The following is a 63,510-nucleotide window of genomic DNA, read 5'->3' on the forward strand; positions in this document are numbered from 1 at the left end:
CTTGGCTTGGTTTCTCCTAGCCGGAGTAGGAAAATGTGTAAAATTGACATTTTAGTACATTTCCATTTTTCTCCACCATTTATAGGTAAGTGTGGACCTAATGCTCATTTCACCATCATTTGCTCCAATGTACCTAAGAAAATAGAAATTGAGTTAAAAATCGATTCGTTAAGGAATTAACTAAGCAAAATGTGAGGAATTAACTATTAAAATACCACTTTAAAATGCTCCTATCAAATTCCCCCACACTTAGCTTTTGCTAGTCCCTTAGCAAAATCAAAAACTAACAAACCAAAAAGACTATGACACAAAACAAAGAAACCAACGAAAAAAAATGACTAAGTATGGAAACAAAAACACAAAGACTCAAAGAAACCAAAAACGTAAAACACAAAGCAAAACACAAAGAAAAAAATGTCACACATAAAAGAGTAAATTCAAAGACAAAGACCAAGATGTTGACATCACAAAGACCTCTATTGCCCTTTAACATATTGTCTCAGAAATCTCTTACTTTCACAACACCAAGATTAGCACTCAACCAAGAATCAATGTTAAGCATTCGAGAGTTAATTAAAACATATGATCCACACATACACAAGTAGGACTTGGTTGTAACAATGGTGATGGGGTTTAGCTTAGCATGCTTCAGACAAGTATGATTCATATCCTCACAAGGTATATCCACTCTTTCTTCTCTCAGATCAAGGCAATGCTTAAAAGCTTATAATCACTCATTTATATGTGAGAGAACATATTTTAAGGCAGTCAAATAGCTCACATATATAAGAAACGAAAAGCACTTTGTGAATATAATTTTTTTTTCAAAAGATCTCATGAAGGATATCAACTACTTGCACGAATGGACCCAAGCCATAGGTTCAACTCTTGTAACTCATCTCCACATCAAAGGCTGTCCCATCTTAAGGATCAAGAAGGTCTTCTCAAAGGGTTGTAATGGGGCTAAGGCTCAAAGTTTTCAGAAATGAAAGGTATGGAATGTCAAAGTATCCTAAAAACCTAGCAGAGCTCATGCAGATGTAGAGAGACTTCTAGAAATCCACCAACTCAAAACGCCACACCCATAGAGGTAAAATAAAAGGGCTAATGTCTTCATGTTGGGCCCAAACTTCCTTCTAAACTTCCTTTAAACTCTAGTGAAATGGACAAAGGTCAAATTTTTCTGTAGTGGGCCTTCAATTCAAAGCAAACTCCAAAATCACTAAGTATGGGGGATGAAAGTCCATAAACATATATATTTTTTTTCTTTCTTTTTCTTTTTAGCCGTACACAATTTTTCTCTTTTCTTTTCATTTTTTCACGGCTTCAACATATCTTTTTCTTTATGGACAAGTCTATCCCCACACTTGAACTTTCACCTCTTCTCAATCTTCATCCTTAGCACCAAACCCATGTAGTATGTCTCAAAAGATAGCTCCACTAAGTTTTTAGAACAAAGGGTAGGATTATCACTATACTAAGGTTCAGGGGTTAAGGATTTTTAGGGTGATGAAAGAAAAGGCTTAATGTAGGCTCAAAGGGGTCTATCTAGGGGGGTCCCACGACGGGCACAAATGGGGACACAAGTTTATTTAGCAATGGTGGTAATTCCTAGAGAACCTCTATCCCTTCCAGAATCAGGGCCATGTATTGATATCACGTCTCAACAAGCACAAGAGCGAATTCTAGCATTCTCTAGTCAATTAAACTTAATCTATGGCAAGCAGTCAATCAAGATGAAAGAATAATGAGATCATCAAAACATCGCCAAGAAATTAAGAATATATTTTTCATTTCACTCCAAGAAAAAGGGACATGGTTCAATTATCTCACATGGATTTTATGAATCACAACTCATCTTAACATGCTCATATTCTGTACCAAGGTCATGCAATCCATATCCACTACAAGTGCATACATTTTTCATATATCTCAATTAACCAAAGAATACCATGTTAAAATCATCTCAATGTTGTGATCCTCTTTTAGTCATGATTTCAGAGATATAGAATCATCCCAGACAGTTGAAAGGCATCCTAAGACTCAAAACAAAACAAAAACAAGAACAACACATAAAGTGATGCAACATACAAGAAAAAAAACGTTTTGGACTTAGGGATATTTCTCTTCTCCTTTCGGTAACTCCTTTGGAACATGACCAGGTGAAGAGAGGAACGATTTTGGCGGAGCTCAGCTCACTTGATTTACAGGGGACGAGACCCTTTGTCAGCACTTCTCATATCCAAACTAGACCTTTAGACATCACATCCCATTGGATGCGCCTACGATGAAGAAGATATTTACCCAAAATTCATTTTGACTCTAACAACAAACAAACAAAACAAACAAACTAAAGAACAAAGATAAACAAAAAGACAAAACATGAATATAAAACCTAAAACAAAGTTAACGATTTTTTTTTTTTTTTTTTAAATTTAATTTTTTTAATTTTCTGATTTTTCTGATTTTTTATTTTGTTTTCTTTTTATGACAAAAACTAACTACAAGCATTAATCCTTCCCCCCACACTTAAATCATACATTGTCCTCAATGTTAAACAAGTTAGAGCATGCAATGAACAATTATCATGTGAATGGAATGATTAACTCAAGAAAACCTAAAAACAAAAACTAAAAACGCAAATAACAAAGATACAATCAGAAAATAGTAATAGAGGAGATAGAGTTTAAGAGAGCAAATCTGCGTTGATGGCTCCTCCACAGCTACGGTTGAAATGGGTTGCCTCCCATGCAGCGCTTAATGTTTAAAGTCTTTCAGCCTAGACTTGTACCTCCATTTACTCCTTTGGAGGAGCGGTATGCGGGCGAGTGGCAGCCTTCTTGCTGGTTTCAGCCTTCGGAGGAGGGTTCTGATGGAGTGACATAAATAAAAAAAAAAAGCGGGGGAGGCAAGGTTCGAAACCTTAACCTGCTGCACGAAACCTTTGTCCCCAACCACTGGAGCACAAGCTGTGCTTAATATAATGTGTACAAATTTTATACTTATTATGTCATAAACGAACATAATAAAAATAAACGAGAGGCGAGGTTCGAACCTCAGACCTCTTGTACACGAACTTTACACTCAACCACTCGAGCACGGCTGCTCACGTTATTATCCATACCAATCCTTTTATTTAAACCAACTGTTTCAACTGTTTCAACAATTCGGCACAAAACATCCAAGACTGTTGCAGAAACCCAGCCCAACGTATCCAAAACTGTTACAGAAATCCGGCCCAACTCATCCAAAACTGTTTCAGAAACTCGGCCCATCATGTCCAAAACTGTTTCTGAAACTCGGCCCATCAGGCCTCTACCCACAGCTACAGTGATGCCTTGATCCGAGACAGGCCCAAGTACTGCCCACTTGTGTCACGGCTTATCCCTTCCGTGATTTACGGCAGTCAAATCTGCTTTCGGCTACAGCTGTCTGCCACAGCGCCTCGAGATTCCCTCGGTCCCCTTACACGCTCTCCACGCGCCAACAACTTTTCCGGGTTTCAGGGCGACTTTAATCCAACGCGTAGAATGAATCACAGGAATCGTCCATCCAACGGTGGAGATCTGCTCACCTCGCTCTATAAATAGGTGCATTCTGAGGGCGCAACTGTTCACTCCAAAGGAACGAAAATCTCTCCTGAGTTCCAGCCCCTCTCTCCCAACTCTTCAGCTTTCCTCTTCTTTCAAAACTCAAAATATTTCTTCTTCGATTCAATCCTTCTCTTCTAATCTTCTCTCCCATCTAGTTGATTCAATCCCATCTTTCCTCTGAACTTTCAGATCTCCAACACACCATCATCATCCTTAATCCCTTTAACAACAACTCCTTCAAACACTTGACAACTTTACTCTTCGATCTTCACATCCCCTCAACCCATCACTATGGAACCACGAACTCTGCAACTGATGGAGCTACAAACCCCGCAACAAATCGAGGATGGAGGAAACAACCAAGCAGCCGGGAGTAGTGCCAACACAGATTTCTGGCGAAGCCGTGCCAGGTGGGTTCCTACTCCAGATCAAATAAGGATCCTCAAGGATCTTTACTACGACAAGGGAGTTAAGTGCCCAACTACAGAGCACATTCACGAGATCTGTCTCCAGCTGAACCAGTATGGACATGTTGAGGGCAAGAACATTTATTTTTGGTTCCAGAATGTCAGGGCTCGAGAGAAGCAGATGAAGAGGTGCAATCAGGCTGCTCAAGTGCCCATGGGAACTAGTTCTCCTGGTACTGGTGGATCCATTGATCTCAATTTTGGGTCCACTGGTTCTACTGGTGCTGGTGGATCCATCGACATCAATTTTGGGCCAGCTGGTGGATCCATTGACATCAATTTTGGGTCCACTAGTTCTACTGATGATGGTAGATCCATTAATCTCAACTTTGGTTCCACCGATTCTACTGGTAATGAAGGATTTCTTGATTTAAATTTTGTTTCATATTCTTCCTCACACTTCAACACTAATACCAGTACAACTCTTTTGGCACAACAGGAGGACAAACATCCCTGCAACAACGAGGAGGAGATCACCAGGAGATTGAAACTCTTCCATTGTTCCCCATGCCTGGTGAGGACATCTTTGGCAACATGAAGACTACTTCCGAGGGAGGTAGCGGTTATGGCGGTGGCTCTCGCATTTCCCTTGAGCTCAGTCTCAACTCCTCCGGAGCTGCTGATTTGGCATAGTACAGTGTATTATTTTTATTATTATTATTTTATTTTATTTATTTATTATTATTATTATTTTTTTTTTTTATTTTTTTTTATTTTTTATTTTTTTTTTTTTTATTTTTTTTTGTAAAAAGCTGAATTTAATAAGACTGAATGAATGCATTTTATTTTATTTTTTTATTTATTTATTTTTTATATATATATATATATATATATATATATATTTGTTTTTTAAATATAGGACTCAAAAATATTTATAGGACTCAAAAAGAAAGACAAAAATATAAATCCCTTCCCCCACACTTAAATATTGCATTATCCTCAATGTAATCAATTAAAAGCATGCAATGAAATAAGTAAGCATATAGGGATGGAATTTACGAAAATAACTACTAAAACAAAAAGAAAATGGAGGAGTAAAAGGGGAAGAGAAAGAAAATCTGATTATATTCTGAATTGGGTTGCCTCCCAAGCAGCGCTTGTATTTTACGTCTTGCAGCCAGACGGTACCTACATTAAATAAAGTTAGTAACTTAATATTAACAAAGAAATACAAAAAAAAAAAAACAAGTAACTATGAATTACAAACTACAAGTATAATTAACAAGTATTTTGTACATAAGACACAAGTTAAGTATACAAGTGAGTATAAAACGTAAAAAAAGTATTTTTACAAGTATAAAGTGTGAAACAACAAAATAATTTACACGTAAAGAGTATGCACAAGTATTTCTTTTGTTATAAACATTATTGATATCAAATCTAATTCCAAGCGGTAAATCAAGTGGACGTGCGGCCCAAGTATAGTCGTCTAGACACAAAGTCCCTCCTACATCCGTTGGGCAACCTTACTGAAATGGCCAGGTAGGGGAGGGTGAACACGAGAGGAAAAATCCATTTTGGCATGAGCTAGGCCCATTTGTAAGCACTTCTGGATTCAAAAACCCGTCATGAACGTTGTCCCCTTCCTAGACACCATCTCACATAGGATATTCTTACTAGGATGTAAAAGGTCCTAAGTGTGTTAGACAGTTCAATGAATGTTAATAAAGGCCGCCCTCAACCTTAAGGGACCTGAACTAGGTACCAATAAGGGGTTTAGGCCAATATTAATAAACACGACTTCACCTATTCCTTCTTTAATTTACAACTCACAATTAAACTCGTATTCAACAATAAAAAAAACAACCTAGTTAATTTAAACTAAGTATCAAACAGTTTATATACAATAATTAAAAACAAAAACAAGTGATTTTTCAAATCCCCGGCAACGGCGCCAAAAATTGATACGCTCAAAGCAAGCGCATAATTTAACCCTGAAAACATCGTTAGTAGTATAAGCAAATAGGGATCGTTCTATTCCGGGGATTGAGGGTACACCTGTCATTGTCAAAAAAAAAACAAATAAAGAATTAAAATAATAAAGTAAAAAGTATTATGTACAAAAATAAAATAAAGAATAAAAATATATACAAGTTAATATAAAAAGGGGGGTTTTGAGATTATAGAATTGGAATTAAAATTAAATGAAATAAAGAAAGTGTAAAAACACATATACAAGGGTGGAACACAAGAAACAAAGATCAAAACTACAATCATATGAATGAAATCCAATTACAATTCCTATAGTTGATTATCTATGTCATGAGAAATAAGTTGACCATGTGAAACATTCGAAGCAAATGATTTCTCATATTTTACTTTCCTTGAATATTTAATCTAAGTGAAAGCACCTAAATTAAACCTATTGAACATGCAATCATAGTCTAGAAAACTAGCTAATCAAGAACACATTCAATGCATGAAGAACAAAGAAAGGATGTCAACCAAAGTGCACAACCTAGTATGAAAAAGTCCATCTATTTGCAATCCTCCTTAATTGATTTCGACTTTTGTCCAAAGCCTTTACTACTTAAATCTAGCACCAATTACATGCATATATCCTAAGTTGGCCATCAAAGAACACATACATATAAAAGTTTTCCATAATCGAAAATCAATTAAGCAATCTCACATAAGCAACATAAAAATCAACATAAAGAAATCACAATTTTTATTCAAACATAGAAATTGGGCTTAAACTTTGCCCTTAATGTTATTGTTAACTAAAAACAAATTCCTACGAAATTAAATAAGGAAAAAGAATGAATTACACCGTGAGTTGGAGATGGAGATGGAGTGCTTGAAACGTTGAAATCTTGAATCTTGGAAGCAAGCCTTCAAGGTGGACGATGGAGGATATGATATTCCCGGCTCCTTCTTCTTCTTCTTCTTCTTACTTGAAAACGCAGAATTTTGCAACTAGAGAATGGAGAGAAAAATGGAATGGAAATGGAGAGACAAAGAAGATGAAATGGATGAAGGAATGTACTTAGAGTGAGAGGAGAAGGTGTTTATATAGGGAAGAAAAAGAAGAGTGAAATGATAAATGGAAGAAAAATAATGAAAGTGGTTTGTAAAATATGGAAAAGATGGAGTAATGATGAAATGAAAGCAAGGCATGAAGGTGCAGAAGTATGGAAGTGATGATGATCTATTGGAGCAGAAAAATATATCCAAGGAAAAAGAGAAAAGCATCTAGCTTTCTTCATGTGGGTAGGAAACTTGAACATGTGGTGTTGAGCTGTTTTAGGTCAGTTTCTGCCCTTTTATTCCTTCAATTATTTCTCCAACAGGAATTCAGTTTTGGCTCGTGACTTCTTCATATGAAATGATCTACCATGAGTGTAGATCATTTTGGTAAAATTTCAGAATTTATTTCCATTCCTTTGGGCTGGAAATGCTGCTGGACCTCTTACAGGTCCAGTTTTCCAGTTTTGCTTCTGCAGGAAATTGGGCTGACTGTTTGAAGGCCTTCCACTCAATTATAGCTCTGGCACTCTTCATAAGAAATGATCCTTAGGATGTGTAGAATGGATCTGGAAAGTTTCAGCTCATTTGAAGTTCATTTGGTCCGGCGGCCGCTCCTTCTTCCTTGCTTGGCTTGGTTTCTCCTAGCCGGAGTAGGAAAATGTGTAAAATTGACATTTTAGTACATTTCCATTTTTCTCCACCATTTATAGGTAAGTGTGGACCTAATGCTCATTTCACCATCATTTACTCCAATGTACGTAAGAAAATAGAAATTGAGTTAAAAATCGATTCGTTAAGGAATTAACTAAGCAAAATGTGAGGAATTAACTATTAAAATACCACTTTAAAATGCTCCTATCATACATCAAGGAGCGTCTAGACAGGGCTATGGCAAATGTTGATTGGTGTTCGTCTCAGAGTAGAACTCAAGTGTTTCACCTCCCAAAAATTGGCTCAGATCACCGCCCAATTTTGGTTGATACTCTTCCCACTGAAACTCGTGGTTGCTCTTTATTCAGGTTTGAACAATTTTGGAACTCCCATGTTGATTGTGCTTCAGTCATAAAAGACTCTTGGTGAAATGTTTCATCAGCCTCACCTATGCACACTTGGATCTCGAATTTGGGTAATGTTAGAGTGTCTCTGTAGAACTGGAGTAAAACTGCTTTCCCTACTTCTCATGCTCAGGTTAGGTCCTTAATTCATGATTTGGAAGCCCTTCATGAATCCAATGCTCCTGACATTCAGCATCAACTAACTGACATCTCCGAAACTATCTCTCATCTTTGGAACCGCGATGAGATGTATTGGCAGCAGCGATCTAGAGTTATGTGGCTTCAATTGGGAGACCGAAACTCAAGTTTTTTCCATCATGTTACTCTTCAAAGACGCCAATTCAACAAAATCCTTAGACTGCAAGAAGACACAGGTCAATGGATTCATAATGAACGCGATATCAGTGGCAGTTTCCTCAATTATTTTAAGCAGCTTTTCTCTTCTAATGGTCCTCAACAGTGGTCAGAAGTCCTTGACTTCATCGATCCTCTGGTTACAGATGATATGAATTCCTCTTTGGATAGGCCTATTTCTCTGGAGGAAGTCAAAGCAGCGGTTTTTGATATGGGAGCTCTAAAAGCCCCGGGCCCTGACGGATTTTCAGGTACTTTCTATCAGTCTCATTGGGACACAGTTCAATCTGTTGTATTGGAATCAGCCTCCTATCATCATTCCACAAAAATATCCTCCATTCCCTAAACAAAACTCATATTGCTTTGATCCCCAAAGTCAAAAACCCCTCTTCTGCCTCCCGATTTCGTCCAATAGCCTTTTGTAATTACTCCTATAAGATCCTTGCCAAGATCCTTGCTAATCGATTGAAGCCCCTCATGCCTTCGATCATTTCCACAAACCAATCTGCATTTGTAAATGAGCGCCTCATCCAGGACAATATTATGGTGGCTCATGAAGTTTTTCATTACATCAAACTTCTCTGTTCCGGCTCTGATGGGGTCTTTGATTTGAAGTTAGATATGAATAAAGCTTATGACCGTGTGGAATGGTCGTTTCTTGAAAATGTTCTTTTGAAGCTGGGTTTTTCTTCTTCTTGGACCAATCTGGTTATGAGTTGTGTACGCTCTGTAACTTACTCGGTTCTGTTAAATGGTAAGCCAGGTGAATGGTTTGCTCCTGCTAGAGGTTTACGTCAGGGTGACCCTCTGTCACCTTTCTTGTTTCTTTTTGTCAATGATGTGCTGTCCAAGATGATCCTTAAAGCTACAGAGTTCAACCTTATTCATCCGGTTTGACTTGGCCCTCAACAGATAGCAGTTAGTCACTTACTATTTGCGGATGACTCCCTTTTCTTCTTCAAGGCTTCTTTGGATAATTGCTTGTGTCTGGCTGATTTACTCCATACTTTCTGCATTTCTTCTGGTCAACGTATAAATATGGATAAATCATCAGTATATTTCAGTCCTAATACTCCGCTGCCTATTGTCCAATTAATAAGCAATGTCTTGCAGATGACAGTGGTTGATGACCCTAGTAGATATCTCGGATTACCAACAATTTGGGGGAGGTCGAAAAGAAAAGCTCTTGCCTTTGTTAAAGATGCAGTGAAGAAGAAGGTTGATGGCTGGAAGCAATCTACTTTGAGTCAAACCGGAAAAGAAACTTTAATTAAAGCGGTAGCAAGTGCAATTCCAGCCTATACTATGTCCTGTTTCAAGTTCCTCGTTTCTACTTGCAATGAGATTAATTCCATGTTAAGTGACTTTTGGTGGGGAAATTCTACATCTACAGGCATTCATTGGAAGTCTTGGGAATATTTGGGTCTTTCTAAAAATGATGGAGGGCTTGGTTTCCGTAATTTGCAGAATTTTAATGATGCCCTCCTAGCAAAGCAAGTGTGGAGATTGTTTCAGGCTCCGAATTCCTTTTGTGCTCAGATTCTTTAGCAACTTTATTATCCTAATTCTTCCATTCTTCAGGCAAAAAGAGGTTCTTCCCCTTCTTGGTTGTGGTCTAGTCTGTTAGTTGGTCGTTCGCTTATCCAGAATGGTGCTATGTGGAATGTTGGTAATGGCCGCTTGGTGAATTTATGGTCTGATTGCTGGATTCCAGTGCTGCCCCCCTCTCCTCTCAATCTAGATAAAGGCAGGCTTAACACTCCGGTGTCCTCTTTAATCAATTGGAGTTGCAATTGCTGGGACTTAAGCTCTATTGATGCAGATCTGTCTCCTCTTCAAAGTAGCAAAATCAGAGCAATTCCTCTACTGGCTGATCATTTTCAAGACAAGCTAATCTAGCCTTTCACAAAGAATGGAACCTACTCGGTCAAATCAGGTTACAAGTTCTCCTTCTCCTGGAATTCTCATGTTTCTTCCATTCATCCATTTCATTCTCACTCAATTCCTTCATCTACATGGAAATGGATTTTTAATATTAGAACCCTCCCCAAAATCAAACTCTTCTTTTGGCGTGTTGTGCATAATATTCTAGCAACCAAATCTGCCCTTTTTCAACGTCATATTGCTCGCAGTCCAGTTTGTCCTCTTTGTAATCTGTTCCCTGAATCTGTTGAGCATGTTCTGTTTTCATGTCCTTGGGTTGTAGCTGCCTGGTTCGCCCATCCTTTTGGTTACAAAGTCTCCGTGCAATCGCTCAATTCTTTGGATTCATGGATCGAGCTCATTCGGAAATTGCCCGTATCTCCAGACTTCTTTACCCATATTTCTTTCTTTCTATGGTTCATTTGGAAACATAGATGTCGTTGTATATTTAATCATGAGATACCTAATTCATCAAAAATAGCAATGACCTCTTTCTCTGCTGCTCTGGAATTCTTAGAAGCGGTTCCGGTTAAGTCAGTTCACCTTAATGGTAGCACCTCTACTTCTCAGTCCGATGTGTCTACTGTCTGGTCTCCTCCGACTGACCCCTTCTTCAAAGTTAATATTGATGCTTCCTGGGATGGTTCCTCAAATTTCGGGGGAATAGCGGCTGTTGTCCGTGATCATTTGGGTTCTCTTGTTGATGGTTTTGCTGGGGTAATTCATGCTCTTTCCCCGCTTGCAGCAGAACTGATGGCTATTTGTGAGGGCCTGATTCTCATCCCTAAGCTTCCTCCGGGGCCTATAACTCTGGCTTCTGACTCCCTCTCCCTTATCAAAGCCTTCAATTCAGGTGTTCCTCCTCAAGATTGGACCGTTTCAAACTTGTTCTTTAAAGCCCGGTATCTCTCTTTAAACCGGCAAATCAGTTGGCTTTGGACCAGCAGGAAAGCAAATAGAGCTGCTGACCATGTTGCGGCTCTGGCTTTCAGAGGATTATGTCCTCCTTCATGGGTTGCTCATCCTCCTTCTTCTCTTGTTAGCATTCTCCTGTATGATGGGCTTCCTTGTCCTCATTAGCTTTCTTGTTGGGTTGAGCAGGGAGTTGTCCTGTCTTCCTCTCTGCTGTATCTGTTTGCTTTTGCTTCTTTAATCTATATCCCTTTCGCCAAAAAAAAAAAAAACAGACATTCTGGTCAAAAGTTAATCGTAATTTGATTCACAATTAAGAACTGACTTTTTGCAACAAGTAACCCGAAAAATCCAAAACCAAATCTTCTTAAATATTCTAGTGACTAGTAACCTCATTACGTGTGAGTTACCTATTTGATTCTAGGCCGCTTCGTTACTTTTATAATTTTCTGGCTAAATTAGGCACATTTTCGTCCTACATCATATCACCATTGATTTGAAACTCAAAAAGAAATCTTGTCCAAATATTTATTGCGTTTATAAAATCAGATTCGCACAACATATTCAAGACAAGCAAAGCTACCTGGACAAATCATGGTTAGTGCAAAACTAATAAAAAAGATGACTGTCCTGTCCTAGATTAATATAGTTGAGTGTTGTACTAGAATCTTATTATTTTGGTCTTTCATTATTTGATCTGATGCAGTTATCAGACAAATTATTCTTCACGGCATCATAAAATGGTCGACTTCATTTCTCGAAGTAACTTCCACACCTTGCCTTCTTGTCTTCTCCTGCAAAGAAATACCAGCTCTTCAAATCTTATATTCTAATCGATATGATTGACCCTCACTATAGGAGCACTGTTTTAGTGTTTTGGGCATTAGTGACTTCTAGACTCGATTGAAAGAATAGCTTTAGCTTAGAGAATATACAGCTTTCTCTTGTGCAGCCTTTTTAGAGTACAATTTGTACTAGGTACTGTATATTTCCATCTGTAGGAGAATATGATGGTATGTTTGAACTTTGAACTTTACGGTGTTCGAAATTAACGGAGCAACGTATATAAGCTAACACTCAATCTTCTTTGTTAGGGAGATGCAAAAACACTAGTTTGCTTTGAGTACCTAGCTAGTTGTTCCTGTGCCAAACAGCTCCTTCATAACTGCTTAAGATATTGCATTATTTCAACAAGCATCTTGCCCTCCCAAAGTTGAAAGAGAATAGGAAAGCAACAAAGAGTTGTTGTGCATTTTAATAGGTGAACAAGATGTTGGTGGGGTTAATCGTCTTCACTTATCTCTATCTAAAATCGCCCACTAATAATGTTATGATATCATGTTAGACAATCATTAAACTACTAAGAAGCAAACCAAAAGTAAATATCACCAAACAAACAAAAATGAAACTAAAATCTGCCATCAATTATAAAAGAAAAGGTTGGAAATAAGATGTCAAGGAGATTCACTCTAGAAGTTCTTTGACCATCCTTTTGACAAAAGATTCCAAGCTAAGGCGCATTGGCAATCAACTTCCATCCTTTCTTTCTTACTCCACACTTCTTGATATGATTTGCACGCATACATGTGGGTTAGTTTGGAATAGTGTGCAACTTATTAAGGCAAGTAGACAACAAATATGTCAAAAACTTAACTGGTAGTTTATTAAATTTGGATGGATCAAATTTCACACTATCTTATACCAATTGTTGAGCTTGGAACATTGCTTGTTCTTGAGAAGGGTCCCCTCCTATATGTGCATTTGAAGAATGGGAATGGCCCTCATTCTTGTCCATCTCTCTTGAGTTTGATAAATCAATGGCTGAAGGATTTTTGGTCCTGCATAAATCAATTAATGTTGCTATCTGAATAGAGAAGGACATCCGCTGCAACTGCAAGTGCGTCTTCTCACTCTTCTGGGTATAGTCCAGTGAATGCTACAAGTCTGTGGGTCGGAAACCATAAGAAGCTAATTTTCAATCATGTTTTGTACAATATCTGAAGCTTGAAGACCATTCAATTATCAGGAAGCTCAAATTGGGTATTTGTGATTCTCACTATTCTGGCCATGTATCACAAACTCTATCTGTTTGGGATATTAGAATTCTATCTGCAGAGAATCACTTCCATGGATCACCTTCTCGACTACTTTTATATCCTCTAAAGCAATACTCATCTTGTAGGGATTATGCAGCTAAATGCAAGCCATGAATTAACCTTACACCGAAAAGAAGACCCTATACGTCTAATGTAGAAGATGGTTAATTTTAATCCACCACAATTTTAAACATTTTGAGATAAAACACACTTCATGAGTTTAAGAATTAGATTAGTCAAAACATTCTTTCTAAACCTGGGTGGTTAAGTTGAGAACAATATCATTAAATTACACATTAATTGCAAACACATTCCTTTAGTCTCCATCCATTTCGTGTAATTGGATTTAAGAAAGGAAAAGCACTACCCAACAAGTAGTAGCTAGGGTTTCATTTCCCCCATTTCTAGGGCATTCATTCTCCATGAGTGTCATTTTCTCAAGAACTCATTCTCCAAATATGGAAAAGGAAAAATAAACTCATTCCCAATTCCCAAACCTCTACTCCACCAACCAAACCTGGCTAGACTTCCAGTAAAGTATCAATCATTCAAGTACATTGTGAAGTTGTGAAACTCTTAATTGATTAGTTGATTAATATAGAGCTAGCTGCAAGCAGTTGAATACCTAAACAATTTTATCAGCAAAGACAAACTAAGTATGACCAGGACCAAAGGCCAAATAAAGTCTCTAAGAATTTCCATTTTTCCTTGGTGAAGGAATATTCAATTAATATTGTGTGTTATCATAATTTTATATATGCACAGATGAAAAGTATGTCATTAACAAGGCTGCATATATATGATTATACCAGCAACTATTGCAATACCATATTTATAGAATTCATGTTGGACTTAATAACAATTTTACCATTACCTACAACCTTACTTTTCTAATAAGAAGCATCATTAGAATAATGGGGAAAGATGAGGTTAGTCGTTAGTGTATTATGAAAAGGGAAGTTAGAGAATGTGGAGTAGATTAGTCAAAAAGGGAAAAGATGATGAGTAGTGGATTAGCTTTACTGCATTTTTAGTGAACACAACGGTTATGGTAGTAGCTCAATGGAAACGTTAGAAAGTAAAGCAGGTTCGAGCTTTAACCCTTTTTTATTTTTCCGGTCTCTGGTCTGAGCTTTAAGCTACCTGCTACCAACCCCTCCAGTAATCCAATTGATCTTATAAACTGTAGTTTTTCTGAGCCTACCAGTAAAAATACCGATTCCCATGGTACTGAAAAATGTTCTGTTGCCTGCCCATGTTGTACTGACTTTTCAATAGTAAAATTTAATTGCATCTGTCATAGATGTCATAAAATGTGTGCATAATTTCTTAGTGTAGTCATACCACACTAGTATATAAGATAGCAGTCAAAAATTCATAATATATATGTTTTCCCATATTAATAATTTTCATTACAAGTTTTTTTTTTTGTTTTTTTTTTTTTGAGTTGAAGGAGGTTAGACATTTTTATTTAATATGGAAGAAGCAATATTACACAGTGACTCGCTCATGTTGGGCCGTCAGAAAAAGACACCGCTAAACGCAATACCACTCCACCTATTGAGTGAAGCTCATGGGGGAGTAAACTAATAAGAAACTGACAATAAAATTTTTCCACAACATCCATCAGTAGACTCGCTGACAACCTCAGACCAATAATCCTAGCAGTTCCTAGCGGGTATTGATCCCAAACAAAATAAAAGGTTGGATATAGAACCGAGAGTCGTCTCGGATCCCAAGTTTTAATAGAAAAACCACCTGGATCCCAGATCTGGATCCAAGACTTAGTAAGCCCAATTTCTACTGCTATAGACCACCCAAAAAGTCTCAGGCCCAAGTCCAAATAACAGACTTGAGCCCAAGCTGCATTAGGTCATCTCCTAGCAGTTAGCTCGTCTTGGTAACAGGCCCTGCCGCCACCGGCGCACCAAAACCTGACACCAGTACCCCGCGCACTGCCACGCCGGAGAGACTCCACTTGCGGTGCCGCCGCCGCTGGCCTGAGATAATCAAACACTCCCTCTAACAGTTTGATGGCAAACCCACAACAGCCAAACCCTTCAATTCTGACAGACAATCTCGCCGCCGCCAACAATTGGCCACCGCCACCAAGAAACTGTCGGAAACCAGCAGCCAACGACCTCCGCCATCCAACTTCCAGATTGGATTTCCATGCCGCCTTCAAAGAACCCGGATCCCAAATCCGGATCCGACCCGAGACCTCCCTTGTTCCATCGAAAGGTAGCCAACCACCCTCACTAGTTCGCCAGACCAAATTCAACAATGGTTCCCAGGTCGTGGCGACTTGAGAGGGAGAAAATCACGATTCACCGCCAAAAAAGAAGATGAATACCACGCCTTCATGGAGCAAAATGGAAGCAAAGAAGAGACGGTTTGCACCGTTCTCGAGATATACGACACCAGGGGAAGCGCCGACAGTGTTCTCCATCGAAGATGAAGAAGATTACAGAAACTCCCACCCATCGGCGGCGTTCTGTCAAACCCTAGCAGAGAGGGTCAAAAAGTAGACTATATCTTTATATTTTTACTTCTATTTCATTAGAAGTTCTTAGATTGCTGCTTATGACATTACTCACGCTTTAAAGAGTTCCCGTCATTGTAATAAATACTTCGTTTTATATGTCACGCCCCGAATTTTGAATAACCAATTCAAATCCGAAACATGAATAAACAATTAATACAAATAACGTTCTGAATTTTTTTCTCACAAACAAACACACCACTCGCCACTCAACACAAAAACTCGAAAACCTAGAGTTAATTATTACAATTCACTCTTACAAAGTAAAATCGTAAAGCTCTAAATGAGCATAACAAACCTCACAATATAATGCTGTAATTCACATAACACTACTCTAAGCAGCCCGATCACCGTCCTGGTTCTCCTGACCTGTAGGATTTCCCGCTACACAATTTGAATAGTGTACCGGGAGTTGCAACAACACAAAACCCGGTAAGCTTTTTACAGCCAGTATGAGTAAACAAGAAAGAACTGTTGATTTTAAATTACAATTCTTATAACTCAACAACACAACCAACAATCTCAACATCTACGACGCAAACGTCAACCAATTCAATATCACCACTTTGGTCCTATCACACAACACTATCACCACTTTGGTCCCATCCCATAACACGTTAGAGCTCTAACTGCCTCGTTACCTCTGACACCTTGGCCTAGGGTCAAGCAACGGCAAAATACTTCGGTTAACACTATAACCGTCGCGCTTTGGACATCCCCGTCCTCAGCACCATATACTTCGGTTAATAATAAACCGTCGCACTTTGGACATTCCCGTCCTCGGTACACAACTTCGGTTAATAATAAACCGTCGCACTTTGGACATCCCCGTCCTCAGTACACAACTTCGGTTAATAATAAACTGTCGCACTTTGGACATCCCCGTCCTCAGTACACAAACACTCCGGTTATCCATAACCGTCAAACTTCGGACACCTCGTCCTCAGAATCCTACATTCTCCAACTCTATACATACTCCAATGTAAATCATGAATATTAACAAGAACTCATCAATCATGATCATCACATATAAATATGATAAGTCAAATTTCAATTCATAGTATTTTAATCATCCCAAATTCCACACTCTTCAATGTCACACCATTCCACATATAATCACGTAAATATATATATACGTAATCACCCACTCAGGAATGACCACTAATACCAACTATAGTTCACACAAGAAAATCGTGAAATTCATTTTGTATAATAAAAATCATTTTACTTACCCATGGACCGTAATTGATCAAGTCCATATGATTTTAAAACAAATATTTATTTCATAAATATTTTCACGCAATTACGACAAAATAAGGTAATTAAATTTATTCGGTTCGTAATATGAACCACGTGAGGTTTACTCACCTCTAAATTCCCGCTGCGTCTTCTTAACAGCTCAAAATACAATTTCACGAATCGTCCGCCAAATCAAACCGTCGATCACCTAATCAAACATGACCTTAACTTAGCCAATAACTCAAAAACATAATCAAACGAAAATCCAACGGTCGGATTGAAATTAAATGATGATCCAACGGTCGGATCCTCACGGATCGCCTTCCTAATCACTGTTTTGCATTTATACGAAGATCCAACGGTCGGATCTTCGCCCATGACCGCACAAAGCCTCTGGGGCAGTCATACGATCATCATATCAAAATTATAGGTTCATCTGACGGTCCTAATTCCACAGATCATAAATCTAACGATCGAAATCGATCGAAATCTCAAAATTCATAACTAATTCATACGATAACCGAAAAATGCGTATAATACGCCGAAATGATCGTATCGAAACATAGAATCATAAAATTGACAGAAACTAAATTTTTGACCTCCGGAGGTGGCCGGAAAGGGCCGCCGGAGTTAGGGACAGAGCCACCGCCGACCACCACAATTGGTATCGGGGCTGTGCTTGTCCCCTTCGTTTTCTCATTCTGGACACTTTTCATAACTAGCACAAGACCAAAAAATGACAGGAAGGGATCGAAATGTACCAAAAATCAGTCGGTGGCCGGAATTTTTCCAGAAACCGGCGAGCTCCAAAATCGACGTGAAAACGTCAATTTAAGGCTTCGATTCCTTCTTAAGAGTTGTTAAGAAACTCAAGAAGAACTCACTGGTTCAAGAATCACAGAAAAATATGGTCTGTAGCTCGAGATATACCGATCGAAAGCTTCGGTTTCGTTCTTGGCGGGGTTGACTTGTAGTTGCTGCTACGGGATGCGCCGCCGTGTGAGGCTGCTTCTGGGAGCTTCAGGAAGTTGAGGCGAGCTTGTGGATGGATTTTGGTGAGGATTGGTGACCGGTAGCTTGAGATATCAAGCGTGGTTCCAAAACGAGCTCAAACCGGGCGGAGCTTCCCGCCGCCGCTGGTGGCCGTGTCACGGTGCAAGGCTGCCTCTGGCAGCTGCGCAAGGCTGAGACGAAGCAAAAGGAAGTGGTTCGACGCCGTTTGGTGGCCGGTGGAGGTAGAGAGAGACCGAAGAGCCTTTGCTCTGTTTTCGGTTGGATTTCGGACGAGAAAGAGAGTGAGAGTTTGAGTGAGAGAGAGAGAGGGTGTGAGTGAGGGAGAGTGTCGGCCAATGAAGATCAACTCAATCAGTTAACCCAAGCATAATCATTAAAGTTAAAGCAGCGAAATCATGAAAGTAAGCAATACTGCTTTGCTTTGATTAAAAGAAATCGACCGGGTATTACAATCTACCCCCCTTAAAGGAATTTCGTCCCGAAATTTAAGCGTAAGTCAATTCCTCTCGATTAAGGTTGACCTAACCATAGAATCTCCCATCTTTTCCAAATCTGTAGTAATCTACAAAGCCTCAGCTCTTTGTATAAAAATACATTCCTATGGCCACTAAATCCTTTCATCACAAACGTAAACTCACACAACAACTGCTCAACAACACTCCACATCACATACACAAAATCGTCACATGGATCATCTCATAGATCCTCACATAGATCATCACATAGATCTTCACTTAGATCATCACTCTGTACTGGCATACAAGCACAGTAAACACTCCCACAAAGTGTTTCGCTACTCAATTAGCATCACGGTAAATCTCCATAGTAAAACTTAAGCATGCACCACTCTTCACAACCATAGAGATGCATCACTCAAAACAAATCATCCCCAAAAGCACGCCAATAAATTATGTCACCCAGTGATGATGACTTGGGCTTGCTCAATCCTTGGGCTAAGCACTAGGGCTGGCCATTTGGGCTAAAGAAACCAAACCATCCACATTTCGAACCGGCCCGAACCAATTTGGGTAACATTTGGGCCTACCATTCGGGCCGAACAATTGGGCTTACTATTTGGGCCTACCAATCGGCCCACCAACTTCCAGCTCGGCTACGGTATGAAATTGTACATACCGTATATACGTATGCATACCGTACAGATCGTATATACGTATGCATACCGTACAACTGTATATTCGTATGCATACCGTACAGACCGTATATACGTATGCATACTGTACAACTGTATATAAGTATACATACCGTACAGACCGTATATACGTATGTATACCGTACATACCGTATATACGTCCGTATATCAAGCATATACGAGATCCAAAAATATTTGTAAGAGGTAAGGTTCGAACTCCCGACCTCAAACACGAAGGTTTTGCTCCCAACCACTGAAGCAAGAGCTGCCTTCATTAATATATGCTCACGTGTTATATTTATTATGTCATAAGCGACATAAATAAAATAACGGGGGAGGCAAGGTTCGAAACCTTAACCTGCTGCACAAGGGCTTTGCCCACCAACCACTGGAGCACAAGCTGTGCTTAATATAATGTGTACAAATGTTTTACTTATTATGTCATAAGCGAACATAATAAAAATAAACGAGAGGCAAGGTTCGAACCTCTGACCTCTTGTACATGAGCCTTGCTCTTCAACCACTAGAGCACCAGCTGCTCTCGTTACTATCCATGCAACTTCTTTTATTTATTCTATCATAAGCGATAGAATAACAACAAACTGTCGGTACACTCCACGTGCCACGACACGTCTCTTCCGTGATTTACGGAAAGCAAATCACTTTCGGCTAAAGCTGTCTGCCACAGCGTCTCGAGGTTCGGCCTGTCCCCTTACACGCTCAACACGCGCCAACAGCTTTTCCGGGTTTCGGGGCGACTTTAATCCAACGCGTGGATTCAAATTCTGAGATCGTTCATCCAACGGTGGAGATCTGCTCACCTTGTTCTATAAATAGGTGCATTCTGGAGAAAAACTGTTCACTCCAAAAGAAAAGAAATTTTTCTTCCGAGCTCAAGTCTTTCTCTCTCAACTCTTCAGCCTTTCTCTTCTCAAATCCTTTCTTCATCAATTTCAATCCTTCTCTTCTGATCTTCTCTCCCATCTAGTTGATTCAATCCCATCTTTCCTCTGAACTTTCAGATCTTCAATATTTTCCTCCAAATCTTCAATCCTTCTTTCTCAGATCTTTTCTTCCATTTGAAGATTCGATCTCATCTTTCCTCTGAGAATCTCAGATCTCCAATCACCAGTTCAACAACTCCAATCCTTCTAACAAAATCTCCCTCAAACACTAAACCATGTATTCCTCGATTTCCACATCCTCTCACCCCATGACCCAAGAGCCACGAACTCTGCAACTAATGGAGCTCCAAACCCCGCAACAAATGGAACCACAACAACAGCAACCAACAGAGGAGGGAGGAAACACCCAAGCAGCTGGAAGTAGTGCCAACATGGATTTCTGGCGAAGCCGTACCAGGTGGATTCCTACTCCAGAACAAATAAGAATCCTCAAGGATCTTTACTATGTCAAGGGATTTAAGTGCCCAACTACAGAGCAGATTCACGAGATCTGTCTCCAGCTGAACCAGTATGGGCATGTTGAGGGTAAGAACATTTACTTTTGGTTCCAGAACGTCAGGGCTCGAGAGAAGCAGATGAATAGGTGTAATCAGGCTGCTCCAGTGCCCATGAGAACTAGTTCTCTTGGTACTGGTAGATCCATTGATCTCAATTTTGGGTCCACTGGTTCTACTGGTGCTGGTGGATCCATCGACAACAATTTTGGGCCAGCTGGTGGATCCATTGACATCAATTTTGGGTCCACTAGTTCTACTGATGATGGTAGATCCATTGATCTCAACTTTGGTTCCACCTATTCTACTGGTAATGAAGGATTTCTTGATTTAAATTCTGTTTCATATTCTTCCTCACACTTCAACACTAATACTAGTACAACTCTTTTGGCACAACAGGAGGACAAACATCCCTGCAACAACGAGGAGGAGATCACCAGGAGGTTCAAACTCTTCCTCTGTTCCCCGTGCACGGCGAGGACGTCTTTGGTAACCTGAAGGCTACTTCCGAGGAAGGTAGCGCTTTTGGTTACTATTCTGGTGGCTCAGGCGGTTACCACAGTGGCTCAAACGTTTCTCTTGAGCTCAGCCTCAACCCATCCGGAGCTGCTGACTAGGCTTAGTATAGCATAGTCCTCGCTTTTTTTTTCTTTTTTTTTTTCTTTTTTTTTTGTAATATAAACTCAATAAGATGGTGTGCATGTTTTCTTTCCTGTTTGTTTAACCAACAACAACACCAAGGATCGAACCTTGGTCACCCAATACTGTTTTCAAAACCATAAACAACTCTACTGCACACATCTTTCATAATGATGCAATAAAAACAATCACTCAAAAAGAATCCAACAATCAATTAAGTCGCATCGAGGTCTAGCTAGTATCCTCTGAGTCAAACCAAACACAACAATTTCATCGATAGGATTAGGGATTTATAAAGCTAAACACATCCTGAGTTAGCTAGGAAAAACCCACGTTTTTAGAGTTACTCTTACAACTCTTATAGAATCTCGATAATTCCATCTATCAATTGTTTCAACAAAAACTCACCACAATTCAATCCCTAACATTTAGCGATTCAGAAATCAAATCAAACTCCATATCACATAGTAATTCACTTGAACCACTATGGATACCTAACAAAATCACTAAAATCAATATCCGAAATTGCGTTTAACTATAACACCTAAAATCAATCACCAAAGGCACACACTCTCATCCAACATCATTCACAAGAACTGATTCTAACTCTCCCAATTAATTACACCAAAATCAACTCCATTGCAAAACTTTAAGTGTCCCGCCTACTTAAACTTAAAACACACAACAACTTCAAATTCACTGCAGCCCATCTCCATACTACGATCCAAAACTTAAGAAAACTAGTTCACCACACAAAGGCCACAAAATTCAATTTCATTCACTTGAACAAAACTATATTCACAAGTCACGGTCAGGTCATCAACCCATGGTGTTCAAATGAATAAATTTCAAATCCAGTTTTCCTTGTGAATCGTAACGTATCGTTCCAAAATGATGCAAGTAACATCAACCACGTATATAAGACACATCTCGCGAACTCAATTCAAATTCAGAATCACCAAAACTACTACTAATTCCAATTCTACCAACAATCCTGATTCTGAAGGAATTATAGTACTCAACGACAACCCAAAACAATGGTCTCTCCTCTCTAACCATCGAGCACAAAATAAAATTCTTGTCTCGCACCTTAAACCCTGCTTAACAACTTACAAGCACAAGGAAGAAGTAACCGCAATAATTCCTTCCCTAACCGCAACACTACTCACAACTCCACATGAGTCAAGAATCTATTCAAAAACATTAGTATATCCAACTTAAAAAGGCAAAATTACTATCGATTAATACTCGTATCCACATTACAGACGAGCATAGGTCCACACCATGCCTTCAACCAAACACTTCAACAATCAAAAGAACCTCATTTCCATAAAACAATCCTCGTTGACTTAACAGAGTTGAATCAAGAGGTTTCTATTCCTCAAGGATTGTAACTCGCAGCCACTGAACTTATTCAAATACGAACCTACAAGACAACTCTGTAGTTCTAAGTACTACTCCTTCGAATATTCAACACCTAAGAAATATAGTATGCTTGGCTAATACACGTATAACACTTAAAACACAGTATAAGTCAAATACAAGTCCATATTAACCAAGTCAATACTACAGGGAAGGTGTTAACGTTCCTAAAACGACTTAGCGGCCTAAACAACTTCCAACACTCACACATACCCAATGACTTAGCCAATACCAAAGAGCACACGATGGGGATCCGCTGCAGACGGGCCATCACTCGGAAGGTATTGACACATCACCAAATATGCACCTTACGCTCTGATACCAAACTGTCACGCCCCGAATTTTGAATAACCAATTCAAATCCGAAACATGAATAAACAATTAATACAAATAACGTTCTGAATTTTTTTCTCACAAACAAACACACCACTCGCCACTCAACACAAAAACTCGAAAACCTAGAGTTAATTATTACAATTCACTCTTACAAAGTAAAATCGTAAAGCTCTAAATGAGCATAACAAACCTCACAATATAATGCTGTAATTCACATAACACTACTCTAAGCAGCCCGATCACCGTCCTGGTTCTCCTGACCTGTAGGATTTCCCGCTACACAATTTGAATAGTGTACCGGGAGTTGCAACAACACAAAACCCGGTAAGCTTTTTACAGCCAGTATGAGTAAACAAGAAAGAACTGTTGATTTTAAATTACAATTCTTATAACTCAACAACACAACCAACAATCTCAACATCTACGACGCAAACGTCAACCAATTCAATATCACCACTTTGGTCCTATCACACAACACTATCACCACTTTGGTCCCATCCCATAACACGTTAGAGCTCTAACTGCCTCGTTACCTCTGACACCTTGGCCTAGGGTCAAGCAACGGCAAAATACTTCGGTTAACACTATAACCGTCGCGCTTTGGACATCCCCGTCCTCAGCACCATATACTTCGGTTAATAATAAACCGTCGCACTTTGGACATTCCCGTCCTCGGTACACAACTTCGGTTAATAATAAACCGTCGCACTTTGGACATCCCCGTCCTCAGTACACAACTTCGGTTAATAATAAACTGTCGCACTTTGGACATCCCCGTCCTCAGTACACAAACACTCCGGTTATCCATAACCGTCAAACTTCGGACACCTCGTCCTCAGAATCCTACATTCTCCAACTCTATACATACTCCAATGTAAATCATGAATATTAACAAGAACTCATCAATCATGATCATCACATATAAATATGATAAGTCAAATTTCAATTCATAGTATTTTAATCATCCCAAATTCCACACTCTTCAATGTCACACCATTCCACATATAATCACGTAAATATATATATACGTAATCACCCACTCAGGAATGACCACTAATACCAACTATAGTTCACACAAGAAAATCGTGAAATTCATTTTGTATAATAAAAATCATTTTACTTACCCATGGACCGTAATTGATCAAGTCCATATGATTTTAAAACAAATATTTATTTCATAAATATTTTCACGCAATTACGACAAAATAAGGTAATTAAATTTATTCGGTTCGTAATATGAACCACGTGAGGTTTACTCACCTCTAAATTCCCGCTGCGTCTTCTTAACAGCTCAAAATACAATTTCACGAATCGTCCGCCAAATCAAACCGTCGATCACCTAATCAAACATGACCTTAACTTAGCCAATAACTCAAAAACATAATCAAACGAAAATCCAACGGTCGGATTGAAATTAAATGATGATCCAACGGTCGGATCCTCACGGATCGCCTTCCTAATCACTGTTTTGCATTTATACGAAGATCCAACGGTCGGATCTTCGCCCATGACCGCACAAAGCCTCTGGGGCAGTCATACGATCATCATATCAAAATTATAGGTTCATCTGACGGTCCTAATTCCACAGATCATAAATCTAACGATCGAAATCGATCGAAATCTCAAAATTCATAACTAATTCATACGATAACCGAAAAATGCGTATAATACGCCGAAATGATCGTATCGAAACATAGAATCATAAAATTGACAGAAACTAAATTTTTGACCTCCGGAGGTGGCCGGAAAGGGCCGCCGGAGTTAGGGACAGAGCCACCGCCGACCACCACAATTGGTATCGGGGCTGTGCTTGTCCCCTTCGTTTTCTCATTCTGGACACTTTTCATAACTAGCACAAGACCAAAAAATGACAGGAAGGGATCGAAATGTACCAAAAATCAGTCGGTGGCCGGAATTTTTCCAGAAACCGGCGAGCTCCAAAATCGACGTGAAAACGTCAATTTAAGGCTTCGATTCCTTCTTAAGAGTTGTTAAGAAACTCAAGAAGAACTCACTGGTTCAAGAATCACAGAAAAATATGGTCTGTAGCTCGAGATATACCGATCGAAAGCTTCGGTTTCGTTCTTGGCGGGGTTGACTTGTAGTTGCTGCTACGGGATGCGCCGCCGTGTGAGGCTGCTTCTGGGAGCTTCAGGAAGTTGAGGCGAGCTTGTGGATGGATTTTGGTGAGGATTGGTGACCGGTAGCTTGAGATATCAAGCGTGGTTCCAAAACGAGCTCAAACCGGGCGGAGCTTCCCGCCGCCGCTGGTGGCCGTGTCACGGTGCAAGGCTGCCTCTGGCAGCTGCGCAAGGCTGAGACGAAGCAAAAGGAAGTGGTTCGACGCCGTTTGGTGGCCGGTGGAGGTAGAGAGAGACCGAAGAGCCTTTGCTCTGTTTTCGGTTGGATTTCGGACGAGAAAGAGAGTGAGAGTTTGAGTGAGAGAGAGAGAGGGTGTGAGTGAGGGAGAGTGTCGGCCAATGAAGATCAACTCAATCAGTTAACCCAAGCATAATCATTAAAGTTAAAGCAGCGAAATCATGAAAGTAAGCAATACTGCTTTGCTTTGATTAAAAGAAATCGACCGGGTATTACATTATACAAGTAATCTTGTGACACATGCAGTGGCGATTGAAGGCCGTCTTATTCAAATCGACGTGTTTCTAATAGATCAAGACCAGCCTTTTTTATTTTATTCAACAAAATATCATGTAATTTTGAGAGTTTTTCTCTACATCGTGCAACAAGCTTTACATAACAAACTGCAATAAATCTTATTAAAAAAAAATAATAATAACAATACAAAGTAAGAAACTAAGAATCTAAACAAAAAGAATGCTTTCTCTTACTCTTGAAAGAGAGGTTTTGTGATGATGGTTTGTCTCGGCGGGCAGCGACATTGTATATGTGACCGAGAAGGAGTTTGCTTCATCTTTCTCGCGACTATACATTGGAGTTGATGATGGCCTTGCTCAACGGGGTCTCTTAGTTCCTGTTGTTCTAATGGGTTGTGTTAGCAGTGCTAGGGGCCGGGTGTTCGATCCAGGTTTGGATTAGAGGTGCTTTGATGGATGCCAAGCTGTGAGGGTCGGGTCGGCGACTGGGTTGACGACATCAGGAGGCTGTGGAAGCGACGACCTCGGTGATGGTATCGCAGATCTGGATGGTCGCTGGTAGAGTTCGTCCAACTTCGTGGTTTGGTGGGGAAGCTTCTCTGTTCAGGCTGGCTGGCGAACGTCGGCGTCCAACATGGCAAGGAAGACGACGTTGATGCGTCCGTGTTGGGTTGTAGAGACGTCGACGGCGGCTACGGCGTGTCCCTGTCGACTGATAGGGTTTCAGGAAGGTTGAGATGTTGGGCTCAACTTCGGGCTTCGGGCTTAGGTTGGACTGGGTTGATTTGGGCTTTGTTTATTTTATTTTGCATTTTAATTTTAGTCTCTCTTCTTTCTTTTTTGAAAGAAGCATGACTATGTTTTTCTTTCTTTGAGTGGAGAGAGATCGCAAAACCAGATACTCGGTTGGTTTTTTTATTTCATTGCTTCTGAGTATTTAGGTTTTTATTAGAATAATGTTGCGTGAACTTCTTAAAAGGTGAGTGTACTCTGGATTGCGGAGTTCTATTTGTCTAGAATAGGATCTTTGTAAGTCTTAAATGACGATTTTTTATTGTCGACCCCATAGAGATGCGTCATTTACTCATTTGATACTACTTGCTGAATTATAAAATATTTGATACCTCGATTAAAAGCAAACTAAGAATCTATGGTAGATATATATTTGATTGATTGACATTGACCATATATCGGTGCAAAAAGCTTTATTGAAGGAAGAAGCCAAACTAGACTACTAGAGTAGTTCTACTGCTGCGGAGTCAAAATACATAAGAAACCAGACAAACAAAAAAGCGTCAAGAATAAAAAGGAGCTCAGCTAAAATCATGAAAAATTACAAGGGACAATTTCCCAAATCCTCCTTTAGTAAAAGAAAGAAAAATTAAAAACCCCAAAAAGCCAGTACATAATTAAGGATCAAATTTCCATGTGAACACTCATCAGGGAGGTTGATTAAGTTCCTCTGCAACCTGTTATGGGCTCCAACTCACTTGGTTGTCCCTTGTCCAATAGCAGAACCTAGATTCCTCTTCCTCCTCTCTTCCTCATATCCAAGAAAATAGTTTACCAAAACGAGTAAACTCAGACTTGCCAGTGACCCACAGGCCACAACCAGTGCTCTTTTGTTGTCATTTCCCTCTTTGGCTAAGTTTTAATTCCTTCATCATTATCAACTCTGCTCAGAAATTCACACCATCCTCTTTTGCTGCCAAACTGCATTATTCATAATCCTTCAAGCAACTTAATCCCAGCTAACTTCCCTTTAATCCTCAGATTTGGTGACCCAAAACAACATCTTGTAGTTGGTCACCATCTTCTCCCTCTGTCTTTATTACATTCACAACCCTTTTTGTACTCCATGAGCTTGTAGAACCCAGCATGCTCAGCCAGTTCAAGAAACCATGAGCTCCAAAACCCAAAATCTCTGTTTCTGGTGGAGGCTCATCTCCCTTTTGCTTTTTCTAGTGCCCTCATTGTCTCTCAACTCAGATGGAGTTTTCTTGCTTTCTTTTAAGTACTCCATTCTCAGTGATCCACTTTCAGTCTTGGAAAGCTGGAACTATGAGGATGAAACACCTTGTTCATGGAGTGGAGTCACATGCACCCAACTTGGAAACCCAGGAACCATCGACATGTTCAGAGTCACAAGCTTGGTCCTCCCAAATAGCCAGCTTCTGGGTTCTATAGCTGAAGAGCTGGGAATGATTGAACACCTTGTCCATCTTGATCTTTCCAACAATTTCTTCAATGGTTCTCTGCCTAAAACCATTCTAAACGCCTCTGAACTTCAGGTGCTTTCTCTCTCAAACAATGTCATCTCCGGTGAGCTTCCTGAGTCCATCGGTGATCTCAAAAGCCTTCAGCTTCTCAACATTTCTGACAATGCTTTGGCCGGAAAAGTACCTCAAAATCTCACTTCTCTGCAAAACCTCACAGTAGTTTCTTTGAGAAGCAACTACTTCACTGGGAATGTCCCAACCAGGTTTAATTCCGTTGAGGTTTTAGATCTCTCTTCAAATCTACTCAATGGCTCTCTGCCTCTTGATTTTGGTGGAGACAATCTGCGGTACTTAAACATCTCTTACAACAAGATTTGGGGGAAAATACCACCAGAGTTTGCAAGGAATATTTCAGTGAATTCAACCATTGATCTCTCCTTCAACAACTTAACCGGAGCAATCCCGGATTCGCAAGCTTTGCTCAACCAGAAAACAGAGCAGTTTGCAGGAAATGGTGAGCTTTGTGGGAAACCGTTGAAGAATCTTTGCGCAATTCCTTCGACTCTGTCTACTCCACCGAATGTGACTTCATCTTCTCCGGCTATTGCAGCCATTCCCAAAACACTCGACTCACCAGAATCAAACCCTTCCGGCGCACCAAATAGTACTCAGAACAAAACCCAAACCGGGCTAAAACCGGTCACAATCACTGGAATAATAGTCGGAGACTTAGCCGGAATAGCCATCATTGGACTGGTCATCCTTTACGTCTACCAAGTCAGGAAGAAATCAAAGAACAACCCAACTTCCACTTCATCAGACCCAGAGAAGAAACCAGACATTGTCACTAAACTCGACCCAGCTGCAACAAAACCATCCTCATGGTCATGCCTCACCATCAAAGGCGAAGAGACCTCGGAAGCAACTAGCTCAGACAGCGACCACGACGAGAAGCCCAACCATGAAACAGGGGGTGTGCACAGTCAAAACAGCGAAAACTCTCAGAAGCGTGGTGTGCTTATAACCGTAGACGGCGAACCAGAGCTTGAGCTCGAGACGTTGCTGAAGGCATCGGCGTACGTATTGGGTGCAAGTGGTCCGAGCATTGTGTACAAGGCGGTGCTGGAAGACAAGACGGCGCTTGCGGTGAGGAGGATTGGAGAGAGTGTGGTGGAGAAGATGAGGGATTTCGAGAACCAAGTGAGGGCCATTGCGAAGATGAGGCACCCAAATTTGGTGAGAGTTCGTGGGTTTTATTGGGGAGAAGATGAGAAGCTTGTGATATATGACTATGTCTCCAATGGCAGCCTCGCCGGAACCATTAACAGTGAGTCCCTGTTCTCCGACCTCTCTCTGTTTCTTCTTTTCTTTTTATTTACCGCGTACGTTAGTGAAATTAATTTTTTTTTTTGTGCTAAAATACGCTTTTTTCACATTTCTATTACATTGCTAATTGTTTTTTTTTTTTTTTGGGCAAATATATTGGCACTCAGATGAATCAAACTATAAAACTTTCTTTGCCCAAGTAATTTATGAACTTCAAATAAAATTTTAAAATTTGGCTAGAAATATTTATGTAAATTAAAAAATTTCTATGAGAAAACTTGCCATGATATATGATCCAAGTTTTTTCGTCTTTTAAGAATGCGGTTGATTTAATGATTTCATGTATATCATAATTAGTATAGTTCGATAATGTCATTCGTCTTTCTAAAGTATGAAACTTCATATTATATTAGACACAAATATTGACTTATCGTCCTAAGTACATGGCAACAAGAGATTACTTGTGACATAGGATGATAAGATTCCATTCGCAGCAGTAATTTTTTTGGGAATTACTAGTTTTCAAAATGTGTTCGGAAAACAAATACTAAATGTTAAAGCAGTGGCAGCAATGTTTATTTAGTTGCAAACTTAAACTAGTAAAATTGGAAAAGGTGGGAAATATGAAATATCAAACTTTGTTTTTGTAGTCATTAAACCACTCGACTTGTCTTCACAATTTAGCAAGGGCATTGTTCTGTTTGTTTGCTTATTTCTTGGGTGTCTGGATTTTCTGGAGGGCTTGTTTTGTACTCTCCTTTATCTTCACTTAACAATTTGGTTTGTAGTCTTTTTATGAAACCCCCGAGGCCAGTGTCCAGCTTTATTAGCTAATCCCACATTAAAATACAAGCTTAATTAGCATCAGTTGGTAATATTAATTAGTTTCTTAATCACCAAACCCTGTGAGATCCATTATTCACATACAAAAGCACGTGAACCATGAAAGAAGACGATAGTCAAGAGAGAAAGACTTGCGTGGGGCACCCGCACCACGTGGCAATGCGACAGATCAATCACTGCCTAGCAGGGGGTTCTTTTGGGTATTGTACATTTAGGGAGCAGGGACATTTTTGAAAAAGAAAAAAAAAATTCTTTGTTGTGATTGGGTGGCCCTAAAGCCACGTGGTGGGGAAACCCCCACCTAAGAATTTCTCAATCTTTTTACTGCAAATAGCAGAAATTGGGAGCCCAGAGAATCCGTGGTACATCTTCTGTTTCACGGTTTCACCAACTCTGCAAGCTAGCTAACTGTGACTGGGATATTGATATTCTCCTGTAAAAGAGGCTAAATTACGTTTATATCTTCATAGTTCAGCATATTTATGCACACAATTCCAGTAAAAGTTTAGAAACATACATCATAATTAATTTCAATCCATAAATGAGCTGGTAACTAATTAGCTGTAATAGCTACAAGTTGGTTTAGTCGCGATAGTTTGTTTACATCTAAACTTTAGTGTTATTTTTTGCATGTTAACAATATTGTACGATGTTACAAGACGTTGGTATTTTTCTGATCGATCATATATATCAACTAACCAGGTAACGTAACAGACGAAGTTTACTTGTTGTCCTCTTCAGAATTATTACTACCCACCCCATCTCCCAAACAAAACTATTCACATGTATACTTTTGCGCTGCACTTGTTGTCTGGGATGTAGGGTACATCTTTATATTGCTGGGTCTGAGGCTCTTAGCTAATTTCGCTAAATATCAATTGCTTGCGCCCTTGTTTCTTTTTGTACACCATCAATTTGGCATGAAAAATTTATGAGTAGGGTTCCTCATATATTGATTATTCCCTTATTAATTTGCAGGAAAAGCAGGTTCATCTCCTTACCATCTGCCTCTAGAAGTTCGGTTGAAGATAGCGAAAGGCATTGCCCGGGGGCTAAGCTACATCCACGAGAAGAAAAACGTGCATGGAAATATAAAACCAAGCAACATTCTTCTAAACTCCGATTTCGACCCTGTAATCAGCGATTTCGGCCTTGACAAGCTAATGTTAGGCGGCATGATCAGTCAAAAAGGTAGCGGTTCTGCCCGAGGGTATTTCGGAAGCCTAAAGTCCGCGGGGGCTCGCGAAGGTATTAATGAAATGCTACCGCCTGTTGCCGGCAGCCCCATCGCGACATCCTCCTCCGCCGGAGGAGCATTGTCGCCTTATCATGCCCCGGAGTCCTTGAAGAACTTGAAGCCGAACCCCAAGTGGGACGTGTACTCTTTTGGCATAGTTTTGCTAGAGCTTCTCACGGGTAGGGTATTTACGGAAAGGGAGCTGGCGGACCAGTGGACCGCCGGTTCACTGATGGGGGAGAAGAACCGGGTTTTGGTAATGGTCGAAGTGGCGATTAGGGCTGAGGTGGAGGGCAGGGAAGATGCCTTGCAGGCTTGTTTGAAGCTAGGGTTTAGTTGTGCTAGTTTTGTTCCGCAGAAAAGACCAACCATGAAAGAAGCCCTCCAGGTGCTAGAAAAAAGTATTTCTTCAAACTAATAATAATGTATTTCGAGGTGTCCCACAAAAGTGGTTTTATGTTAAAGCATTTGCTTTGTTGACTAGAATGTTTGATGAAAAGCATAAGATTAATGTTGTTGATATAGTTTAATAAGCTATGTAAGAAAGGAGTAGGCTGCAATGAACCAACACATATGTAGACCAACAGATGCCGTCAGGTTTTCTGTTAGATTGACCCCGTCAACTCACATAGGACAGGAAAGATGAAACTGTTATTCCTGTTGTTACCAGAGGGGCTTTTAAGGAAGAAGGAGAAAGACATGTGCATCGAGGAGGAAGGGTTTTCATCGGACTTGGCTACTATAGCAGATAAGCAGAGCGCTTCGCTTCTTCCTCTACCTATCCAACAATAATTCAATTCAAATGCAAATGGGTTGTACGTTGTTGGGTGCTAATCACTCTCTCAATCCAAAACCCAGTCAAGTCTGCCTCTCTCTCTCTCAAACGACCTCCGCGTGCGTCTCCAATACTGCTCCTCTCTCTCAATCAAAACTTTCTCTTCTTTTTAGTCTGGGTTGTTACAAAATCCGACGACGTTAATCAAATAACTGCCTGCTCCCCACCCACTTTTTTTCATCCTGCAAACTGCAACACTCTGCACGTGGTACATCTCTCTCTCTCTCTCTCTCTCTCCCTCTCCTATTATCACCTGTTTTTGTAATATTTTGTTTGTGAAAGCCCCTTGCTTCAGTTCCATTTGGCTGGGCAATGTACCCAATTTCAATTTACTTGTATTTCATCCACTTGCTCATAGTTTTATTGAGAATTGAGGTTTGGATTGCTGTGGGTTGTAGTTAGTTATTCTGGAATTAGATTGTTAAGAGCTTGTGCTTTTATACTATGGTGTGCAATTCTGCATGCTCTCAACTATTCTTGATTATGATGAAATTTCCATTCTAAAGAAACTTTCAGGTTTGCTCATATGCTTGATTTTGCAAAGAGGATATCTTGGTTTCATATTATTTATATTGGGATACTGGTAATGATTTTTGATACTTCTGCTCACATTCGAATTCTAGTGTTCTTAGCTTAAGTGTTAGGATTATATTTGTTTTGTTGAGAGGTCATGATTTGGACTCCAAATCAGTTCAAACTTGAAAAAAATGATGGATGATACTGAATGTTTTTCATTTGTTGGCAGGATGGTAGTTTTAGGTTAATCTAGAACTTTGATTGCATGGACTTCTTATAATAAGTTTCAAGTTATTCAGTAGCAAGCAGCTTTGGAGGACAGTAAAAATAAGGTCAACTTACGTTTTACAGCCTTGGAGGCTTGGATTGGACCATTAGAATTTGAGATTGTAAGATATAGTTGAAAGCTCCTTTTAGTTGTATCTTGTATCTTCATATATCGGGGGGTGGTTAATTTTCTGAAACTGGTTTAGGGGAAGTTTTTTCCCAATTTTTTTAGTCACGTTGTTAGATTCTCTGGTTATGCATGTTAAGTTTTCAGGTTGCTACTTCACCTCAGATACCTGCAAATCCTCAAAACAACCTGCAAAAAAAACAAAAAGGGGGGTTTTAATTTCCTCATTGTTGTTAAACAGAAGATGTGTCCCTATACACTTGTGTATTTTCTCTTGGTTTGCCTTTTTCTCTGTTTAGCTATTATGTTCTTCAGTTATGGAATATATTGTATATCAATAACTTTGTTTGGATATACTCTATTTGACCTCATTTTAATGAATGCTTGACATTTCCAGCTACATGTTTTGATTCTTAAATGGTCTGCATTGATATTTGAGTGCGGTATATGCTCTGGTCAACCTTTCGCCTAATCTTTTGCTCGTGGTTTTATGACCTTATGCCCTCAGAATAGATGCTGAAGCCTGCAGCATAAGGGAGGAACTTGATAAACTGATGACACTGCAGCAGCCTTTAAGTGGAAGTTGTAACAATTCATCGGAGACCGCAAAAGATGCAACGGTAGAGGTATACTTGATTTTCCTGCATAGGCAAATGAGCATAAAATCCATATAAACAGATCAGTACTGCACAAATGTTGTTTAAGATAATTTTTATACATGATCCAACTGAATTTCCATTTGAGTAAGGCACCCGATTTCTGTGTGCATGCTTGTTCTAATTTGTCTTCCGATTTTTCTATGCCTCTGTAATAACCATTCAATATTAGGTGCTCCCATTTATCACATCAAAAGGCACAACATACATTTTTGCTTGCTGTATTTTATCTCTTTATTCACAACTAAGCACTTATGTTGGTCCTTTTTTTTTGAATAGTAGACCATGTTCAATCAGTTTTCTCAAACATGGTCTCAGTTAATTTTTCAAGGAAGGAAAAAAATGTGAATGGAGTCTTTGGGTTCAGTATGTTTCAGTTGTGCTAAACTACCTGTACAGTTCAGGCAGTTGAACTTGACCATTAGTGATACTTGTACCTGATACAGTTGTGTTGATATAAATTTATTTTTTTATTTAACTAAAGAAGTTGTGACTCATCAAAACTGAAAACTCTAATTTCCTTGCAGCATTTAAAAGCAGCACTCGTAGAAATTCAACTATGTTCCAGGTTGGAGTCTCTGTTACTAAAGAAGAAATCCTTGAACAATGGGGACTCACCTGAGCTGCACACTGAAAAGGTCCCAGTTTGATGTCATTTCAGCTAGCCAGTAAAAGGGCGTTAGAACAAGCATTTCTTGGTTGCAATGGATAAAAATAGTACCGAATAGGCAAATATTAAGATACAAAATTTGAATTATACTATAAAAGTTCATCTAAATGCCGTACTTTATTCATTTATCTGAAAACTGAGTGATTCCTTTGAGGGGTACTGCATGTGCTTAGTTAATAATGAACAATCTTCTTTTTCCATATTACTATTGAACTCTCCTCTTTTAAATTGCAGGTCGAAAAATTAAAAGTATTATCAGAATCTCTTGCTAATTCCACCTCACAAGCAGAAAAGCGCATTTTGGACCACAGGTTTGAACTTAGCTTTCATTTTGTTATTAAGATTTGGTTGTATTCAATTTAATTGTGATTTGTATTCTTATGGATTTTGTGGCAATTTTGGTTGAAAGAACAGGGAATGGTAAGAGACTTGGAAAGGGAGGATTTCATACATGAAAGCTTTGGAAATGTTATCCCCTCAAGGTATGAAATCCTGGATCCATCATTTTTTTTTTTTTTTTGCCCATATAGGTAGGAACATAGGCGATAATGAAAGCAAAGAAGTCTACAATAGTTTCTTACTGAAAAACTGTCCGAGTTATATAACAGTAGATAGGCACAGATTGTGGTAGCTGTCAGAAAGTCATATATTTTCTCAGTGGAACCAAATTGTGTATATCAGTGATATCGAACAAAATTAGACTGACAGGAGATAGAAAATTTGGTAAGATTTATGTGTCCTACAGAGGTTGTGCTAATGGTTTCATCTATTCAAGATGTGTACAAGTGTAAGCTACACTATATTTGGCTTCATTTTATTGACTGTTTCTATACTTCCTTGTGGGTGCTTCTTTGTTTAATCCTTCTTACAATTTGTTCTAATTTTTCTTTTCAATTAGTGTAATTGTAAATTTTCCCGTCTTTCTCTTGAGTGGGTGAGTAAATCCCCTATTCAATATTTGCATTCAGCATCATCTCATCAAGCTCTGCATGTAGCCTTGTGGGTTCTTTACTTTCTATTTTACCAATGTGGAGTTAGCTCTATACTGCTGCTGCTAATAAAATGAAATTGAAAAACGAAACTTTTGCACCGGGAGCTCTTAAAAGTTTACATTTTGACTCGTTAGATAATATCAGAGTATGTAGCGCGTACACAGTACACACATATTGTAGCTACTGCTCTCTCATTCTATTGCTTAATCTACTTAATGAGGTCATGGAAAGGGATTCTCTTAGGATTGCAATATTTCCTAAAAATTTGTGGTACCATTTGTCTGTTTTCAGTTTTTTGCTTTCTGTTTAGCACACTTCTATGTTGGTTTTGATAAGACCACCTTTTAAATAGATTAAGAGATTAGTGCAGAAAAAAAATACACTAGAAAAGACCACCCTCTTGTTCGAGCCACTTAGAAAAGTGATGATCATCTCCATTTAGATATGCAGCTAGAAACATTGATGCATATTTTCTCTTCATTACAGAATTTCATTGTAGGTTAATTGTTAGCTAGGTGGATGGGAATACTCGTAAAATAACACAAGAAAAGTACTAAGAATAGGTATTCCACCTAAGAAGCTAGTCAATACATGCAATTTTTTTCTAGGTTAAATGTATACTGGACGCTGCTTGCTCAAAGTTCATTTCATGGAGCAATGGCAGGGTTCACAGGCTTTTTAGTTAGGTTTGTAGTTATCCTTTCTCTTACAAGTTTGTTTATTGTCACACTTGAATGGTGGAAGCTTCTACTTTAACTTCATCGTCTTAGTATGTATCTCATTCAAAAAGTTGCTCTTACAGTTTGAAGTTAAGACTCACATATTGATCTTTTTTTACTTTGATATACAGCATATTACTGAGAGCCAGAACCAGGTTGTGATTACCGATAGGATCTGGGCCACAACTCCTTTCTTCAACCAACCAACCGAGCTTCTTGAACCCCAAAGATGTTGATGAAGTCCAAAAAGAGGAAGAGCCTCCAACTCAACTGCTAGACAGGGAAAATTGTAAAGCTAGCAAGTACTGAAGACATTCCTGGCATGATATGAAAACACAAGACTGTTTTATTCGAAACCTTCTGTTAGAATCACTAGTATTCAGATCTTTGGTTGATGCCCTACTGACCCAGAATGTTGATGGGAATTCACATTTTTGACTGCTAGTAGCATCTGTGGAGCATAATTGTTTGTTGTTGTATCAGATGAATTCAATTCACCATGCCCTATCGAAGAGATTTCCGCTTAAAATGTTCATTTGATATAAGCAATACTAGCATTTCTGGAATGGGATTAGCAGTCTAATTAAGCTCCATCCTGTACGAGTTTGTAATTACTTAGGTCATTGCATATTTTTGACAAGTGCTGCTACTGGCCGTTTGTTCTGTTGGATAGTTTTGGGTGCTTAGCAGTAGATAGTAGTTTGGATGTTTAACAGGAGCTGCTATGCCATCTGTTCTGTTTCATTTTTATGCTTTCGTCTTAAAATTGAGTCGAGTATATTCATCCTTTACACATTTCCTACAATGCGGTAACGCAATTATTTCATTGTATCTGCACAGCCATACCAAACAGTCATAGTGGCATGGTCATTCATTGTTTTGCGATATATCATGTGTAGGGTTTGTTTGTGAGTTTCTAACCGTATTTGTTCATTTCAAGGTCTCTAATACATCATGTACCTTGCGGACTAACTACTTCGTATGTATTATGAGTTATATGTCATGAATGATTCATTCTACTGTGCGCTAGTTTTTCAATCTTCATACTGCTTGCACTGATAGATTTTTCTTGGTTGAAAAGAAATTTGAAATCATTATTCTAGTTTTGCAATTGAAATTTAATGCTCACATCCAAATGTTGAAACTTAAACTCTCAAGGTATGGGCAGAACCAAGTTTCATCAACTTGTCAGTCATATAGCTCGTGTGGGGCAATAATATGGAGCTCAAGGAGGTGATGAGATTGAGCAGTGTAATTGAATGGTTGGCTGAAGCTGAATTTCAAATGAATAAAGACTGATATACTTAGAAAGTTTCCATAGCATTCAAAATTGGTAAAAATCATAAAATCCCACAAACAAAGTCTGCTGGTAGCATCTTGATCAGAGCCGAGTCTTCTAGCCATCTCGGTCAGGCATAATTTTAGGTACAGATCATAAAATCCCAAGAACAAAGTAGACTGGTAGCATCTTGTTGGTTAATCAAAGCCAGTCGTACACTAAACAAAGCACACTAATATCAGATTATCAGTAAACAAAAAAAAAATGACATAGTTGAAAGTTTCTTGTTCTACATGTCCTCTTCAATAGTGTCCATGTGCTCGTTCAAAAGCTCCTCTTCAATAATAGGCTCCAAGTGCTGCTTGCTCAAAAGCTGGCTGATAAAAGACAACAAATTAAACACACAACTCCTAAAAATTGGGTGAACGAATAGTATTTTATTGGAGATAGAAAATCAAGACGAAGTGATTACCTGGGATGGCTAGAAGACTCAGCTCTGATCACCATCCAATAGGATAAGGAGGCCAAAGCCTTATTTGACAAATTTATGCAAGTTCAGGCCGTCTTTAAACACGTCATATATCAATCTCTTGCCTATCAGCATCTCAAATAGCAGGATTTCATAGCTATAGATGTCACCACTTGTTGACACCTCCATTCCTATGCCATACTCTGAACTTCATTTCCAAATGTACAAAAGAATAAGCATACAGCCTATAAACTATCATGTTTGTGTGCATCCCCACCTAAGGTCCTCGACTCTTAATGATTAGACTGGGCCAAATCTAGGACCTAGATGCATTCTTTGACAACCCAAAGATCACATTGTAGATCAGTAGATCACCTTGTAGCATATTTATGTATGCAACATGAAAAAGAAAAAAAACGAACAGCAAGCTTTGACAACAGAACAATATAGTTGGATGTCAAATAGGGACATTCATAAACACATTGGGCTTCTCCCAACCTACTATAAAATCCCTCTATAATTTCTTATACTCTTCAAATAGCATAGTCACAACTGAAATAAACCATTTCAGGTTATTAGAAGAAAAAGAAGCTCAAACCTTATTCTTTGATACTTCCAGCTACACTCTTGCCAAGTGCAATGACTGCTTTCTTCAAGATAACTTCAGTTTTCCACGGTCTTAGATAACAAAAAGAAAAAAGAAAAAAAATATAAATTAGTAAAAAGAACTATATATTTAAAACCACCCACCTAGATTGAACAAGACCAATTATACAAAACAGCAAAAAAAAACAAAAAACAAAAAAAAAAAAGCAAATTCAATTCGAGTTCAACAAAAACTGATAATCAAATTGAAAACCGAAAATCCTTGAACTTTTACCGGTATTGAATCGAGCACAAGAAGAGGATGTTTGTGGTGCGTGCAGAAATCGAGGGCCATTGCGCATAAGCAAATAAGAGAGAGAAGAATATGCAAAGACCAGCAGTAGCACATCAAATAGAATAAAATAACCCACTTAAAGTCCAGATTTTTAGGTCATGTTAATTCTTCCAGCATATAATGTGATCTACTTACACATTCTGCTTGATTATGTGCGCAAGTGTAGGTGGACAAGTGTGATTATATATATTTGTCTTTCTTTATTAACACTTTTCTCAGTAATCATTTGTCATTGACAAATTTAAAGCTTACTTACAGAATAGTTGACATCAAGCTTAGGATCGCTATTGCAAACCAAACAAGTCTGAGCAATGCAGTACCAGTGGGAGTGCGCTGTGATGTTTTGGACCTCCTATAAATATCTCAAACATAGACATACAAGAAAACAGTGATATGAGAATTCATTGATCGCTTGATATAAGTGATAGCATTGAAATACTAAAAATCAAATGCAAAATGTTCAAGAAATCATTATAACCATTCATCTCTTTCTATAACCAAACGTGTACCAAATTATACAAAAAATCTATATTTCCAATTGAATAACAAAAAGTAAGGCAAGAGAAAACCTGCTTCTGGGGAGCAAAGTTGGGAATCCACCTGCACAAATTCTTCAAACTGGTATTCCTCTCCTGCCAATTCCTAAACTCATCAGCACGGCAGTCTAAAAGTCCTATAGCACTACCAACTCAATAATCAAACTAATAATCTTCAAGCAACATATATAAGAAATAACAGTAAAGCCAATAGACTTGCATAATAAACTCAAACTAATTAACAATCAAAAAGGGTTCACTGCATTTTCTTCTCTCTTCTTGTCCTGCTTCAATTTCCCAGCAACCAAACATGAGATTTCAAGAAGAGCATCAAAACCCAATAATAATCAAACCCCGAATCCCATAAATACCCAACATAATTCACCAAAACTAATACTTATTGAAGAAAACAACCCATAAAAAGCAACAGGCAAAAGCGAACCAAAACGATGCCAACTTCCAAATCAATCGAAATTCATATTGATGCAACAGTAATATGCAAAGGAAACGCATTGTCAACTATCATCAGAACTCAGCTCTGACAATTTATAACAAAATGTAGATTTTCATTAAGCAAAAGCCTGAGATGAAAAATACATACCGCCTAGTACTGGACATTGAAGGATCGGGTCTAAATTGGTCTGAGATCAAGGGCTTCTTCTGATTCGCCGGCTTCGGCTACAATTGCAACAAAACAGCCTTGATCGATGATCAGGATGTTCGACGGAGACGGTGGATTTAAGGAATTGGAGTTGCAGATTGGAGGTAGATGAGAATTAGGCCCGAAACGGTGAGGTGAGAAAAGGAAAGGTATCCTTGTATTTTATTGCTAAAATTTGTCCAAAATTTTTCGCGCAAAATTTGGCGAAATATTAAAATTTCAGCTTACCGCCCAAATTTGAAAGGTAATCTTGGTATTTACAGCCTCACATATATAATTTCTATTAACGGTTCAGATGCAGAGCAGACGGTCCAGATCACGTCTTTTGAAAATTATTTTCTAATAAATAATTTATTGTTTAAGGATATCTCTATTTGTGTTTGGCCCAAACTCTAGGTTACTTGACCTAGTGGTAATAGGGTTAAATTAGAAGGATCTAGATTCCTATTCAATGTACGATTACTCTCCTTGTATGATTGAGATTCTATACATTGTAATCCTCTATATAAAGAGGCCCCTATTATCAATGAGAATACACAGCCATTTCCTCTCAAATATTGTTTCCCTAAAACATTTATATATTTTTGAGAATATTATACATAAATAATTTTTCAAATTCTGAAACATCGAAAAATCGTAATAAATAGCTTGGGTGTCGGCAAAATCCTCATATGCCTAGTAATGTAATATAACTTGTTTATTAGGTGTATTACAAAATTATACCTTCCATGTGCAACTTGATGGAGGAAATATAATTTATCAAAATTGGCCGTTGGATCTTATCATGATAAGAAAATATGGTTATGGTCAAAATTTCAGCTATTTTTGTCGTCGTTTGGGTCTCGATCTACTAGGTCAACTCTAAACCATAAATACCACATAAAACTAATATGCTCATAACCTGTCATTCGCAATTTATTTTTTTGATATGTCAGCTCTCACACTCTCATGGATATGGGCTATATAAACTAATGTAAAAATTTCTAGAAGTTTATCTCCTACTGGTATAGCTCCCCTTAGGGAAGTATAAGTATATAAAGAGTTGACCGCTTTGTCTGATGTCGAAATGATGGCAGATCTGGTTAATTTTTTAACATAGTACCTATTAATACGCTATAAATAGATGGATAATCTCAAATTTACCGATTTCCAGTTACGAATTTTTAGATTGCACAAAATCCTTATATGTCTAGTAATGTGGTCTAATTTGTTTATTAGGTGTATTACAAAATTGTACCTTCTAAGAGCAACTTGGTGGAGGAAACATAATTTATCAAAATTGGCCGTTGGATATTATCATGATAATAATATATGATTATGGTCAAAATTTTAGCTATTTTCGTCGTCATTTGAGACAGGACCTGCCCCGGATTTCACCCTGAAATCCGAAGTGACCCTGCGGGGCCCACCTTAGAAGAAATTCTGCCAAAAATTTGGCGGAACTTCCCCTAAAATGGGCTACCCAAACCTGTAGGAAAACATTTACACTTCTCAATCAAATCATCCTTATGCTCCTGGAGCCACCCTGCTCCCCAAATCAACATCAATCTCCAATTCACAAAACACATATCTCAACTTGAATAACATAAATCCCATAAGTAATCAGAGCAATTCAAACAGGAAGGTATATGAGGAAAACCTAATTCAAAGGCAGATGCGGAAGCCATGCTGCTGACTATGCCTCAATTTCGTGTACGCCCGACCTCAACTAATTCGCCTGCAAACTGGGCATTTGAAACCGAAGGGCCCAGGGGAAAAGTATTGGAAACACGTTAGTGTGAGTGGACAAAAATAAACAATTCTAAACGAAAGAGATTTTATACTTTTCCCATTTATTTCCTTAAAAACTCTCGATGCATGCAATGATTTAGAAAACAAATCACGAGAAGCTCCGCTCAAGAAAAACCGACTAGCCCCGCTAGTCAGAAACGACTGAGAAAAAAGATCGAAACTCCAATACTCAACAGGATAAGACCAACCCCGCTGGTTACACGGAAATCAGACTAGGCCCCGCTAGTCGAGAAATGATAGGATATGGGGAAGATATATCACCATACGGGTAATGGAGCCTCCCAGGCTCTACCTATCCTCGACTGCCACTCACACATAGATTGTGCGAGGAGGAGAACTAATAACCTCAACTTCCACTCACACATAGATTGTGCGAGGAGGAGACCAAATAACCTCGACTGCCACCCACGTGAGGAGGAGAATAAATCACCTCTACTGCCACTCACCAACACAAAGTAAGTGAGGAGGAGAATAAGCTACCTCAACTGCCACTCACCAACACAAAGTCGGTGAGGAGGAGACCTAATCACATGACCCGCGTATGGTGAGGAGAAACCATCGAAAACCAGTAAATCCGTAAATCCATAAGGCTTCTCCAAAATCTCTCAAGATAAAATCCATGTATTCAACGACGTGACCCCGCACGCCAAGATAGTCTCGAAATCATAAACAAGTGGGCGAGAATTAATAAATCATTATAATTTCTTTAGGAAATCCCATTTCTGATAATATTCCAGAAAAATCTCGAAATCATCATTAAGGCATTCCCAATGCCAAAACCAAAAGTCGATAAATATATAAGAAAATCCAACTCCATCGAAACTCATCTCGAGAATCTTCCAGGAACTTAAATCGGCAATTAGAAATATACTTAATTCCGGAAAATTACCTCGGAAATAAGCAATTGTCAAATAATATTATAAATCATAATCAACCTTTGAAACTCGTTGTCGAGAGCGACTCCACGAGATAAACCGAGATCGAATTTCCGAAAATCAAATCATTTGCTCAATAAGTAATATGATTAAAACTAGAGCATTATTTAAGAAAATAAATGCATGCATCAATATTTAAAAAATAAAAGTCCACTCACAGTACTATTCCGACGATCACGCATTCGTGTTCCGTCATCGAGCAATAGCTCGGTACGTCGTCCTGTACACAATTATATTCCGTGAATAATTATTCAATAATTTAATACAATTCCTAAAATCAACTCCTCATAATTTCACCTCCCAATTCTCCTCGGACTTAGCCCAAATTATACCACTAATACCAATTCGTTAATTTAAAGGTTCCAAGGCAGAACCGAGAGATATCCGACGGTCTCATTCTCGTAATTCGATAATCGAAACCTTAAATTTCAAAATCCATAAATAATTCTAAGTTTCTCCAAAAATTACCAAATTTCACATACAAGCTCTACACAATTAATAGGATTTAATGGGCTAAAAATTGGAATTAAATGTCAGCCCTACGCGCCACCACGCGCCACCCACAGTGGCGGCGAGTGGGGCCCACGCGCCGGCGGCCACCACCTCTGATGGCCACCAAATTTGGACAGTAGCTTCTACTCAACAAACTCAACCATTCATTCAACTACAACATCTCACAATTTTACCTTTAAATGATCGAATCGAACCGGTGAAGAAAACCCAGAATTCCAAGAACCCTAGAATTGGGTTTCGATCAATTCTCCCTCTACACTGCAAATCGGACTGCAAGACCTTAGGGGAAATGATCCTTGTCAAAAACCCGGCCTTCGATGTCCGTCTGGTGACCGGAGGTGGCCGGAATCGCCGGAAATCGGCGAAACTCCAAACTGTAGCCGGGAACGATATTGCCTCAATTCGAGGTTTCTGGGCCAAATCGCCACAACCCAAGGCCGGTAGGATGCAGGGAGGAAGGAGGCGCTCCTGTGGTGGCCGGTTGCTCGCCGGTTGATGGCCGGACGGTGAGGAATCGGGGGGAGGAAGAAAACCCGAAGGAGAAAGGGGGAGAGTCGGGGGAGAGGAGAGAGAAAGAGGGGTGGGTTTCCGGTTTTGGAAACCTACCCGGGTAACTTTCCATATATATCAAAAATTTACCATGAACAGTAATTTTCGTAATTCACTCATAACTTTTGCATACGAACTCCGATTTAGGTGTATCACATGTCCACGGACTCTGTTTAACGTCCTCTACGACTTTCAAGAAGGAAGTTTTCTCAAATTTTGGCCCGATCAAAAAGTCAACTTTTAGGGCCACTAAAATACCGAATTAGAGTAAAAAGTGAGAGTAGTTGTCGTTTACCGTCCAAATGACTAATAAACGGGTAAGTGAAAATACGGGATGTTACAATTTGGGCTTCGATCTACTTGGTCAAATCTAAACCCTAAATACCACATAAACTAATATGCTCATAATCTGTCCTTCGCAATTTATTTTTCCGATATGTTAGCTCTCACACTCCCGTTGGCATGGGCTATATAAACTAATTAAAAAATTTCTAGAAGTTTATCTCCTCCTGGTATAGCTCCTCTTAGGGAAGTATAAGTATATAAAGAGTTGACCACTTTGTCAGATGTCGAAATGACGGCAGATCTGGTTAATTTTTTTACAGAGTACCTATTAATACGCTATAAATAGATGGGTAGTCTCAAATTTACTGATTTCCAGTTACGAATTTTTAGATTGCACAAAATCCTTATATGCCTAGTAATATGGTCTAATTTGTTTATTAGGTATATTACAAAATTATACCTTCTAACAGCAACTTGGTTGAGGAAACATAATTTATCAAAATTGGCCGTTGGATGTTATCATGATAAGAAGATATGATCATGATCAAAATTTCAGCTATTTTCGTCATCATTTGGGCTTCGATCTACTTGGTCAACTCTAAACCCTAAATAACACATAAAACTAATATGCTCATAACCTGTCCTTCGCAATTTATTTTATTTGATATGTCAGCTCTCACACTCTCGTTGGCATGGGCTATATAAACTAATTAAAAAATTTCTAGAAGTTTATCTCCTCCTGGTATAGCTCCTCTTAGGGAAGTATAAGTATATAAAGAGTTGACCACTTTGTCAGATGTCGAAATGACGGCAGATCTGGTTAATTTTTTTACAGAGTACCTATTAATACGTTATAAATAGATGGGTAGTCTCAAATTTACCGATTTCCAGTTATGAATTTTTAGATTGCACAAAATCCTTATATGCCTAGTAATATGGTCTAATTTGTTTATTAGGTATATTACAAAATTATACCTTCTAACAGCAACTTGGTGGAGGAAACATAATTTATCAAAATTGATCGTTGGATGTTATCATGATAAGAAGATATGATTATGATCAAAATTTCAGCTATTTTCGTCATCATTTGGGCTTCGATCTACTTGGTCAACTCTAAACCCTAAATACCACATAAAACTAATATGCTCATAACCTGTCCTTTGCAATTTTTTTTTTTTGATATGTCAGCTCTCACACTTTCATGGACATGGGCTATATAAACTAATTTAAAAATTTCTAGAAGTTTATCTCCTCCTGGTATAGCTCCCCTTAGGGAAGTATAAGTATATAAAAAGTTGACCACTTTGTCAGATGTCGAAATGACTGCGGATCTAGTTAATTTTTCTACAGAGTATCTATTAATACCCTATAAATGGATGGGTAATCTCAAATTTACAGATTTCCAGTTACGAATGTTTAGATTGCACAAAATCCTTATATGCCTAATAATGTGGTCTAACTTGTTTCTTAGGTGTATTAACAAATTATACCTTCCAAGAGCAACTTGGTGGAGGAGCATAATTTATTAAAATTGGCCGTTGGATGTTATTATGATAAGAAAATATAGTTATGGTCAAAATTTCAGCTATTTTTGTCGTCGTTTGGGTCTCGATCTATTAGGTCAACTCTAAACCCTAAATACCACATAAAACTAATATGCTCATAATCTGTCCTTCGCAATTTATTTTTTCGATATATTAGCTCTCACACTCTCGTGGGTATGGGCTATATAAACTAATTTAAAAATTTCTAGAAGTTTATCTCCTCTTGGTATAGCTCCCCTTAGGGAAGTATAAGTATATAAAGAGTTGACCACTTTGTCTGAAGTTGAAATAACCGCGGATCAGGTTAATTTTTTTTTTACAGAGTACCTATTAATACACTATAAATAGATGAGTAATCTCAAATTTACCGATTTCCAGTTACGAATTTTTAGATCGCACAAAATCCTTATGTACCTAATAATGTGGTCTAACTTGTTTATTAGGTGTATTACAAAATTATATCTTCCATGAGCTTGGGTTATCTTTCCTTTTATGGTCTGTGAACTCATCTGTCCCTTGACGTTTATGTGCACCGAGTTCATTTTATTTTTTTGTAATAAACTAATAATATAGATGAAATGTTAAATTGTGATTTAGTTATTAGTTGAAGCATTCATGTTTTGGAATTGATACAATAATTTCTTCTTGCTTTTGTTGCAGGTACTTGAGATCTCTTATTGTTGCTCTTGTTGAAAATTGCCCTCGATATACATCAGAACTTCAGAAGGGGAAAATGTAGTGTCATGAAGGAATTGGAATTAATAGCCATGTTGGGATGCATCTGATGTATGATAAACTGCTCCAATCCAAAAGCGAATTTTGAGAAAGCAAATTCCGACCAAATTACATCATGACAATTTTGAAATGTTTTACTGCTCGAAATAAAAGTCTTTCTAGGAATGTAAAGAATTTCCCAATAAATCATTCTAAGTCACCACTTGAACTATGAACCAATTTTGTGCTTCTAAGCATCACATTGTTGAACTTGAGAGTGTTGAAAACAATTCTCTTCTTTTGTCAGATTCCACAGAAACATACCCTAAAAGAAACCTTTGGAAAGGATGACAATCACTGATAGATCTTCATGAGTCTAAATGTAAAAATATAGCACCCATACACCATTATAATTTCTCATCCAAGGGATGGCCTGCCAACAAAACATTTCCCTAGTCACAACCACAAAGCTTGGTAAAAAGAGAACGTAAAACATGAGGCAGAGATTGGAACTAGGAAGTACGTCTGCATAGCGGCAAGAATGACAGATTCAATATGGGACTCTGCAAGTGTCAAAACCTGGTTTAAGCATCTATTCCATCTAGGAAGTACTAACTAAATATTTCAGTACATGTGCTAAAATTCAGTTCATAAGAGGGAACTCATGGCAGCAGACTTCACACGTTTGTTTTCTTTCTTATATAAGTGAAAATCTGGAAGTAGATATCAAAAGTAACTTAAAGATATATCACCTTCTCATACATCTTTATGGCTGGTGTGTTTGATGCTCTCACAAAAAGATCAACAAGGGGTTTAACTCCAAGCCAAGCTGGAAGACAAATCTGGTTTGAGTCCATGCAAACACCCATGGAATTGCCCGAAGATGTCCAAACACCCATGGAATTGCCCGAAGATGTCCAAAGTCATGGAAAAAAAAACTCACCTATCTGAAAAACAGGTCTAAAGTCACAGAGAGGATTATAGCAACATACTAATTGAAAAGCTTATCCAAATATATAGGAAGAGCCTGTAGATAGCAAATTGAATTAGTTCAAAACAATTCTCGACCAGATTACTCAAATTGTATCTTCAAATATTTCATAACCAATTTAACTTTTGGTTATGATCCTTAAGGTGCTATAACATTGTAAGACATACTTAAAAATGACAGTTTCTCATGAACATGCTATTCCTCAGAACATATCTTATTACTATTAACAGTAGTTGTCCGCAGAAACAAAAGTTAGCACCACACTCCCATGGATATATGGCACATGCCCAAGTAACTCCCATGGATATATGGCACATGCCCAAGTAACGTTGAATGTTAACAGCAGTCATGATTTCAATCATAACAAGTTTCCAAATGATGCAGTTTTGCACAGCTTAAAATGTATGATGTAACATTGTAACTTCACGTGGAAATCCAAATAAAAAAAATATATATTATGATACCTCCCTAGCTCATCTGGCAAACGTCTATGGCTCATCCACTGCTCAACGTCACGACGTCTCAGTGACATTTCTAACCTTCTGTAAAGAGAAAGACCAACAAGAAAGTTCAATTTCCCCTTTTTCTTTTTCAAAGCAGATCTGAATTTAATTAGGGAAGGAACTAAGTGTAGGGGGAACTAAGAACAAATGACCAGAGTGAAAAAGTTGTACCTCCGGCCAAGAGCCTGCAAAAAGTTGGAGCAACAGAAACAATGGAACTCGAGTCAAGTTCCTCTGGTGCTATGAATCAGGTACATGTCTGCTGCACAGTTAAAGAAACTGGAATCAAATTGGATTACATTAAAAACACAAATCTTTTTGCAAGATTCGTACTTTGAATTCAACTACAAAGTCAAAGGTTACTGTTGACATACTTTGGTTTATTAGAACTTGTTCAATACAGTTAGGTATCAAAATCCTAAAACTACATTGTGCGTCTAAACTACAATCCCTATAAGTGAGCATTTGAGGGCTGAAGCAGAGGTAAATATCCAGGAAACTTATGTTAAATTCCAAACCATAATGGATGAAGGAAACCTTTATCTACTTGAAGTCTGATTCGATAGAAGTAACTTAAAACTATTGAGAAGCTGCATTTATTCTTAACTGATAATCTTATAATACGAGATTATTATTTCATTAAACTAAAATGTGCAAAACTTACCTAAATTCCATAACAGTCAAATAAGAGCAAAAGAAAATGAATGAATGTCACCTCATAGGCAGAAGCAGTGCAAATCTCTTTTTGATTAGGAAGGAAAGTAAGAACATGATTAGTAGAACAGTTCAGAAATGGTTGTCAACAAATTAGAATAAAATAAACATCTGTACTTCCAGCACTAGGATTGCTATTCCTATCTACTCAAAAGGAGATAGCAACGATCTGGGCATCTCAAAGCTTAAACTTTTAGCTATAGATACTGGCCTGAGTTGGTATTTAGAGAATCTGAGATACCAATTGCAACAGATGCTCAACCCCAAAGTCCTCAATTAACAACAGAAGATGTCAATTGCAGCATTGCCATATCAATTTTAACAAAATTGCAGGGCCCTTTCAGAATCATTATATAAATTACTAACAAAGCAAAAACCATGCATTCACGAAATACTAACCCTGGGCTAACTCAAAACAGACATCAATTCCCAGCAGATATCAATTCCAAATGGCTCTAGCAATTGAATTTGGAGGAGACCCATGGGTTAATGAAATATTGACGACAAAGGAGAAGAAAAAAATCATCCAAAAATTGCAAATACATTTAGAATTGACGAAGAATGACTCATCTTGCTTTAAATTTTGCACCTGGATCTGGAGGAAGAGAGGCATACCTTTGACGATCGCCAGTCAGAGAGCGGAGGATGTGGACGTGAAAGAAGAAACAAGAAAACCAGAAGGACAATTTCGCCAATATCAGAAATTTCATTAACACTTCCGCGTCTTCAACTTGATTCCCGCAGAAGCAGATTTCCAAAGCTAAGAAATTGAGCTTCCTGATTTCTGCGGTTCAAGGAATCGCTTCCGGATGGAAGCTGATTCTACAGGTTTTACCAAACAGCCCAACTAAATTGTAAAAGCACGTTTGGTCCCAAAAGCAGCTCCAAAATCAATCCAAAATCAATAGGAAGCTAAGCTGGGTTCGGAGATATTTCTGCAGCGAAAATACTAGAAACCCCTCCTCATTTTACCATCACGGCACAAAACTTACAATTAACAGAGACTTACCAGTCAACAAAAAATCAGCACTCTGTGTGGATCATAATTGGCCACGTCAGTGGGGCCCCTTTAGTCTACAAAACTTTTGGTTCATTGCAGACTCTTCCTGTAAGAAAAGCGATTGTATGTATGTTTGCCTGATTAATTATTAAGATTGATATAAACAAATTAAATTCGTGTAAGATGGTTTTGGTGGAAGGAATGGCGTTGATTACAATAAGCTTAGGCAAGATGGTACATGTTGGCATGATAGACCAGTAAGACTGCCCTTGAGGACCAGAACGATACACAAGAAATGATGATCAGTGACCACCATTGTTATGTATTCTTGAGAACAAAAAAGCCACGACCATCCGCGCCCTCAGCCCAAAATGCATAGAAGGGTCGACCATGGAGGAGCATTTGGTAAGGAAGAAAATTGACTTCTCAACAATGGAACATTTTGGCATAACCAATGGTATAAACCCCCTAGGAGATCAAGAGGCCTCTCTCTAATCCTTTCTTAGTAAACCACCCATAGTATTTCACTATTACCGTAAATCATTCTCTAATTTTTAGAGTACTCTAGGGCATAATTCTAATTCATAACATTCTACTTGGGAAATTTCAAATTACTCATTACTCTCTGTTGTCGGCTCTAGCTAGAACGTGACATAGCACACCGATACCCAGTTATTCAAGCAAAAAACCTAAAAGGAAAGGATTGAGGTCATGACATCGTCACCAATTGGATATTTCAGCTGATCACCGATCACATATACATTGCAGTAAATAGAAATTTCCAGTAGAAGAAGCATGGGACGGTAGGTTTTCTAAGAAGAGAGACCAAGTCAAGGGAGTACGTGCATATGCTCAATAATGCTCTTGCAACTTTACAAGTTCATTCTTATTATACTAATCAAGATTATGAGTTTTTATAAGCGCGGCAGTAATTTCTGACCAAACAAAAAGGAAGGAAACGTAATAATTATTCTTTGATTTCAAAGCAGAAAAATAAATTGAGTATCACACCGAGCTTTTGAGTATGAACAATAGTACAAGACTGTGACCTTGCCTTTTGACGATAACACTATGAAAATGAAGCTTGAATTTATTTTCTCCCATGAATTGTTTAGTTGAATTTATTAGAGTTAAGCGAAAAGTGATATAGAGATTACACCATTTTCTCGCCCCTTTTTTTTTTTTTTTACACCGTTATCAATTTAGGTTACTCTCTAGACAAAAGAAAACACACTAAATGTTGTGCGGAAATGACAAATAGGTCTCCCAACATTTGAATCCAGCTCCTCCACTTAGCCACCCAGAGTACAATGTGTGTTTGGTTTTAATGCAAAATGTCTCAAGATTCCAAACAGTTGTAATCTAAGCCACACTTTTTCAACAACAATTATCAGATGTGATGTAAATTTGATGTGTTTATGACTTTAAGTCCCTTAGAGCAAGTGCACCGGTCTGGTTTTGACCGGGCAAAAGCATGGAATGATGATGTGGTGACCGGGTATGGTGATTTCCAGTCCTCCACCGGGCTGCTTTTACCCAGCCAAAACTTGGCTTGGGATGACCGAGGGGAAGAAAAAGGGCAAAGCCCTGACTAATTTCTTGACCAGTTGAAGGAGAAGCCCAGCTGCCACGTTGGAAGGGGAGAGCAAATGGCTGACGTCACATGGCTGATGGCACACGTCTGGTTTTTTTTTTTTTGCTATTTATAGAAAATTTTCAGATTTCAAAAATTCATAATAAATTCATACGAACTCCGAATATTGCGTTCCATGTATGCACGAGATCGTATCGACGATCTCTATAACTTTCATGAAGGAAGTTTTCCCAAATTATGTATGTGTAAAAGGTCGATTTTCGAGACCCCCTAAAATTATATAATAATGAACAGTGTTGACCGGGCAAGAAAAACAACGGGTGTAAACCCATGTCCAGTGGCAGTGAATAGTAACTTGACTGGTCGAATTCTTGACTTCTCGACTTTGCATTTTCTTGACTACGGGTGCACTTGCTCTTAGAAGATTAGTCCATACTATTATTGTAAGCAGGCTACCGTGAGGAGGGTATTAGCCGAGCTTAGTCTTAGTAGTAAGCAGGCTCTGTCACATCAACTCACATCTTGTGCCTTGCTACAGTATTATCAATGGACAAAGGCACTAGAGGGTGCCAGCATAGACAACAAAATATTATTCACTTCAATCATTCAACTCTATCCTTTCACTGCTTCTTCCCTCTACAAAAGGCGACACAACACCATCACCTTCTTCAACATTTCATTTCCCTCTCATTTCTTCTTAAACTTTTCCACATCCCTCTCCTCAACCATGAACTCCGAACTCGACCCAACTCGTAATCCATTCTCTTCTCGTTTTCCTCGTTCAAGGCTTATGCGACTTTGTCTGGATGATATGAATGCCTCTGCTCAAAGGCGGGCTCTGTTAATGCGCGGCATGTTTACTCTCTTAGCTCACTATCTCGATGACGACGAAGACGAAGACGAAGACGAAGAGGAGGAGGACGAGGATCCCCAAGAACAAGGTATTTCAGATTCTCAGCTCAAAGTTTTCATTTTTTTTTTCGCGGGAATTTCGCGGGAATTTTGGAAAATATTTTTGGCGGGAAAATTTTAACTTTTGCTCCCTCAAGAAATTGAAATTGAAATTGCTTCTTATCTTCAATTCATTTCACCAACTTAGTTCCCCACCTCCCTTAATTTTCTGCATTATTTCATATATTTTTATATTTATATGTTGCTAATTAATCCGAGATTAATCTTCTCTTTTCTTACCTATTGCAACTTCCTTCTTCATCTAATAAACCATTCATGGGTTTAGGTTTATATTCTGATTCTGATTCTGGTTCTTCTGACGATGAATTTATGCTCTTGTGCATTGTTCCACTACTATTCATAGCCGGAGAACAAGACCCACTCGCTAACCGGAAGCGGCGACGCTCAACTACTCGAAACCCAAACGACGACGTTCCGCGCAAGGCCCACGCTGGTCCCCACTCGCCTTCGTTGACAAGCGACGCGGAGAGCCCATTTAAACCCGAGAAGTCGCTCGTTCCAAGAACAAAACCCGACACGTCGTTTATCCTCCACCCGAAAAACCCGGAAATGGAGTCGCCGGAGCAGATCTTCATTCTTTCGGGGCAGAGCAACATGGCGGGTCGGGGCGGCGTGATCCGTGACCACGGCCACAACCACCACCAGCACTGGGACGGCGTCGTTCCGTCGGAGGCTCAGCCCGACCCTTCGATCCTCCGCCTCAACGCTCACCTCCACTGGGAGGCGGCGCGTGAGCCTCTCCACGCCGACATCGACGCCAAGAAGGTGTGCGGTTTGGGTCCGGGAATGTCGTTCGCCAACGCGGTGAGGGGGCGCGTGGAGGGGAAGATTGGGCTGGTGCCGTGCGCGGTTGGCGGCACGGCGATCAAGGAGTGGGCGCGTGGGGAGCATCCGTACGAGAACATGGTGAAGAGGGCGCGTGAGAGCGTGAAGAATGGGGGAGAGATCAAAGGGTTGCTGTGGTACCAGGGGGAGAGCGACACGTCGTCTCAGCATGATGTTGATGCGTACCACGAGAACATGGTTAGGCTCATTGAGAATGTGCGCCATGACCTTGCTTTGCCTTCACTTCCAATAATCCAGGTTGGTCCATCACTCGGTTCTTTAGTCTCGTCTAGCTTAGTTTTAACTCAATTTCGAATAATTGATTGCTAATGTTCACGTTTTGTAGTTTGAATTTTCTGCTAGCTTAATCCTAACTCAATTTCGAATAATTGATCGCTAATGTTCGTATTTTGTAGGTGGCTATTTGTTCTGGTGATGAGAAGTTCTTGGAGAAAATTAGGGAGGTTCAATTGGGGATGAAGGTTGAGAATGTTGTGTGTGTGGATGCCAAGGGATTGGAGCTGAAAGATGATCATCTTCACCTGACTACCAAGGCTCAAGTTCAGTTGGGTCAGATGCTTGCTGATGCTTACCTCAAGCATTTTGGATCAGCTAATTCCCATCATCCTGCCCTTTAGAGTAAACTATGAAATTTCTTTTGATATGTCAATGCTTGAAGCTTTCGTTATGTTCGTTGGTAGTAGGAGTGTGAGTCTGTGATCATTGTCATTTGGTGCTATGTCAATGTAGAGGACTTGAGGTTTTTAATCATGATACATGTTTGATTTCACGTATTAACCATGTGTTTGCAATGTGTTTGATGGATTGATGTTCAAACCCAAAATGTGGGCAAACTGCCATGATGGTAACTTTTGTCTTGCACTGCTAGGTTTTAACTCTCCGAGGAGCAATATCTTGCATTCTTGCTATTAAGAGCATCTATGAGGTTGTCCGATCCTCAGTGTCAGAGGGACTTCATGGCTAGTCAGCAAACTTTTCTGTTTTTTTTTTTTTTCCTCACGTATTTTCTAGTGTATTTTTGTCTTCCTATTCTCTCTGTCGATATTATTTTGCTCACAACATTAGTGTTTCTTTACTAGCTTGACAAGGAGAGTAGAAGAGTGAAGGGTGCACCCCTTTGTAAATCAATTGGATTAGGAATTTTTCATTCGGACACTGGAGGTTTCCAAATGGACTGCATGACTTTATTTCTTTTTGGTCGCAAAAACTTATCGACTTCATTCTTTAGTACTGTAGTTCTTAAATGTGTTCTTCCTACGTATGTTATCCACTTGTTGCAAGTGAAGTTATAGTTGGATGGTCATCGGTAATAGAATAGCACTCAGTTTCTTTTGGAAAAGCACTTATGTTCTAGACCTCATATCAGTTTCCTTTTGGAAAAGAACTTATGTTCTAGACCTCATATCAGTTTCTTTTTATGGAAAAGAATTTATGTTCTAAACCTCTATATAAACTCAAGTCCCTAGCCTGCATACTCACTATGATCAAACTATTGTGAACTTTGCTTTAAAGGCCTCAAAGGCATGTTACGTGTTAGTGTGTTACAAAATAATAGGTGTTGAAAAAGATAGTTTAGTCACTTACCAGCCAAGTCACTTTGTGGTAGTCTTAAAGACTTGGATTAGTTGGATTGTTAAGAGCACCATGTCTTTAGCATACCTCCCTGCAACTACTGAATCGATTGCTCAGGCTTTAAAGGCCAAATCTCCATCTGAAGCCATCTCTATTATTTACCGTGTTCTTGAAAACCCGTCATCTTCTTCTGAAGCTCTACGAATAAAGGAACAGGCTATAACAAATCTTTCGGATCTCCTTAGGCAAGAAAAGCGAGCAGAGGATCTCTGTAACCTTCTCACCCAGCTGAGGCCTTTCTTCAACTTGATTCCAAAGGCAAAGACTGCAAAGATTGTCTGTGGCATTATTGATGCAGTAGCTGAAGTACCAGGCACATCGATCTGATCTTCAGATTTCCCTTTGCAAAGAAATGGTGCAGTGGACCTGTGCTGAGAAGCGCACTTTCCTTCGGCAGCGAGTGGAGGCCAGTGACTTGCAGCTCATCTGATGGATATCAAGGAGTACTCTGAAGCACTAAATCTTTTATCAGGCTTGATCAAGGAAGTGAGAAGGCTTGATGAGAAGCTTCTTCTTGTTGATATAGATTTGTTAGAAAGTAAGCTCCATTTTTCATTGAGAAATCTTCCTAAAGCCAAGGGTTCAATCACAGCAGCGAGAACAGCAGCCAATTCTATATATGTTCCTCCAGCTCAACAAGGAACTATAGATTTGCAGAGTAGGATTCTTCATGCCGAAGAAAAGGACTACAAAACTGCTTATAGTTACTTCTTTGAAGCATTTGGAGCCTTCAATGCTCTTGAAGATTCTCGAGCCGTGTTTAGCCTCAAGTATATGTTGCTTTGCAAGATTATGGTGAGCCATGCAGATGATATTGCAGGAATAATATCATCTAAAGCAGGCCTACGGTATGTAGGGCCCGAGCTGGATGCCATGAAAGCGGTGGCTGATGCTCACTCGATGCGTTCTTTAATGCTTTTTGAGACTGCCCTTCGTGATTTCAAGGCCCAGCTAGATGAAGATCCAATTGTCCACAGGCATCTCTCCTCTCTGTATGACACTCTCTTGGAACAAAACCTCTGTAGATTGATTGAGCCTTACACAAGGGTGGAGACTGCTCATATTGCAGAGCTGATTGAACTGCCTATCGACCATGTGGAGAAGAAATTATCTCAGATGATTTTAGACAAGAAGTTTGCTGGATCTTTAGATCAAAGCGCTGGTGGCCTCATCATTTTTGAGGATATCAAGACAGATGCTATATACTCTGCAGCGCTGGAAACCATATCTAACATGGAAAAGGTTGTGGATAACCTCTATGTGAGATCTGCCAGAATAGCATGAGACAGGGCAATTATATGTAGTAAATTTTTCTTTTAACGGTTTAAATTGTACTTTGGGTTTAGTTGGTTCTAGGATGAAACTTGTGCTGAGCTTTCTCATCAAATACTCTTTTATGTTGGATTATTTGGAGTTTACGTTAGAGATTAGGAAATGTGGCGACAATATATATTGTGATTTGTTAAGAATCGCTTATTAGCTCTTCCCAGATTCTTTCTTATAGCATAACAATTTTTGCTTTGTATAATAGGCACAGCTTCAGCTAAGTGCGGGTGTTTTCTGAGTTACTGCTTTCAAGCTTAATCATGAAGTACTTTTAAGCGCTTCTACATGCAGCACTTGAAATTCTAACAGAAGAGCTTTTTTATTTCTAACAGAATTCTAATGTCTTACATAAATTTGGCATTTGACGTGAATAATCTAACTGACTGATTTATAGAAGATATGATTCAGGTAGCACCAAATTTTGAGGTCCGGTTTCTATATTAGTTATTTAGGAAGATTTTTTTTCTTCATCTTTTAAAAAGACAGACAAAAGAGGCAGTTAAGGTCATCACCATCAAAGTGCAGGCATATAACAAGGGGAAATTGTAAAAACACTGTTCACATGCGCTGTTTACTGTTCATAACGCGCTAAACTTTTAAAAAGAGAATTGACCTTTTTTTTTTTAAATGAATCTCGTGTGAACCTAGCGCACCAAGCTTAGCAAAACAAAAGGGATTTGCATCAAGTTGTCCTTCGATCATTCGCATCTCTTTTTTCAGAGCTTCTCTAACCTACAATTCCGGCAAGCGTATAAATGAGGAGAATTCATCCCAACCCGATGGGAGAACAATCACTTTAAATTAAATTTCCATGACTACTCATGCTACTTTGATTTATGCCATTTGACTGATCATGTTATTCTTATTCATATGCATTGATATTAACCGATTGGTTTCTATACGAGGAATGGTGTTGTGTCTCTTGAAGTTGCTAGGTTTTTTGGATAACCAAATTATGCAAGGATGCAAACAAATAACCCTATCATTTAGATTTTTTGTATAATGAGATATTGGAGAAAACTTTAGTAGAGGAGGATGGGTTAGAAAAGTTTCAGATTCAAACCACAAATAATTTGACTTGGGAGACAAAATTTGTCTTCATGGAGATTGCTCATATTGCTGAGCTAATTGAACTGCCTATATATTAATCATGTGGAGAAAAGATTGTTTCAGATGATTGTGGATAAGAAGTTTGCAAAAACTTTAAAACAAGACGCTCACTGAGTCACTGTCTCATCATTTTTGATGATCTTAACCTGCGGCCGCGTTTGTTTGCCCGAATTAGTAGCTGGATAGGACAAAATAATATCTAAGCTTTGGTTGGTCAGATTAGCCTAGGATTGGAAATTTAAATCTTGTCAGAGTAGGATATCAATTCCTGTTAGAGAGGTGGGATATGCACAGTAGTACATGATTACAACTAACTACAAGAATGGATCTTGAACAATTGACCACCATCCTTATTCAAACAATTAATCATTCTCTGTATCTCCGCCCGCGAACCCAAAATCGAACACGAAAACATAGCATCCTAATCGGGTTGATCGACAAGTCAGGGTTGATCGTCTGCGTCTGCGTCGCCGAAACCACCGGACTTGTTTTACTCAGCGGCTGATCCGCTGAATTGGCCATTATCTTCGACTGGAGAGCTGCGACGCCGTGGCTCTGGCCTCGAAGAGAGAGCTCCGCTGAGTTGTTGGGCTTGAAGAGTGAAGCTTTGGCGGTGGGTTTGGAGGAGAGTGAGATGGGGAAGGGGTTGGCTGTGGAGGCCATGGACTCAGGTACAGGTAGGGAAGAGGAGGTGAGTTTGCGTCTGAGTGTTGACAACGGAGGTTTGACGACAGATCTGATTCTTGTACTTATCCATTCCAGCTCTAATCCACTTATACTAAACACATGAGAACATTAAAACAAATCCAATCTTATTCTAATCCAATCCAATTATTATCCTACTTCATTCCTATCCGGGCAAACAAACGAGGACTGCGGGTAAACCTGCAACGTTGGAAACAATATCTAACATGGGCAAACTTGTTGATAGCTTGTAAGTGTGGTCTGCCAAGATAATGGCATGAGGTTGTACAGTGAATTGAACCTGCAACGTTGGAAACGATATCTAACATGGGCAAACTTGTTGATAGCTTGTGTGGTCTGCCAAGATAATGGCATGAGGTTGTACAGTGAAGACTGAGGAGGGACTTGCAAAAGTACTTTCTTTTATTAGTTTTAGTTTTTTTGCTAATGGTTTTAGTGTATAATATATGGTACTCAGATTTTTTGAATTTTATGTTAGAGGTTGTTCTTTTAGGAAATATGGCTACAATATATTGTGGTTTGTTAAGAAGCCCCTTCCCTAGCTTTTATCTTCCCCAAATAGCTTCTTGTAGCACTGCAATCCTTGCTTTAAATAATAAGCACGGTTACAGCTTTAGAAATAGTGGTGGTGTTCTCAGTAGTGTGGCCATCTCTTAAGTTAAAATGACACCATATATGGTAATCAATCAAGAGGGATTGACATCAAGATACATACCATTCGATCTTTCAGGCTAGGAGTTTTTTCAAGATACCGTTCGATCTTTCAGGTCTCTTTTTAGATCTCCTCTAAACCGCAATCTGGCAATCACTTTGAATTCAATTTTCATGACTGGTCATGCTACTTTCATTTCTGCCATCTTGACTGATCATGCATGTTATTTTTATTCAGATCCATCTATATTACTGTCATGAGGATGGTGTTGTGTCTCTTGACTTTCTTCTTCCGAGGCTTGCTAGGTTTTGTGATAACCAAATTATGCAAGGATGTAAACAAATAACCCTATCATTTAGATTTCTTTTATATGTATATGAGATATTGCAGAAAACTTAAATACTAGGTAGATCAGGAAGTTTTTATGTTCAAATCATATATATTCTGACATTGGAAACAATTTCATCACTGATATCAATCATATCATGTACTCTGCAACAGTGGAAATCATATCTACCATCAGTGATATTGGAAAAGAGGTTTGCCATGATAATGACATGAGGTTATAGAGTGAGGTCGGGCTTAATCCTTCTTGACATGACTCTACAGTTGTATTGTACTATAGGTTTTGTAGATTCTAGGATCAAAGTTGTAGTGGTACAACTTGTATTATGCGTTGATTGTGTTCTATGCCTTCTCAAATACTTGGATTATTTGGATCTTTACACATATTGGGTAAGCACAGATTAGGTTCTAGCTAGTAATTTCCTCAGTTGGTTTCCCCTTAAAATCATGAGCTAAGCCTTTTCTTTCTAGTTTTTTTTTTTTTTGGTCAAGTTTTTTCATTCTAGTTTGTAACATGAGAATCTCTTCGTATAATAGAGCACAACTCCAGCTTTGGAATATGGGGCGGTTTTCTTAGACATGCGGGCTCAGTTTTGGAAGCATGTCTTGGTGCTTCCTAACTTAATATCAAGTGTTCTTATGCAGCACTTACAATTCTAATAAAATAGTTATTTGCTTCTATCAAAAATTCAAAATGTACTTTCAAGTGAAGCATACTAGCTACGTAGTAATCAACTGATATATTCTTGTACTCCTTGGGTAAATTGGTGAGTTAATTTTATTTTAATTTATTATTATTATTATTATTTTTATCAAATCAACAACTTAGATACAACAACTAGCCTATGGTGGGAAGAGCCAAGGATAGGGTTTAGGTAGAGGACGCGCCTCACGCGCGGCGAAAAGGAGAGAGAGAGAGTCTTTGTGTGCGTCCTCTCCCGGCCGAACGCCGCCGGCTCCCTGCCGCTGCGTTCCGGCCCGGGAGAGGTTTCGGCCCGGGCTACAGCAAGGTCCTCTGGCGTGGGATTGGCTCAGGGTTAGCGGACGTGGGTTTGTCGACGGGCGGGACAGCTCGGGCCTGATCTGCTGCGTTTCTTCTTCCCTTCCTCGGGTCTTCGACGGCTGCTCCTGCATCTGTGGCGCGGCGAGGCTGTGGTTTGTCTCCAGCGTCGGATCGTTGTCGGTTTGGCCCCGTTTGCGACTGATTGGTGGTGCTGGGGATCTGATGCTGGTGTGAAGCGACGGGGTGGTGGTGTTGCGTCTGGGATGGGGTTGTGGCTGTCGTGTTCAGGGAGGGAGGTCGGGCGAGGGTGGTTGGGGATCTCTGGCGTGTGTGATTTGCCGGCGGGACTCGATTTTCCGGTTGCTGCCTTGGTGGATCGCCGTGCTGCCTTGGTGGATCACGGTGCCGGATCCTCCTGGGGTGTGTTTGTTGGGCCTTGTGGGTGTGGTGGTGGTTGGGCCGGTTCTCTGTTGGGGCCTTACTGTTGGTTGTGGGCTACTGTTTAGTTTGGTTTTGGTGTGTTTGTTTTAGTTTTAGTTTCTTGCAGTGTTTGGGTATTTCAAATAAGTCCCTTCTCTTTCGAGTTAGGGTTTGTGTCATGGTTCCGACGTTTTGGTTTGGATTGGGCTGCTGGTTTTGGGTTTTCAGGTTCTCTGCCGGCTTTTGGCCGAGCATTTCTCCAAGCCTGTGTTGAGTTCTCCGGGGGATCCGTGGATGGCCCGCCCAATAGCTTTCTATTGTGGTTTGAACCCATCCTCGTCAATGCTGCTTTATCGGGCCTTACTAACTCGATTGGCTTTCCAATTCACCCATCGTCGTTGAACCTTTTGACTTTCAGTACCAGTGTTGTATAGTTTGTTGGTTTTCAGTGTTTTGTAATGGAGTGTGGTACTCTTCCTTACTTTTGTGGTGAGGTTTAACGAGGCCACTATGTACTCCTTGATGTAAGTTGTTATATCAATAAAGTTTCTCTACTTTGATCAAAAAAAAAAAAAAACAACTAGCCTATGGTGAGTCGAATTCACAACCTACCACTTATAAAAGAGAGACTTATGCCACTAGACTAAATGATACTGGGCTTGGTGAGTCAAACTTAACTTTGATGATTGGGTTATTACAATATTTTGGTAGCATTGGCTTCTAATATTCAAATCCTTAGGGCAACTCCAATAATAAGTTCCATTTGGGGGATTATCATTTTAGCACCCCATTGTTGCACTACTCATATATGACTCAATTCTCATCTCCAACAATGAGGTGCTATATGGGGGGTGCTATTTTCACTATTCTTGATTAAAATATAATATGTGTTTAAGGAAATCTCTTTTATGTGTTTGACCCAAACTCTAGGTTACTTAACGAAGTGGTAATAGGGTTACATTATAAGGATCTAGATTCCTATTCAATGTAAGATTACTTTCCTTGTATGATTGAGATTCTATGCATTGTAATCCTCTATATAAAGAGGGCCCCTATTATCAATGAGAACACACAGCAAATTCCTCTCAATTTCAGTTTCTCTACAACACGTTATCAGCACGAAGCCCTAACCCGGAAACAAATAGACAACCCTGATTCAAGAAGCTAAAAACCTTGAATCCGAATACAAAACCTTGAAGCCTTTTCTGCCTCCACCTCACACATTGAAGAACTCGATCCCAGGAGTCCAGAACCGGCGGCCCCACCCCAAGAACCGGCTGGAAACCCACCGAACCGGCCACCGGAAGCTCCAAACAACCCGCATCAAATATTTCACCGGTTCACCACCTTTCGGACTTCCGATTGCTACCAAATTTTTCCAGCAGTAGCACCTCTGACCCAGAAATCCAGAACCGGAAGAAATTCCATGAAAACCGGCCTAAAACTTGCTGAACCGGCCGACTGAAAGTCCGGCAGAAAAACCGGCAGAAGAAAAGAAAAGAGAAAAAAAAAAAGGAAGAGGCAGTCCAAGCCGAGCCCAAGCCGCAGCCCACTGCACGGCCCACTGACGCAAGCCACGTCAGCAGCACAGTCAGCAGCCACGTCAGCACTAGTCAGCAGCCACGTCAGCAGCGGACAGCGCCACGTCAGCACCGGTCAACGCCGGTTGACCGTCTCCGGTCAACTTTCCGGCAGCCGCCGGCGACTTTTCCGGCAAATTTTTCCGGTCAAGATTTCCGGCAATTTTTCAAGGTAAACTTTTCTAAAAGTTCCCTTTTTTTAAGTTTTTATTGTTTTTCTCGGGGACTTGCAACCTCCCTTCTTCTACCCCCCTTTCTTCATCATAGGGGAGACTTAATTAAGCCGAACTGTGGGGGTTCGTGCTCACTCCAAGCTTAGAGCTTGTAGAGTCCTCCAAACTTAGAGTTTGTTGAGAAGTTATGATCGACCACAAACACATCATCGTTTCGATCTAATCCAACCCCTCTTGGAATCGAATTTCTTGGAAGCGACTAAGCTCGGAAATTCCTAATTTCTTGGAAGCGACTACACTCAGAAATTTTATATGTTTTCGTGGTAGCTTTTACGCTCCGAAACTAACCCTAATTTCTTGTTCTCTTTCAGGATGAGTAACCTGAACAAATTGGACTTTGCTCCATTGGGAACAACTGGCTCTGGATATCACAGGTGTTCGTGATGTCCGCCAGCATCTCAAGGCCAATGGAATTCTGGATACGATTCTCGAGCCTAGCCAGGACGTGCTAACTGTTGAGCAAGCTCAAGCTTTGGAAGCAAATAGAGCAGCCTTAGAGGCAAATAAGGCAAAAGCCATCATCCTAATGACCCGTCATATGGATGATTCGCTCCAGTACGAGTGTATGAATGAAGAAGACCCCAGAAGGCTGTGGGTCTCACTCGAAGAAAGATTTGGCAAACGTCCGTGACTCCCTGCTTCCTGACCTAGAAGTGAGATGGCATAGCCTCCGCTTCTGTGATTTTCAAGTCAGTTCTTGACTACAACTCGGAAGCACTTCGCATTAAATCGTTAATGGAATTCTGTGGTAAAGAGATCACAAATGCGATGTTGATTGAGAAGACTCTTTCTACATTCCCCGTCTCTGCATTGATGGTTGCTAAGAACTATCGAATTGATGTTACTACAAGACGGATCACAAGGTTTCATGAGCTCATTAGAGCTATGAATGTCGCTGAAAAGCATGACAACATCCTTGTGAAGAACTATAATTCGAGATCCGTAAAAATAGAGCATATTCCGGAATCCAATTATAGTCGCGCCCCTAAGAGAAGGCGCCAAGAGCAAAACCCTAACATTAGGGATACTTCTGGACTTTCTGGTCCATATAATCGCTCTACTTGGGAAGGTAATTGCCAAAATAGGCGAACACGGAACCGAAGAGGTCAACGTGGAAAGAGAGAGGGAGGCAACGCCTCTGGCCATGTTGGTGGAGCCACCAACACTAAGAGCCATCTAAATGACGCTTTCAAAGCGCCTCAATCAATGGAGTTTGAGCAAAGAGATGTATGTTCTCGATGTGAAGTGTCTGATCATTGGGCACACATTTGTAGAGCTCGTGAAGAACTTGTCACCGCCTACAAAGCATATTGGGAAGCAAAAGAAGCTCACTATGTGGAACAAGAAGATCAAGAAGATGATCTAGAGTGAAGGGTTGAAGACTACAAATCTGGCTAGGATCAATAGATCGCCAATTCTGTTTGTCTTTATTTTTCCAAGAGATGTAATAGGCAATTGCCATATATTTTTGTAGT

At 39.3% G+C, this 63,510-nt stretch overlaps 5 protein-coding genes, 2 long non-coding RNA genes and 1 pseudogene across 23 annotated transcripts; 6 read left to right on the forward strand and 2 right to left on the reverse strand.

Moving 5' to 3' along the window:
• The first annotated feature begins 9,477 nt into the window (after nt 1-9,477).
• Nucleotides 9,478-10,338, forward strand: LOC133737142 (uncharacterized). Its single transcript, XM_062164758.1, has 2 exons — nt 9,478-9,936; nt 10,021-10,338. Exons 1-2 carry the CDS (start codon nt 9,478-9,480, stop codon nt 10,336-10,338), a joined length of 777 nt encoding a protein of 258 aa, XP_062020742.1.
• A 507-nt stretch (nt 10,339-10,845) lies between these two features.
• On the forward strand, nt 10,846-11,442 carry LOC133737143 (uncharacterized). The gene has a single exon (XM_062164759.1). It carries the CDS (start codon nt 10,846-10,848, stop codon nt 11,440-11,442), a length of 597 nt encoding a protein of 198 aa, XP_062020743.1.
• A 15,763-nt stretch (nt 11,443-27,205) lies between these two features.
• LOC133735274 (receptor protein kinase-like protein At4g34220) lies at nt 27,206-31,891 on the forward strand. The gene is made up of 2 exons (XM_062162682.1): nt 27,206-29,332; nt 31,153-31,891. The coding sequence occupies exons 1-2, from the start codon at nt 27,688-27,690 to the stop codon at nt 31,827-31,829; spliced, it is 2,322 nt and encodes a 773-aa protein (XP_062018666.1). The 5' UTR covers nt 27,206-27,687; the 3' UTR covers nt 31,830-31,891.
• A 114-nt stretch (nt 31,892-32,005) lies between these two features.
• LOC133735275 (uncharacterized) lies at nt 32,006-36,984 on the forward strand. Of its 11 annotated transcripts, none has more exons than XR_009858887.1 (8): nt 32,006-32,454; nt 32,753-32,829; nt 32,992-33,151; nt 33,665-33,782; nt 34,340-34,450; nt 34,717-34,793; nt 34,897-34,964; nt 36,325-36,984. XR_009858887.1 is itself a non-coding variant. In XM_062162683.1 (5 exons), exons 1-4 carry the CDS (start codon nt 33,711-33,713, stop codon nt 34,935-34,937), a joined length of 306 nt encoding a protein of 101 aa, XP_062018667.1. In that variant the 5' UTR covers nt 33,670-33,710; the 3' UTR covers nt 34,938-34,964; nt 36,325-36,984. The 11 variants fall into 11 exon arrangements, 1 of the variants encoding a protein (XP_062018667.1); XR_009858888.1 differs by having other exon boundaries at nt 32,007-32,454; nt 32,763-32,829; XR_009858893.1 differs by lacking the exon at nt 32,753-32,829 and having other exon boundaries at nt 32,009-32,454; nt 33,670-33,782.
• Nucleotides 36,985-37,494: 510 nt separating this feature from the next.
• Nucleotides 37,495-40,229, reverse strand: LOC133735277 (uncharacterized). Of its 5 annotated transcripts, none has more exons than XR_009858899.1 (6): nt 40,019-40,229; nt 39,451-39,513; nt 38,822-39,233; nt 38,540-38,619; nt 37,945-38,144; nt 37,495-37,849 (listed from the first exon to the last, which is right to left on the reverse strand). It is a non-coding gene; the product is annotated as an uncharacterized LOC133735277 (long non-coding RNA). The 5 variants fall into 5 exon arrangements; XR_009858898.1 differs by having other exon boundaries at nt 37,945-38,149; nt 38,540-38,602; nt 39,138-39,233; nt 40,019-40,226; XR_009858897.1 differs by having other exon boundaries at nt 37,945-38,149; nt 39,138-39,233; nt 40,019-40,226.
• A 6,253-nt stretch (nt 40,230-46,482) lies between these two features.
• LOC133739028 (uncharacterized) lies at nt 46,483-49,547 on the reverse strand. Of its 2 annotated transcripts, none has more exons than XR_009860412.1 (5): nt 49,233-49,547; nt 48,075-48,165; nt 47,865-47,942; nt 47,162-47,356; nt 46,483-46,972 (listed from the first exon to the last, which is right to left on the reverse strand). It is a non-coding gene; the product is annotated as an uncharacterized LOC133739028 (long non-coding RNA). The 2 variants fall into 2 exon arrangements; XR_009860411.1 differs by having other exon boundaries at nt 48,075-48,162; nt 49,233-49,546.
• Nucleotides 49,548-51,867: 2,320 nt separating this feature from the next.
• Nucleotides 51,868-53,802, forward strand: LOC133740569 (probable carbohydrate esterase At4g34215). Of its 2 annotated transcripts, none has more exons than XM_062168516.1 (3): nt 51,868-52,152; nt 52,449-53,266; nt 53,425-53,802. In XM_062168516.1, the coding sequence occupies exons 1-3, from the start codon at nt 51,939-51,941 to the stop codon at nt 53,644-53,646; spliced, it is 1,254 nt and encodes a 417-aa protein (XP_062024500.1). In that variant the 5' UTR covers nt 51,868-51,938; the 3' UTR covers nt 53,647-53,802. The 2 variants fall into 2 exon arrangements, with proteins under 2 accessions (XP_062024500.1, XP_062024501.1); XM_062168517.1 differs by having other exon boundaries at nt 51,874-52,152; nt 52,527-53,266.
• A 148-nt stretch (nt 53,803-53,950) lies between these two features.
• On the forward strand, nt 53,951-56,241 carry LOC133740568 (26S proteasome non-ATPase regulatory subunit 11 homolog; annotated as a pseudogene).
• Nucleotides 56,242-63,510: the final 7,269 nt, after the last annotated feature.

Source organism: Rosa rugosa, chromosome 3 (genome assembly GCF_958449725.1).
Source record: "Rosa rugosa chromosome 3, drRosRugo1.1, whole genome shotgun sequence".
Lineage (NCBI taxonomy): Eukaryota > Viridiplantae > Streptophyta > Magnoliopsida > Rosales > Rosaceae > Rosa > Rosa rugosa.

Bases quoted from the DNA above. Each gene is read 5' to 3' on its own strand.
- LOC133737142 (XM_062164758.1), top strand. From the start codon at position 9,478: ATGGATAAATCATCAGTATATTTCAGTCCTAATACTCCGCTGCCTATT. The intron at 9,937-10,020 runs GTGTGGAGATTG...TCCATTCTTCAG, and splicing joins ATGCCCTCCTAGCAAAGCAA to GCAAAAAGAGGTTCTTCCCC.
- LOC133737143 (XM_062164759.1), top strand. From the start codon at position 10,846: ATGACCTCTTTCTCTGCTGCTCTGGAATTCTTAGAAGCGGTTCCGGTT.
- LOC133735274 (XM_062162682.1), top strand. From the start codon at position 27,688: ATGAGCTCCAAAACCCAAAATCTCTGTTTCTGGTGGAGGCTCATCTCC. The intron at 29,333-31,152 runs GTGAGTCCCTGT...ATTAATTTGCAG, and splicing joins CCTCGCCGGAACCATTAACA to GAAAAGCAGGTTCATCTCCT.
- LOC133735275 (XM_062162683.1), top strand. From the start codon at position 33,711: ATGACACTGCAGCAGCCTTTAAGTGGAAGTTGTAACAATTCATCGGAG. The intron at 33,783-34,339 runs GTATACTTGATT...ATTTCCTTGCAG, and splicing joins CAAAAGATGCAACGGTAGAG to CATTTAAAAGCAGCACTCGT. The intron at 34,794-34,891 runs GTTTGAACTTAG...TTTGGTTGAAAG, and splicing joins AAGCGCATTTTGGACCACAG to AACAGGGAATGGTAAGAGAC.
- LOC133740569 (XM_062168516.1), top strand. From the start codon at position 51,939: ATGAACTCCGAACTCGACCCAACTCGTAATCCATTCTCTTCTCGTTTT. The intron at 52,153-52,448 runs GTATTTCAGATT...TCATGGGTTTAG, and splicing joins CGAGGATCCCCAAGAACAAG to GTTTATATTCTGATTCTGAT. The intron at 53,267-53,424 runs GTTGGTCCATCA...CGTATTTTGTAG, and splicing joins CTTCACTTCCAATAATCCAG to GTGGCTATTTGTTCTGGTGA.